Raw genomic sequence first — 72,089 nt, forward strand, 5'->3', positions numbered from 1 at the left:
TTATAACAAACCAAAGTGTGTAAAACAACTGATAATCAAACAAGCAAACAAACCAAAATATGTAAAACAAACCAAAATGTTTAAAACTAACTCAAATGTGTAAAACAAAACAATATGTGTAAAACAACAGATAATCAAACAATAATACGACTACGAATATCAATATGCTGTATCTCTGGAAGAACACATATTACAGAGAATCATATAAGGATATAAAATTATAAGTAGTATTCAGTTATAACATGATGAAGTCAGCACAAAAGTACAAGGTGCTGAGATGAAGCACATCAACCGAATAAGCAATCGAAAACACTTCCTTAGTTTAGTGTTGTTACTTATGAGATAGATCACAGTTCACTATCTTCACCTTTCATCCCAGTGTTGTACACAATCAAATATGTTCCATTGTTAAATTCTTCGTTTATCCAAATCAATATTACTTCAAACGTCGACATACGAATTTGTTTTTCTATTTTTTTTTTTATAAATCTATTTTGCATTAGTTATCTTAGGAAAACATACATTCACATAATCAAAATTCAAATTCATTTATAGATGATATATACGATTTTAATGATTGATTGAATATTGTTTAACGTTCTTCTCGAGAATATTTCACTCATATGGAAATGTCACCACTGCCGGAGAAGGGCTGCGATATTTACGCCTATGTTTGGTACTCGTGGCCATGTGCAGGCAGGGATCGTTATCGTGCCACACCTACTGTGACACGGGACCTCGGTTTTTGCAGTCTCATCCTAAGGACCGCCCCATTTACTTGCCTCTTACGGTAAGCAAGGGAACACTCAGGACCTATTCTAACCCGGATCCCCACGGGATTGATTATAATGACATGAAATTTTTAACAGCAAAACGCTATATGAAGTAAATCTGGGACAATTATCAAAACAAACCTTTGAAAGTAAGTATTTTGAATAAATCATTGAAAAACAGGATTAAAATGAAGCGTTATTAGGAAATCGGCAATAAATCATCTTTGATCTTTGAATGAAATGTTAATGATTTTATCAGTAACACTTAATCTAGATATTACTCACTGATGATCAAAGTTCTAAACACACATACCTTCACCCCCCCCCCCCCCCCCTGCCTCCCCAAATATAGTCAAAAGTTCTAAGTAAGAAATAATCACCTGGGTTTGGCCTTCAATACGACATTTAGATCTGTCGACAACGTTTCATTTAATAGCAATGCTAATTTACATTCATATATTGATTCCATATAATCCAGTAAATTCACAATAAAACACACCATATCTACATGTACAACTTATACGGTACCAATTTTGATGCACCAGATGCGCATTTCGACAAATAATGTCTCTTCAGTGATGCTCAACCGAAATATTTGAAATCCGAGATAACAATGAAGTTTTAGAGCTATTATAGGGGAAAACAGTGTGCCAAAAAAGTGGAGTCAAATTCGTCTAAGGATAAGAGCTATGCATGAGGGAGATAATCCTTAATTTTAAAATGAATTTCTAAATTTTATAATTTAATGTAATACGTACCGTATATCAGGGTTTTTTCCACGTCATGTTTTTTTTTTCCGCGAATCAGAACCTAAAATAGTGTATTAAATTTACGCGAATCAAATTTTCACTATTTCAAAGTCATCGTGAAAATATAATTCACGATTATTTAAACTTATAAAAGAAGCCAGCTGGTGCAAGCATTACTCTTAATTTTTAATGCAAAACATTCAGAAACGATTTACACGATTTCTGAGTTACTGATCACACAACGATTTTGCACTTTTCTTTACATAAAAGTAAAAAAGTGACTCACTGCTGTATGTGAACGTAATAATCCACCCCAAGGCGTTACCCTATCTATTGTATTAAACGACCACCTGTCTAACGCGACCAACGACCATTATTTTTACAACATTTCCGTGTGTTTTCACGATATTTTACCTTTATTTAACGACTGCACATTTTTCGATTATACGCGATTCCTACTTTCGATTTCAGTCGAGCATGACTAATCTGGAAATTATCGTCCCTAATACTTTCCGTTTTAAAACGCACGGGTAATAGTTCGGCTGTGATCATTTTTATTCGCCACCATGACTCAATTATTATAACCAAGCTACCAACTGATTAACGTATAATTTACACAGGATCGGATGAGATTAGTTAATAAAACCCGAGTTGTTGTTTATTTAATAAAATCAAGAATCGGGGAATCAAGGCCGTTGTTTTCATAGTTTTGAATTTCGACAGACTTTGAGATGTGCAGGGTAGATCGGCCTTATAACTTTATCATAAAAGCTAACTTTGTTTCAAATTTACGCGGATTTATTTTCCGCGATTAGGAAATCGTAACGAACAAAGCGGAAATTTGATACACGCGGAAAAAACCTGATATACGGTATTTGAATTTTTGTTGAAAATTCATATCAATGGCAAACTATCAAGACAACGTTTTGACAAACGAGGTGGCTTCAGTTTATTCCTCTTCAAATTACGATATATGTGTAGCAATATTTCAATACCATCTGCATATTGTGTTTGTGGCTTTCAAATGATTCGATACGCGAGAGTATGCCCCGTATGTTTTGTGTATAAACAATTTTCACATTAAAGCAAACTGCTGGCAAATATGTCACTTGTGGCTTAACAGTCTTGTTTAAAGTCAGCATCTCGCACATCCTATGGTCGTTAAATGATTTCATTTGCAAATACAAGTTATCTCTAGGTCAAATGCTGTCTGACGTGATTTATACCAGCGGGTACACTGCTAATTACATAATAATTTTGACTACGGATAACTCCGTTTACCTGATCAAGACATAGGCCTCATAGTCAAGAAGAGATGCATAATTACATCTGGTATGTCAGGGGGTCCATGTTCTCCTTTGTTGATTTTTTCATTCCTTGTAGAATTTTGAGAGTGATTAATATTGGTTATCTTCATTGATTTCAGTGCAGCATTGTTTTTTATTCCCATGGAAGGTCATATAAATTGTATACAGCAAACTTGACGCAATCCAAATACCCGGGCATTTCACGCATCGTGGTTCTTTGGCTGGGAACCAAAGCGTCCGGCTAAATAATGCTCAATTGTATTGATCATTGAGAGTAATTACCACAAAGGTGTTTCAAGCAGTACTAGCAAACCGTGCCTTGTTTACGTGTTTAAACAATTCCATATCTTATGCTTTGCATAATTTTCAAAGTTCTGTTAGAAAACATTTTGGAATATCTTTATTATTATGCATAGGTTGAAAAACATAAACAAACAAAAAATGGATGCTCTCTTGCAAGCTTAGTTGTTTCCTCCACAGAATCAGTCAGGTGGAAACTTTGTATATTTCAGCATTCATCATTTATATCACACGTGTTGACGAGACTGTATGGTCTTTCCTCTTCGTTGATTGTTGTTCCAGGGCATCCTGTCGTCATTGAATATTCTTCATTTGCAGCACCCTTGTTCAACTCTACAAGTCCATCTTCAGAAGTACAGTCAATGAGACTGCCAGTGGATTTCTTGTTTTGTCTGCGCCAGGTAAAGTCGGCTCCAGATATTCTGTTCAAGATTTTTAATCTTCCCTTTCTTTTTTTCGCTGCGTCACCAATAATACCAGATGATTTCAATGATGCGTACTCTTCCTGTGAACTGCATGCTCCTTCACCTCTCAGCCATCCATTCATGTTTGAATCGGCACTCTGTCTTTTCTTTAACTGAAGGGTGCTGTACTGACCATCACCCTCATCCTCATATTTACTGTAAATCTTTTGTGACATTTGAATTTCTCTGTCGCAGATGTTGCTTCTGTTTCCACAACACGGAGAAGGACGTGAGCCTATCCATGAGTTCCTGCAGTTATATTGGAATGAGTTGCGGATTTCGTCGTAAACGTCAGCACCATCATTGGAACCACACATCTCGCCTATGGGCTGTCCGTCAGGTTCCACTTCAATGTTATTTCCAGCGATAGCAGTTTCACCTCCTAGACACGATATCAATGACTTTTAAATACTTCCGAAGGTTATTCTAATATAAAATGTCTCAATTAATGTTTCAATTAAAGTGCATTTATATTAGATTCCATGGAATAATATCTCTCATACTGACATACATATCTGTCTATACTGATACATTTATATTACAGGAGGATGACACAATCATTGTTGTAATTAACAATAAGAGTATTTTGCAAAATATTCTAATGTATTACCTAAGTAAGGATATTGTGAAGTAGATTTGCACCTGGAATGTAAAACATAGGTGTTTTATCAACCGGATTTGAAAAACAAAATCAACAAAACAAGATACACAGTATTTTATGGTATATCTACCCCTCTGGTGTGTCCAGGGGTCCGTGTTTGTCCAACTCTCTATTTTGTATTGATTTTAGGAGTTATCAGATTGATCACTATTCGTTGTCTTCACCTTGTCTTTACCACCCCCAAACTATTAGAAAATTAAAATTAAAAAACGGAAATAAAAAAGTGATATTTGCAATTATTTCTTTCGAAATATTAATTCAAAGAAGAAAAACAACGTCAAAATCTGCACTATCGATGTCAAAATCTGTTCCACTACCTCTCAGGGTCGATTAGTGATTTTCTTCTCAAATAGAAAGCAATGAATTGACATGCATCGTATTTGTAGCAATTAACTACATCATATGCATTAGTAATGCATATACAAAGCAAATCTATCTTTATTTCTGACGTTGTCTTACCCAACACAATATTTTAAACGAAAAGGTGAAGATAACGAATAGGGATTAACCTCATAACTCTAATAAGGAATTCAAAATAGAGAGTTGGGCAAACACGGACCCCTGGATATACCAGAGGTGGGATCAGGTACCAAAGAGGAGTCAATCGGCACATATAAACATAATTCATAGTAACTTGTCAAGATTGAAAATAAAAAGTTCCAAATATTATATCGTACAACACAAATCATTTCATAACTTCGACCTATGATCAGGCGAGACTACGCCCTGAACTTAAGCATATCACTAAGAGCAGGAAAAGAAACTAAATAGGATTCCCCAAGTAACGGTGAGTATGAAAATCCACTGACAAAACATTATTTTAATGAGTTGTGTTAGCCTGTATGAAAATACGATATCACATTATGATTATTGCGAGAGGAGGAAAGCTGAAAATTTGAAATTAATTTTGGGTGGGTTTATTTCTCAACTTAAAACACATTAATGTTCAGATTTTCTTTCTTGCTGCATAATTTGGCAACATAACATTTGCATTAAAATTCTACTTTACAAGCATATGAATATGAAACCATGCTAGGAAATAAGTTCCTCATCAAGGGGGTTTCCTTGTTCTACAACTACAACATACCAGCCCAGTTTCCTCGTGTAGATGAGAAGACCAGCGATTAGAGTTGTCCCTAAGAATCCAACGAGAGCAAGGCCGACCAACATCCAAATCTGATTTTCATGATGCTCCCTGAAAACGGGATTTCCCATTTCCTGCGTTAATATTAATCTCGTGGATTCTGAAAATATTTCAATATTTTTGCATATCTTAGGAAAGTATTTTTTTTTTCAGTTAAGACATAGTGGAACATATTGAAATAAATAACATGACAATGAATTAAAGTGGCAGGTTTCATGTTTTAGTTCGAACAATAAGCTTTCATTACTTGAATAATCTTGGCATCCCGTAACTGGATGGCATGCGGATACTTCACAACTGCAGCTGGTCCGGCAAAGATAGCCATGATAACCTCTAATACATTCTTGTTTACAATTCACTCCATATCTGCCCAATGGACACTCTAAATCGGGATATATATATTTTACATATATATATAATTACTTTTCGGAATTATCCGCAAAAATATAGGTAACAATATAAAAAAGATGTACGATCTAGTTTTCCAATAAAACTTATCATTGGGAGTCAAATTCTGTCTGACGTGTTTTAAATACTGATTTTTAGACTGTTCTTGGTATACTGATTTTGACTAAGGATAACTCCATTTACATGATCAAGATATATGGCTCACAGCAGGTATGACCGGTCGACAGGGGGTGCTTACTCCTCCTAGGCACATGATCCCACTTCTAGAGTGTCCAGGTGTCCATGTTTGCCCATCTATTTTGTATTGCTTATAGGAGTTATGAGATTGATCGCTGTTCGTTATTTTCACTTTTCATTGATCACTGTTCGTTATCTTAGCATTTCATACACGAAGACGTTTAGTAAATCTTTAGCGCTTTCATTTCCATGTTTAGTAACATAACGACATTACGTCACAAACAGCGGAGCGTTAAATTTAAATAAATCCAGACATCTTTAGATATTGACTCAAAGTTCCCGACATGGCCTCATATGCTGTACGTATAAACCTGCAGTCATCTATCTTCAAAAAACAATTAAGTACGAAGCATATATGGGTGACTCTGTGGCATATTTGATTTCGAGTTCACCGAGATACATCGCATCGACATATGAATAAATACTATCATTGCTAATAGGTAAAACTTCGCCGATTTATCTAGATATCAAATTGAAGACCACAGCAAGAGATTGTTTCTTCTCATGTAGAAGGTTTTGAATAAATTTTGTTGTATGTTTTAAAATTGACTACTCTAACAGACTGTTTACTAAATCTTTTATTCCCAAAATTGTTCAATACGAATAGGAGAATTACAGAACTTTTATTCGTGTACGTGTAATAGGGAGAAAAAACAAAGAACTTACCTACACAGCGGTGGACACTTTCGTTGAAATAGGTATTGTAACCATACGTCTTAAGCGATTCGCTGAAAATTGTATATTTTTATATAAGTACAATGCGTTAAAATTATGCATATGTAACACGGCATTTGATAAGTATATGTAAACTGTTCCTGGAATTCCAAACTACAAGAAGATAGATGTAGAATTTACAAGAAATTACGGATTAACTTCCAAAAGCGAATATGTAGATCAAGAAATCCACAAAAAAAACTTCCTTCTGAAATCATCAATTCTAAAAGCTTGGAAACGTCTCGATAGCTCGAAGAATTCAGAGGATATCTAGATATACATATATACTTACCTATTATTATAACCAATATCCGAGGACACTCCATTAACCCCTGACAAAGCTGCGGTAAACATCAGCTGAATTACAAGACGTCCATCCATTCTGACAGTTCGTTTATGAAATAAAACAAGTAAACTTCTACATTTGACACTTGATATTATAGGGAAATAATTGGAACATGCTCCGGAATTGGGAATTTGGAATATTTTGGGGGGCATTGTTTCGTGATTGATTACAACAGAGTGAATCCCCACGTGTACATGTATGCATGCTTTGAAATATGGATGGTATAGGGATTTCAACAGTCTCGATTGAAGTCAGCATTTCGCAAATTCTATGGTCGTTATAACGATCTAGTTCGTCAATACAACCTCGCATTGGGTCAAATGCTGTCTGACGTGTTTCATACCGATTGTTAAGCCGTTCTTGGCACACTGGTTTGACTGCGGATAACTCCGTTTACCTGATCAGGATATGGGGCTCACGGTGGTTGTGACCGGTCAACAGGGGATGCTTACTCCTCCTAGGCACATTATCCCACCTCTGGTGTGTCCAGGGGTCCGTGCTTGCCCAACTATCTATTTTGTACTGCTTGTAGGAGTTATGAGATTGATCACTGTTCGTTATCTTCACCTTGCATGTACTACAGGAGAATGGTGGGATGCTTATCGTACTCCTCCTAGGCACCTGATCCCATCTCTGGTGTGTCCAAGGGTCTGTGTTTTTCTGATCCCATCGCTGGTTTGTCCAAGGGTCCGTGTTTGTCTGATCCCATATCTGGTGTGCCCTAGGGTCCGTGTTTGCCAAACTTCCTATTTTGTATTACTTATAGGAGTTATGAGATTGATCATTGTTCGTTTTATTCACCTTTCTTAACCGTTTATTCTTTAGGGGATTTGTTCAATTTATCACTGCTAGTTAACTTCACCTTTCACACCGCACAGAGTACATGCAAGTGTTAAAATTGTTGCATATCATCGATTACCGCAGCCTGTAACAGAAAAGGCTTTGATTAATACATTGAACGTTCGATATCATAAATGTTGAACAATTAATGTGGAATTCTAGTCAAAAGCAAAGCATTAGTGCGAAGCTGCCCTCGCAGATTTTAAAACTTCGTGTCCATTTGGATTGTGAATTAGCCTATTTTGAAAAACTCAAATGGTGGTTCCAATAAAACTATACAGTACCGTAAAATTTCTAGTAAACTATCCACCTTTAATATTTTTAAACTGAATCAAATAATTCACTACAATCATTTAACCATGTTTATTCGATATCATAATATTTTTACGTAATATACAATAAGCCTTCAAATGAAATCGGCAACAATACAAGAGAGATAACTCTTACACCCGATGTCTTTGCCCAACTTGCTTATAGGAGTTATAAGATGGATCATTGGTCCTTATCTTCGTCTGTTCATAGATGATGTGAAATGTATGTCTTTCAAAGTCTGAACTCACAATTGTATGTTCTCGAGATTTAATTGAATGACACATACATAAAACAAACTCCACAATCTTCCATATCTTCTTGATTTTGGATATTTCATTGATCATGTTAAAGGTATGTATCTTCCATATTTGTTTCAATACATAACTCTATATAAATCATGTCAAGTGCCAAACAAAGTATATCTCTACTCTGTACATTTATACAGCACATTCAGGAAATTGTCAGAGTATCTGTAAATCTAAACACTTCAATTTCAATGAGATGAAAGTGATTCTATTAATACTATCAACAGTTGTTGTTCTAATGACGTACGTCACTTATGGCCACTTCATACGTTATGAAAAGGGTTATTCTCCTCCTCATACCAAAAATGTAAAACAGTTCTTTTGTTAAGGTATTCTGTGTATATCGAATGGATATCAGACAACCTTGAAGATAAATGTTAGTTAAATAATAATGAAGGTAAAACAGACCAAACATACCAATTATGAAGTCTACCGAACGAGTATTGATTGCATAAAAAAAAGGGGGGGGGGCTTTTTCAGAGTACTACTATTTTCCTCACTTGCACAAAAGCCATGTCAATTTTGACGTCATTTAAAAAATCTAGTGGATCAACTAGATCACAAAGACCTTGATTTTATAGTTTTTCAAAAAATCCCATTTTTTTCCTTTCTTACAACTGGCGTCACTTGACCTTGAACTTAGTTTGTATGTCCCATACCTCTTTCAATCCCGGTTCTAAAGTTATTTAAGTTTTTATAATCAAGGTCAAATGTCAAGGTGACTAGAGATACCAGTTTTAGATCACAACACCCTTTTATCATTTCTGAAAATTTCATGTCTTTGTCAGTCCCGCTTCTGAAGTTATATCGGATTCATGTTCAACGTCAAGATTACAGGAGTCACTTGACCTTGATACCAATTTGTAGATCCCATCATCCTTTTATCATTTCAGAAGATCACATCTCTCTATCAGAACTTGTTCTTAAGTAATACCAAATAGCCTACGGTCAAAGGCCAAGGTCACTGGGGTTACTTGACCTTGATACTAGTTTGTAGGTCCTGTCATTATCTTACCATTTCTGAAAATCCAATGTCCTATTTGTTCCGCTCCTAAAGTTATACTAGTTTTTATGTTCATTGTCAGAGGTTAAGGTCACTGAAGTCACTTGCCATGAAAGTAAAATGTAGAACCTGTCATTTTCTTTTAACAGATGCGCTAACTGCATCAGCAATTTTATGCAAATCATTCGCCTGATGTTTTCAAGGTGCTGAGAATTGACTATATATGGTGTTGAGTAACCAAACTGTGGGGGTGGGTGTTACATCATTGGCGAGGTTTTGGAATCAGAGGTAGACTTATAAACTGGAGCTCCGTGTTTTTAGGACATACCTTCCATACCAGAATTGTTCAGAGATCCCTCAAGGTATGCAATCGAAAGGTCACTTAAATTACGTTTGTTCTTATGGGATAATGTTTAGCATCGATGATGATTAGTGTTCAAATAAATCTCACATATCTCTGAATTCGATAGCAAAGTCTAACATAGAATAAGCTATATTTAAAAAAAAAAAGATTTATCTGAATCGCACATTGGCTTATCTGAACTTCCAAATACTATAAAGACACGTATAAAGGGGGTGGTTAATCAGGGATTGTCTTTATTTTAATGTTTATTTGTGCAATTTTAGGCACATGGAATTCGTTCGTTTTATTGTTGTTATTTTGTTTTTGTTTTTGTTTTTAATCTTTTAAGGGTCGTCCGCCCCCTTATAAATGATGAAGGGCGAAGAGAACAAACAGGTATAAATCTCACAACTCCTATAGGGAATACAAAATTAAGAGTTGAGCAAACGCGGACCCCTGGACATACCAGGGGTAGGATCAGGTACCTAGGAGGAGTGAGCATTCCCTGTTAACCGGTCACACCCACCATAACCCTAACCCTAACCCATGAGCACTGTATATTGATCCTAATTCACAATCGATGTAAAACACGTCAAACAGCATTTGACCCAATGATAGGTTATTTGGGAAAACTAGATCATTATAACGACCATAGAATTTGCGAAATGCTGACTTTAAGCGAGCCTGTTGAAACCTCTGTAACATCATCTTGTTTGTTAGTAGATTGCCTCGATTTAAAAACTGATCATATGCAGAACAAGCTCTTGCGTATCGAATAAGTTAAGAAACATAAACAATACATATTATTACTTCAATTTAAAAAAAAAAAAGTTCTCATAGCTCTGAAAAGCAAGGTAGCCCTTTTCATGACATGAATAAATTGCACAAATCTACCATTGTCGCTAATGAATAGTTTTAATTTAGATTTAGTATTGTCACCAATGTATCGCATATTAAATTCATTCTCTATTGTTACCAATAAATCGAAGATCTAAATTCTAATTTACCATTGTCACTAAGAAATTGAATATTTAAATTCTATTATCTACTATTGCCACCAATAAATCGAATATTTAAATTCTAATTTACTATTGTCACCAATTAACTGAATGTTAAATTCTAATGTACTATTGCACCAATACATCGAATTATTAAATTCTAATCTACTTTTGTCACCAATAAATTTAATATTTAAATTTGAATTCACTATTGTCACCAATAAACTGAATATTAAATTATAATCTACTATTGTCACTAATAAACTGAATACTAAATTATAATCTACTATTGCACCAATACATCGAATTATTAAATTCTAATCTATTGGTGTCACTAATAAATCGAATATTTAGATTCTAATTTTCTATTGTCAATAAGAAATCGAATAGCATGGATGTGGGGTTATCCTTCCCGGTATTTTTGACCTGATGGATTGCATCTAAACAGGTGCAAATTAATGAATGAAACACATGACGATGTACCGCTTGTAGGCCTCTTGTATTCAATATTCAAGAACAAATCTCAGAAACTAGCACCTGGACTCTTCAATGTGTATACGCTCAAGTGAACACCTGCCGGCAATTCGTCAAAAGTGTTTATCGTAATTTCACCTTTGAAACAAGTGGATTGTAAAATAACATATCATATTAAAGAGGATTTACACTTGTACATTAAATAAGGCATAGGTCAAAATTTTCCTTGTTTCCCCTTTTTATCAATTTTTATCTATTTATTTATTTTATTGTTTGTATTTCTCGTTAACACGAAATGTAGTTTAATTACAATCTATGGAAAACTTCATTTTCTGCTGATTAAAAGAAAATATTAAAATGTATAAGATGAAGTTGTCTTACTTTTTGCATACAACAACAATATGACAATCGATGTTATATATTCATAAATATATGCATGTACACTGTGTTTAAATATTAAGTGTAACCCAATGTAATTAAAATCAGATCTTATCTAACCGTTACACTGGGGGCGGTTTGGGAAGATTTGATTTTAATTAGATTAAGTATCACTCTACATGCAAAATTTAAATATAAAAAAAGCTTAGAACTGTATCTTGCTTAAACTTTATATCCCAAATTAGAGGGGGGGGGGGGGGGGGGGGGGGGGGGGGGGGTCAATTCACCAAAATATTCAAGCTTACATTCTTACTTTTGATTACTACCACCTAAAGAGTGGAATGGGGGCCAGTCTGCCGATATATCTTATTTTGCATGTAGAAATAACTATGCATTGGGGAAAAAATCCATGTTGTCAGAAAGGTGGAATGGCGGAGAGCAGTCGGTTGGTTTTACATGCCTGGAATGTTTTTATATTTAGTGCACATTAGAAAACATTTATTTAGAAAATCTTTTTACAGAGTACTTCGTCTTGTTTTCCTCCAGCTACCGAACTCTTTCTAAGCTGTCTCCAGAAAATCTTAAAAGAATCTTAAAAGATATACCAGATCGGTACGAATCTAGCAGGATTTGATTGAGTTTTTACAGAAAATATAAAATCAGAATGTGCAACCGATCACTCGCCCCATACCCCGGGGCACATTCTAATTACGGCCCGATCACTCGCCCCATACCCCGGGGACACATTCTAGTTACGGCCCGATCACTCGTCCCATACCCCGGGGGTATAGTTTAGTAACGGCCCGATCACTCGCCTCATACCCCAGGGCATATTCGAGTTATGGACCGATCACTCGTCCCATACCCCGGGGGCACATTCTAGTTACGGCCCGATCACTCGCCCCATACCCCTGGGCTTATTCTAGTTACAGCCCGATCACTCACCCCATACCCCGGGGGCACGTTCTAGTTACGGCCCGATCACTCGCCTCATACCCCAGGGCATATTCTAGTTACGGCCCGATCACTCGCCCCATACCCCAGGGCATATTCTAGTTACGGCCCGATCACTCGCCCCATACCCCGGGGGCACATTCTAGTTACGTCCTGATGAATAATACAATAATAACCTATCACTCGCCCCATACCCGGGGGCATATTATAGCCTGATGACATTATACACAATACTTTAATATTACATTGATAAAGCACATTTGATCAAATGACGACCATGACGTATATAGTTTATGGCCATGATATACATTGTATTTCCATTGTTTTTAAGAATTTCATTTCATTCACTAACGGCGGAATCTTGTTTTCTCTGTGGGACAAAAAATCTGAAGGCGAAAAGTCTTGAGGGGCGAAACGTCCAGGACCCTTAAAAAGCAAGTGAAAATGAAAGTAGGATGACATCCGACATGGAGAGTTCGTCAGACTCACCGAGTACCTCACACAGTTTAGACGAATGTAGAGATGTCATGCTTCCCAGGAGAAATTCATCGTCTCGTAAACGGAAACGAAAAAAGGATGATTGCTGTGGAACATGTCACAAAATATCGAAGTCTGTAAAATCAACCGAAGAACATGAAAGAGTGTCTGATTGGAAAATCTATAAATTAGATAAAATAGGCCTTTCTTACAAAAGTCAGTCTTCAACCGTCGACGATTTCTTCAGAACTGTAGAGAAATTTGGTTTTGGACCACTTTCTGATGAAAAGAGAGAAGTTTCCCTGTCGTTAACTCGGTTAACAAAAGAAATAATGACGGACACGTCATTCAACATGACACGAAAAGAGAACGCGGCATACTGTATTGGAGAACTCGAGAAGTGTGTGGAGGTGACGCGGGAAATCAAACCAGTATGGGGGAAACTTGTTACAGAAGGACAGTTATCTTGGTGGGTGTGTTTAAGATACAGAAACTTGTTACAGAGGGACATTTCTCCTGGTGGGTATGTTTAAAATATAAAAGCTTTATCTAGTGTCGGACATACATCGTAAGGTCGGGGGAGCTTGTATTTCAACAAAACGTAAATAAAGCAAGAAATATATTTTTGAAAAAATAAATAGAATAGAAAAACGAAACAAAATCAAATACAGATGTCACAGGAATGCAAACAGAAGACTGTACAAACCAAAGCAGTCAGATGGGTTTGATCGACAGTGGCCAGATAGCTCAGTTGATAGAGCACCTGACGAGAGATTCAGGGGGCTTGGGTTTGAATCCTGATCTGGTCTGTTGCATTTTCTTCCTTCTAAATACAAAACATATTAAATCATGCACTGTATACACACATACATAACTTAGAAGAGACAGGGAGTGATAGTCAACACAAAAATAAGCCTGACTGTAAAGCAGTAAGAAAAATGAAACACTTAGCGACAGTGAATGAAATATCAATACAGTGACCAGGATATTACTTTTCCATCAGATACGCTTTTGTCTTAATTTGGGATGATATGACATCATAATGAAAATGGAGTGAATATTTTAAGGCCTAAAATAAAATTTCATGAATTCCTAACGCAAACATAAAATGTGTCATTCTCTACCTAGAGTTCCATGCTCTCGTGAAGCTTGCGTAACGCGCCCTCTAGTGATCGAGAGAATGAAAATGTGTTTGTGAGACTGCAGCATGGCGTTCCCGACGACAGAACTTCCTTCTACTAAACGTCCATATGTCAAAAACGTAACTCTTTGTGGTAACGTTATAACAGACGGGAAGCACATAGTTAAAAACACCATTTATCAGTATTCCGAGGAGGACACATGGCAGGATGTTTTGGACGATTTAACGGGTGACGATGGAGTAGATTTCACTCTTGGAAAAGCTGACACTATTACCGTCTGTTTGACTCATAAATTAGCCTCGCCCGAAATTTTCCACCCTGACTAGCAGAACCTATAAGCGTGGCTCTCAATTCTGACCCAAATCTCAAGTATGTTACATTCAATGTGAAAAAATATCTGTCAAATTCATAGTTATTAAATAAACATTTTTATATTTGAAAAGGATATGCACAGACACACACTTACTGGGCAAAGAATCTGACAGTTTAAAACAAAGGTGCTGGATATCAAATTTAATTCCTAAAAGTTCTCAGACAATTTCCCTCTTTCCATTAGAATTTTCAAAAAGTACATGCATATTTCATGACTAGTAGGTCCTCATCTGACATTTTTAAAAGTTTCATTGTCAGAAAGGAAAAAAAAAATATTTTCCCTACCTACCGACCCATGTGGTTTACTCATGAGTCGGAAACAGCAAACAAACAATATTTTAATTGTGGCCTAAGAATTTTATATTGCTGATTGTTTATGGTTTTACGCCTTTTTGGATTTATTTCAGCCGATCTTGTGTACTTATTTTAGGTATCACGCACAGAGCCTTGTGTATCTGCTGAACTTTTACGAACAGTTGACGCTATTCCTTCGTGCCAGATCCATGGTAACCGCTCATCCCCCAGTGAAAGCCAACTACACAGCATTGCTATCATCATTTGTCCACATTTTTCTACTGAAAGCAAAGTGAGTACTGATAAATACATACGTACCAAACTCAAAGCTAATTCGCATGTACACAGTAATCACACATACCAAACTCGAAGCTAACTCACATGTACACTAGGGGTGAATCAATATATCGATATATCGAAATGTACCGGTATACGCCTGTCCAGCGATATACGATACAGTGTTTCGACGATACGATACGATATAATGTCGGGTTTAAAAATAGCAATTTTAATAGTCGGGATCGAAGTTCATAATTTAAAAATGGCTTCTAACAGGAACACGATTCCTCAGACTTTAATACCCTCTTTTACATTGTCAGTGATTTTTTTTGGGCTAAAATGCCACCGATATTCGGCTGTTTCCCCTCACTAAAATTAGCTATTTTTTCCCCAATTATATATATATGTTTTTCCCAATTTCAAATGTAGGGAAATTAGGCCATTTAAAAAAAAAGGTTACCGTATACTTCTGACAAAGTAAATACGTTTTTTTTTCTTCAGTTTTATTCTCCAAACCACTGCACATACAAAAGGTTTTGTAAAGAATATGTAAAACAATAGAGGCATCCATATAAGTAGATATGCAGCGAAGTATATAGCTTCCAGATGCACATTAAGCCATATTGTTTAAAATTTAGTTTGACCGCCATTTTTTGTAGGGTCAGGCTAATAACAGGAAGTGGCCAACAGTATCGGGTTTTACTAAAATTCGAAAAATACAAAACAGGAGAGACATTCTGGAAACTTGATTATTAATATAATACTTACAAGATTATGGGTACAAATGCTGGTGAATTAATAATTTATTATTTTCTTTATGAAATTAGACAATAAGTATTTCTTAGAAAAAGTAAATAATATATATACAAGGTGTGACTTCCAATATATATTTAATGTTAAATAATGATTTATTTTATGATTTTAAATCAGATCCGAAATAAACCTCAAACAAAAAAATTGTTATTTGATTATTTTATGCATTTTTACCATTTTAATTTACTATGAATGATTTTTCCCAATTTGAGGAAAATGTCGCTAATTTTTCCCAATTCAAAAGGAGGGGTGGTAATTTGAAAAAAAAAAACACAAAAAATCACTGATTGTGATCCTCAGACTTTAAATGTCATTGTTTGTTTTGTTATGAAATAAAAGATATCATGCCACTTCATTTTTTCATTTTGATATTTTACTTCAGAAAATGCTTAACTACATTGTAAATCCAATATATCGGATATCGTATCGGAAAATCTTGAGCAATACACACCCCTAATGTACACAGTAATCACACGTACCAAACTCAAAGCTAACTCGCATCTACACAGAAATCACACATACCAAACTCGAAGCTAACTCACATGTACACAGTAATCACACGTACCAAACTCGAAGCTAACTCGCATGTACACAGTGGTCACAGGAACCAAACTCAAAGCTAACTCGCATGTACACAGTAATCACACATACCAAACTCAAAGCTAACTCGCATGTACACAGTAATCACACGTACCAAACTCGAAGGTAACTCGCATGCACACAGTGGTCACAGGAACCAAACTCGAAAGCTAACTCACATGTACACAGTGGTCATACCGATTTTGAACATGATCTTGGCGCTTGCGAGTAAATGTACTGCATGTACATGGTTTTTCTACAATCTGGTCACTTACATTTTTGAGTCATCACCTCAGGTATCAAAACATTTCCACAGCAGGATTTTAAACGCTTTTATGTAGTAATTTACCTGTATAGGAATTTACCTGTACTGTATAGAAATTTACCTGTATAGAAATTTACCTGTTCTGTATAGGAATTTACCTGTTCTATATAGGAATTTACTTGAAGTGTATAGGAATTTACCTGTACTGTATAGGAATTTACCTGTACTGTAATTTACCTGTTCTGTATAGGAATTTACCTGTACTGTATAGAAATTTACCTGTTCTGTATAGGAATTTACCTGTACTGTATAGGAATTTACCTGTACTGTATAGGAATTTACCTGTACTGTATAGAAATTTACCTGTAGAGGAATTTACCTGTACTGTATAGGAGTTTTGACTTACCTTATCTGAAGGCTCAGTAGAGCTTCGATCCTATTCTCCTCAGTTATTTACACTTTGTTTATTGAAAGTCACATGAAAATGATCTTCAATAAAACAGGACTCAGAGTCTCTGTAAGCAAAGTATGAATAAGTCAGAGTGTACAGGCGAGGGACTACTAAGCGCCCTTTAAAGGGGAGATAATTAAGCACACAGAAGAGTCAATCATTTAGTATTGTTGAATTTTGAATATATATATATATAGTCCTTGTCTCCTATTTCAGACAAGGAGCTGAACTGAGGTGTGTCACAAGTATAGAGGGTGAACCTACATCAGCTGTTCCTGATTTACGTCTCGTCAATATCGGCAGCATGCAGGACATAGAAAGGAACTTCACTGTGTGTGTCATCAATGTGGTTGAGGTACTTGATTTGTAAAGCATGTGAATATCATCAGACTCTCGGGTACGAGATTATTTATCTCAGATCTGTAAAGCATGTGAATATCAACAGACTCTCGGGTACGAGATTATTTATCTCAGATCTGTAAAGCATGTGAATATTGTCAGACTCTTGGGTACGAGATTATTTATCTCAGATCTGTAAAGAGTGTGAATATTGTCAGACTCTCGGGTACGAGATTATTTATCTCACTTTGTCCTGACCATGTAGCACATGCAGAAGAAACTTAATTTGACAACAGTTTGTGTAGCTTCATCATGACCAGTTTGAATAAAACTTGTATGTCTGAGAAATCCTGACTACACTTATCTGTAATGAAAACTGAACATGTGAATAGTGGAATGAATTGACAAGGATTATCGCAAATCACCTTTGAATTAGAACGCTTTACCCGATATAGCATTGCGTTGTGTGACGACACAATTGAATGAGACGATTGAACAATTTGAATGACATGTTTGATGTAATACAACAAGAGTTTTCATTGGCCGATTACAGCCCGCCCACTTTCTCGAGCGGATTCAGTGTAGCTGGAGAACTGTACATAGCTCTCTGAAAAGATCCACCTCTTATAAAAACCTTCGATTTACGGGTCACAAAAAGCTGCGGACGGTTGAGGCCTGAAATCGGTGTATTCTTGTGTTGCTGTCTCATAAACTCAGTATAAAAAAATCTTAACACATTTTCCTACTATATACTTGCGTCCAAACATACCTTCAATTATTCATTAAAGCCACACACCACCCGAAAACTCGCAGCTTCAAATGATTTCGTTTGTTGACGTAGCCATGTTAGGTAGCCGGTCAATTCGAACTCTTGCTATTGGTATCTATTCATAAAATCGGTTGTAAGTTATGTATTCGCTTTTCATTTATTATCAACACGAATAATTAATAGAAATTAAAACATTTTTGTACCAGTTTTCGTAAAGGTAAAATAAGCTCTAGATGAACGAAAATGCTACATAAGGACATTAGATGGAGACCGGCCGGCGCGGCCGCTCATGACTAATGAAAGCCGCACTGCCGTGAGTTTAGCTATTTGAATAATTATCATTTAATAGGACTGGGGTGGTATATTATTTAAACAATTTAGCTAAAATATTTGTGGGGTATTAGTACACATCTAGACGCTATTGTGCCAATATGGAAATGAACCGGGATTCGAATTGACTGGCTACCTAACATGGCTACGTCTACGAACGAAATCATCAAAAGCTGTGATCCGAGTTTTTGGGTCGTATGGGGCTTTAATGAATATTTGAAGGTATGTTTGGACACAAGTGTAGTAGGAAAATATGTTATGAATTTTTTTTTCATTAAATTTATGAGACAACAACACAAGAATACAACTTTTTCTCTTTCTTCCTTTGAATTTTTTTTTCCATCTAGCATCTGGCCGTCATGTTTTCAAATGCTGACTACTCCCGAATAAGGGAATTTGGGCCGACTTATACATATGGACCAATAAGAGTGTCTGTTGCATTTCGCAATTGTATTACAAACAGATTCAGTTGTGTCGTCACACAACGCAATACTATATCGATCAAAGCAGGGTTTGACATTTACTTTTTTGAGCGCTAGACCAGTCGGGCTACTTCAAATGATTTTTACTAGACCTGACCTTACATCAACTAGCCCTGACCAACTTACCAGAGAAAAAAACCCTGGTGGTTTCTCCATATTTAAGTACATAATTCAAATGACAAACGTTAAGTTTAAACTAAAACGTACTTAATTGTCTCAAAAACATCTTTTAGTCTCGTCATTCAATTTAATGCTTTTATTTTCAAACGCATTTTCTGTTTCTTTAAATTCTACTCGGCACAGAAATTCTTTAGTCCTTTTGTTAGAATAAAATGGCCTCAAAATTTCTATTTCACAAGCCCTGTTTTGTTTCTTCCCAACCTATTCCTTTTTCTCTCTCGGAACATCCTTCCTTGAGGACGAGAAGTCGAGACATTCCCACACATGTGTCAACACCGAAAAATGGCTGTTTACGATGTAATTTATTAATTTGATATTCAATTAAAATAATCTGTTTTGGCTTTTTTAAACGAAAATAAATTCAGTTTATATCTATTTATCCGAAACATAACTTTACACACATTAACAAAGAGTAAATGTCGTAAAACATCACTTCCGACAGCGACTTATATATTAGAACTAAAAATAGAGATTTTGTCATCACACGGTTCAAAATTGCTCGCAAACTCTTTACAGTTATTTTTGTTAGTTAAAAATAAGATATCTTATGGTTTAAACTAAAGTTTCTTGCTTATTTTTTCAACACGACCAGTCGGACTAGTAAATCGATATTTTACCCGACCTGACCTATCATTTAGTAGACTCGGTCGGTCGGACGTGCCTTAGTGTCAAACCCTGCAAAGCGTTCTAATTCAAAGGTGAATTGCGATAAAGCCAAGAAAACTGCCACATGTGGTCCTCTACATCATACAAATTCAGTAAACTGATGATCTTCATTTTGTCCAAAGACAATTTCATTACTGTACAGTTTAGTGTTTAATTTCAACATGTTTTATTGAGAAACTTAATAGGACTGGGCAACAGGCATAACCTACATTGTATGCAGGGTTGGACGGTTAAAACCGCCCCCAGTTTTAACCAGCGGTTTTAACCGTCCCGGTCAACAGTGATTCATTTTGGCGTGCGTCCTGCGTAAATTACGCATTGAATTTGCTCAGGACGCATGGTTTCAATAACTGTGCATCCCGGTGGACGCATGAACATTCGAAATTATATGAAAATGTTTTCAACCCCCCCCTCCGGTAATTAGTATGAAATCTAAGCTCCAGAACGTACTACACGCCCGAGATATTCCGAATTAAGAATATTGATATTTCATTGGTCAACTCGCATTGCATTAACCAATGAAACCAAATGATATATAAGGCATTACGGCGGGTAAACAAAACTGGGAACTAGAATAATCCGATTCCACCGATTTTTTTTTGTTTTAAAACTTCCTAATCAGGGAAAGTTAACAAAATTTAAGTGATGTGAATGATAATATTGCCAGTAACTATATACGGGTAAAAAACAAACGCGGAGTCCCCGAAATCAAACGTCATTCCTGAAAACGAAGTAGAGGTTGAGAAAATTCGAAAGGTGAAAAAGATGTCATCAGAAATGACTTGCACTGTATTCTTGGCTAAGATTTGAGAAAAATGAAGAAAACGGAGAAAAAATTATTTATTGCAGCATTTGCACAGAACAAAAAAACTAAATGGCATGAACAAAGTAGCTAGGAATAAAAACTTCCATCATTCAACTTTAAGCACCTGAAAATCATTTTGCAATATGAACTAGCTACGAACAAGAATTTTCTGCAAATGATGGCTTGTAATAAAAAGCGAAATATTCATTCTCTAGAAGGGGGTGACAACACTAAGCTTCTTCCTTGACTTGGTTTGTTTATACCTGTGATTGTCAGGCTGTTTGTTTGAAATAATGAAATTTGGACTCATTCATTTTAGCATGGGACTCATTATTGTGATCAAGGGGAGTCCGCTGGACTCATATACCATTTTCAAAATGAATCACTGGGTCAATACTCCCTAAGTGGTCAATACTGGTCAATACTGGTCAATTGAGATTTAAACTGTCCATTTTCCTATTTTTGTATATTTTTTGCGAAGGTAAATTAAGCGTTTTCATTATGATATATGGATCAATTGGTTATCAATAATTTTCATTATATAATTAGATGTAATTTCATAAGTTTAATATATTTAGTTTGCTGAAACTGTGATCATAATATCTTCAGAACTATAAAAGAGGGTCACATATAGCATAACTGGACAATAGGATCTGCTTATACATGTATCTGGACAGATTAAGAATAACAGGTAGCTGCATGGACATTAAATAAACACAGTGATTTAATATGAATTGGGTGACAGATGCTGTAGATAAATAATGTGTTGCAATGTACAGAGCAGGAGATGTACCTGAGCACAGGAAACAGAGTTGACAGGTGTTAATTAGCATACTCTGGGACCAGAGAGGACCAGTGTACATGTAATTGTTATAAAAACATCACCAACACACCCCCTAAAATGTTTATTTAACAGTTAAATGAAGATTTGAAACAATAGTTAGTTCTTGATAAACTAAAGAATTTGAACAGAAATAGAAAACACTTCCCCCATCATACTATCTATGGCTTCAACAAAACATTTTGTAATTTCTATGATATTGTTGAGAACAACAACAAGACCACAGCAAGATGTAAAGACTGCAATGCTGTTGTCAGTACCAAAGTAATACGGCTACGAAACAGTTTTTAATTTTTACAATAAACTTTTATATCTTCCCCAATTTAATTGAGTCATTTACATTATTTATTTAATATTATGACTTGCAAGTATATTATAAACTGATAGTGTTATGAATTACAGTATTTACCATAATGGCCACTGAAACATTTAAAATAACCAACAACACAGACTATAATGACCAAACAATTTTCAATCAACCAGTATTGACCACTATTGACCAGTATTGACCGGTTTTAACCAGTATTGACCACCGGACCAGTCAATACTCATATTGACCACTTTTTTGCCAACCCTGATTGTATGTAGGCCCTCTCCCAAACACAGTTTTGTGCTGAAATCTGAATCAATTTTTGCTGAGGAATCCTTCCGAGCAGCACTTGATAAGAACACTGTCGGCTTGTTGTATGTACGTAAGATTATTCACACTGTCGGCTTGTTGTATGGATGTAAGATTATTCACACTGTCGGCTTGTTGTATGTATGTAAGATTATTCACACTGTCGGCTTGTTGTATGGATGTAAGATTATCCACACTGTCGGCTTGTTGTATGTATGTAAGATTATCCACACTGTCGGCTTGTTGTATGTACGTAAGATTATTCACACTGTCGGCTTGTTGTATGTATGTAAGATTATCCAACAAGCCTTATATCATTACAGGTATTTTATTTTTAATCTGTATTTACAAACAGCCGTACTTGATCTTGTCCCAGGCATGTATCAATTAAAAGTAGATCCTTTGACCCACTCACCTCTGATCGTTTGTCCCAGGCATGTATCAGTCTAATTAGAATTAGATTCTTTGATCCACTCACCTATGATCGCTACAGGTGAAGTGAAAGATCTATTTTTATTGAATTGTCTCATGTATGGATTGGTAAGTACAGGCTTTATACGCCCTATACATGTATCATGACAGCTGTTTGAAACAAAGGAATTTGATTTAAAATCTGTCAACTGTACTTGCTTCTTCACCCTCTGTGATGCATATTCATGTCACAGCCAATTATAATTTTTTTTTTTTTTAATAGATTCGAACCCAAGCGATATAAATTGCCTGTGATTCAAGTGACAGTCATGTGACCATTTCAGACGTTAACAAACACAAATAATGAATTAAAAATACTGACGTGCTTGAGGCAACAGAAACTTGTGTCAAATAGTTTATTTGGTGCTTAATCCATCAAGAAAATCAGATGACCACATTATCTATTTCTTAACTCCATCCTAATTTACTATTGGCATCAAATTGGTGTGCTTATGTCCCAAGGGTGTCCAGGTAGCACTCTCGCTTCTCACCGCTGCGACCCAAGTTCGATCCCCATGATTGGCAGTGGTTGTATGTTAGAGGGTATGGCGGTCACCCGCTCGGACACGTGGGTTTCCTCTCACATAAATGACCCCTTAGCGCAAACATCCATGCATCAAAATGGACCCCATTGGAAATAAGCATTTGAGCTTCCAGGGGTTATCCTTGGTATTTATGTATGTATGTTTGTATGTATGTATATACCGAATAAAGATTTATTTATCTATTTAACTCAGCTAAATTAGGCTCAAGTGATCTACATTAAAATTAATTAATCAACACATTCAGGTGTAATGCAAAATGAAAAAAAAGTATTGAAGGCAGAATATTTGGAAAGTATGACACTAAACATTTACATAGCTGTAGTGTACGATGTGAGTGTCATACACACGTTTTAACTTTTACAGTTCTTCAAGTAACGATATACTCGAATGATTTATTCTTGTTTATTTAAAGGTGAAGAAGACTAGAAGAAGAGGGGATTCTTTAGAGGGATGTGATATCTGTTCAGCTGTGTGGGATGATTTGCTAGCTCGGCATGCCGGCTGTCTGCTGCTGGAGTATCCGAATACACAATACGCCAGTAAAGACTGCGACACCAAAGTTATACAGGGGATCATCTGTATGGAAACACAGGTACTCATCCATGATGATGGGACGTTAGTGGGTGTCCCGTGTCGAGGATTACAGCCCCCTTGGCACGCAAAATATCGTTTCCCTGATGTTTTATAAAGAGGGGGCTCACTAGGGGCTATCAGGGAAACTCAAACACTCACAACCAAACATTTCAATTAGTTAATCGCTGTAACATGGCTGAAATATTGTCAAAGTGGCGTAAAACATCAATCCATCATGTGAAATTCGATGTTTATGAAAATAGTCTTTGCCCAAGTCAACCATTACTCCCCACTGTTAATTACAGCTCTGTCTTTTATAGAGATGTATAGGTGATATAAGGTTCAGCTTGTAGACTGCCATTTAAAGGGGCATTTGGCAATCTAATTAAAATCAAATCCTAAATTATGCTCACAATCGCTACAATAGGATCTGATCTAACCCCATAGGGGTCATGTCCACATGACCTTTCGCTTGGAATATTCATGAGCACTATCAGCAAGTCAGATTGCGCCATACAGACAATGATGGCTATTTAGGCGGTTCCTGGCAATTCGTAAACAAATTGCTGTAAACTCTCTCCCACAAAGTTTATTCAACACTGCAATATTGTATATCCACGCATAACGAATTTTAAACTTTCGCAATAATGCCTAATCTAATCCGTTCATACAAACAACAAAACGTACGATATAAACACCCAAATGAAATTAATTGTGAATTCCAATTTATATATGAATAGGGATGGGTACGATTTGAATAGTTTTCAAGATGGTTTACTTAAATAACGCGAGGAATATAATGCCAGTCGACAGAAACGGTGCATTATGACGTCGCATCTAGCTGCGGTATGTTTTCTTTCACACCAAACAATCGCAGCCATTTTCCTTGAATTGTGAACACTGACGATTTCAAAGCTGACCCACTGATTGACTGACATAAAGTTCATCTGAACATGACCCCTAGTCGGGTTATGTCAGATCTACTTACGCAGAGTATACGGTGCGGATCTAAGAAGTCTGATTTGAATTAGATTGGGGCATTTGGCTGCCACAATTATAGCAGAAAAAATTGACATGCCCGGGTTATGATTTTTTCTGCAATGCTTGCTACCTTCATCACCCAATGAAACAACAAAGGAAGCATTTTATTGTTTGATTTAATATCTCCTGAACTACTGTAGAGTCATTTAAATTCGTGGGGGCCAATTTTCGTGGATTGCTGAATTTTTATGGGTTCGTGGGGACGTAATATGTGTAACAAAGATAACTCTGGAATGTCTTTATCCGTTGCAGATGTAAATTCGTGGTTGAGGGGTACCCAGGAATTCCACAAAAATTGAGCCACCACGAATTCTAATGATTCCACAGTACTTGTATTTAATTAAAGGGGAGCTTTCATATATATTGTATATAGATTTCTTATGAAAATATCTTTCATTTCATGATCTTTGACCTTGACCTTCTTCAGAAAAGCAAGGTCATGATAGTCATCTTAGTATTAAAGCATTCCGGTCATGGTACCCCTGTGGTGGAGCGTTCACTTCATAAGCAGGAGGTCGTGAGTTCGAGCCGCATCAAGTGACGAGTCTAAGACATAAAATTAGGTAGTGAGAATCATGCTTTGGGTCTTTCACAAATGACCTTGAAACTGAGGTGTTGTGTCATGGCAGATGTTGGCACATTAATGAACCCTCACTGCTATGACATTGAACACTAAGCATAGGTCTAAATTTGTGTTACTTCACCTACAGATGGTGACGTCTTAATTGGAGAGAAAATTTTTCGATGGGATGCAAAACAAATAACCAAACATAATGTGTGATTTAAAGTTTGATTATGTTGTGACTCTTTGGGACTAGGCTTGGGCCACAATATGGGGTCAAAATTTGTCATTGGAATAGAGATTGATAAAATTCATAATAGCTTAACGACAGCAAGGCCAAGGTGACTCATTTGAGCTATATGTCCCATGAGACTCTTGTTGATATGTATATGTAAATCTGTGTAAATGAGGCCCAGATTCATGAGCAATTTCGCTTACAAAAATATAAAACCTCTCTATATCCTAAATTAGCATGTGTATTTTTAACATCATCTGTCATTGGAGTGAACAAAACATTAGTAGGACCTTTGGTGTTTGGAGGAAATTACATGTAACTGGAAGCAGAATTCTTTAGTGATTAAGTATTAAAGTTACCAGCCAACTTGGCTTATAGCGGTACTCTACCTCCAGCTATCAAAGATCAACCCAGGTAAGGGGATTTCTGAACTATGATCAACGCTAAATGAAAACACTGTTTAAAGTTTTATAAGTTTAATAAAGTGAGAATTAACCTTTGTAAATGTTAACAAATAATAAGTAATGATCAAAATATAACAAGTAGTAAAGTCTATGGAAATTTCACAGAAACAAATAAAGTTATATCAGAAATATGATTTAATTTAGCAAATGAACAACAATAATCTCAATAAATAGATAAGAAGTTCATGAAAAATTAACTAATTAAAAAAAAAATGGCAGGAATGTAGAAGACTAAAAAAAAATGTATGTCCCTACTGGGCCTCCTTACATAGACAAATGCTCAAAAATCCTACTCTATAAATAAACCAGTGAGGTGGAAAATATAAGAGAGATGAGCTACATCACCCAATATGAACTCTACTATTAACACTCTAGAGTTGAACTATCAACAATAAGGTAAAGTCTGGGCTCTAAAAATAACTGACCCAGAAAATAAACAACACCAAAAATATAAAGGGCAAAATAATAATAAATAGTGGTTCTAGAATTTACACCTGTTATCTACATGTCCTTAGACCAGGCTGGACTTGGTAAGGGGAACTTAAACTTTATAAAACCTACATCCTAAGCTTATTCCTAACACAATCAAAATACTAGAACTTATGAAAAACGTGCAACTAAAGCTAAGACCTAGAGTGCTGTTAAATCATAAGATTTTCCTAGCACAAAGGTACTAATGAAATAGTGCTGATAAACCATGAGGTTTTCCTGCACAGTAAAGAGGAACTAACCATGAGGTCGTGTTCCCCAACCCAAATGAAGAAAACTACACGAACACGGCTTTAAATACCCTAGCTAGGCCCAAAAATAGAAACCAATAAATATCAAAGATCCTGAGACTAACTTAGCCAATCAGAACACAGCTATCAAAAGTACTATGGAAAGACTGCCAACATGGATGACACTTCCTGTTTTAAAAGTAAAACATGTGGAATGTCAACACATGACCTAACTTAAAAACAACCAACAATAAAGGGGTTTTATGTAAGTAACAACTGAAAATTCAAAGTAAATAGAATTATCATACTGAAATACCAGCAAAACTAGCTAAATAGAGATTACGAAACCAAGGCTGTAAAATAAAAATAAAAACCACTACATACATAACATTTCTCAATGATAGTTTTTCCTGACATTTTGGGTAGAATTCACTTGTATCATATATTTTTCTACAAAAAAAAAAAAAAAATGGGGACTGTTTTTAGAAGTTTACAAATTTTGATCATTGCTGGTCGTTGCAAGTTAAAATGTAAAGTGAACTCTTATGACATTGTACAGAAAAAAGATGTATTACAAAAAGTTGTACAGTACTAAGTTAAAATAAAACTTGTGCAGAGTGTGTACACCTGGTATTGTAGAGGCACTGTAGATTTTCAGTACTTAATCAACATCTTATTGAATTTCAGCTGATTTTCACATGGCTGGAGGTGAGTGATGTTCATTACGCAGACATAAAGGAAGGAAATGTTTCAGAGAAAATGAGAGACACTCCGAGAGGAAGAAGTGCAGACATAAAGGAAGGAAATGTTTCAGAGAAAATGAGAGACACTCCGAGAGGAAGAAGTGCAGACATAAAGGAAGGAAATGTTTCAGAGAAAATGAGAGACACTCCGAGAGGAAGAAGTGCAGACATAAAGGAAGGAAATGTTTCAGAGAAAATGAGAGACACTCCGAGAGGAAGAAGTGCAGGCATAAAGGAAGGAAATGTGTCAGAGAAAATGAAAGACACTCTGAGAGGAAGAAGTGCAGACATAAAGGAAGGAAATGTGTCAGAGAAAATGAGAGACACTCCGAGAGGAAGACGTGGCATGATCTCCTACACCAGACCTTATGACTATCTGCTGAAGGATGATAGAGAACAGATACTGGAGTTTTTGTATAGATTAGGTTTACAGTCGGAAGGGAAATCTACTGCAGATATTAAGAATTAGAGAAATCTTTATTTAGATGTTTTGTATAGATTAGGTTTACTATCGGAAGGGAAATCTACTGCAGATATTAAGAATTAGAGAAATTTTTATTTAGATGTTTTGTATAGATTAGGTTTACAATCGGAAGGGAAATCTACTGCAGATATTAAGAATTAGAGAAATCTTTATTTAGATGTTTTGTATAGATTAGGTTTACAATCGGAAGGGAAATCTACTGCAGATATTAAGAAAATTAGAGAAATCTTTATTAAGATGTTTTGTAAAGATTAGGTTTACAATCGGAAGGGAAATCTACTGCAGATATTAAGGTAGGTAAATACTATTAGAAATTTCTGTCTATCAATTTTTTTTTCCATTTAAATAACTTTAACAACTCATAAACTAACTAAAACACCCATATTAGACATACCTTTGCGGGTTTATTTTTATACTATGTGCTACAGAGCACATATACCCCCAAATGCAAAAGCCAAATTTTAACACAACAATGCATGATCTCATGTTTTATTAAAAATATGCACCAAAGCACATCATATTAAGCTATAATATGTAAAAACCAATAGCTATTCATTTACTGAGAGAATTTTTAAAGATATCCAATTGAAAACATACACAATTGCTGTTTAATCTGCTCACATCTTTCAGAAAAAAATCACAGAATATCGCAATTTTGAAAAATTCTCAAAATCTAAATTGTTTACATGCCAGTTTTTCTTTAAAAATATGTAGCATTATATCTAAGGTTAACAAAAAAAACATATTTTACCATAGTTGACCAGAGATATTTCGCAAAATTGTCTCTTAAGTACGTAAACCCCCATTTTTAAATTTAAGTTTTACAATTATTCTTTGCACACTTTGAAAATAGTAAATTGTAACAGCAAATACAGTCTTAAAATCAAGATTAACAGAATATGACAATATATATATATGTAAAACATACTGAAAATTGTGTCCTACCAGACAATTAGAACACAAGAAGGGGGGGGGGGGGGGGGGCTCCCCACCCCTTCCTTTTTCTCACAATTTTTTTTGTGTGTGTGTTATTCTTTTTTTGTTTGGCTATCAATCATATACATAAAAATACCTACATGTTATCTCATACTTATAGAAAAAATAAATATAGTGTAACATATGTGTAGATTCTAGTAACTACAGCTCATGTTCAAATAATTTTGTTTCTTGAAAGTACTTGTGAAGAAGAGTTCAAATATTCAACAGCTTTGCTGATGATTTTCTGAGGATTTATAATTCTGGGTTTCTTTGAACCAAACACAAACTCACTAAAAACAGTTTGAATTCCACTGTGAGGGTCACGCCTATGTATGATTTTTAACTTGTTCAGGCTTAGATTGCAAGCTATGAGCCTTTTAGAGATCAATGTAGATATTACATTGCTCTGTACCATTGGAACTAGTGCGGACTTGATACTATAATAATTCATGGTAAATATATCTAAGATTCACATTTGAATGCTAAATTTGACTCGTACAGTTTTCGTAAACTACAAACATCGGACAAAGAATTTATAACTGGAACTTTGTAGTCGGTGTTTAAAATTTAAAACCGGATACGTAAAAGCACGGACTTTCCTTAAGAAAATTAGAGAAATCTTTATTTAGATGTTTTGTAAAGATTAGGTTTACAATCGGAAGAGAAATCTACTGCAGATATTAAGAATTAGAGAAATCTTTATTTAGATGTTTTGTATAGATTAGGTTTACAATCGGAAGGGAAATCTACTGCAGATATTAAGAATTAGAAAAATCTTTATTTAGATGTTTTGCATAAATTAGGTTTACAATCGGAAGGGAAATCTACTGCAGATATTAAGAATTAGAGAATTTTTTATTTAGATGTTTTGTATAGATTAGCTTTACAATTGGAAGGGAAATCTACTGCAGATATTAAGAATTAGAGAAATCTTTATTTAGATGTTTTGTATAGATTAGGTTTACAATTGGAAGGGAAATCTACTGCAGATATTAAGAATTAGAGAAATCTTTATTTAGATGTTTTGTATAGATTAGCTTTACAATTGGAAGGGAAATCTACTGCAGATATTAAGAATTAGAGAAATCTTTATTTAGATGTTTTGTATAGATTAGGTTTACAATTGGAAGGGAAATCTACTGCAGATATTAAGAATTAGAGAAATCTTTATTTAGATGTTTTGTATAGATTAGCTTTACAATTGGAAGGGAAATCTACTGCAGATATTAAGAATTAGAGAAATCTTTATTTAGATGTTTTGTATAGATTAGCTTTACAATTGGAAGGGAAATCTACTGCAGATATTAAGAATTAGAGAAATCTTTATTTAGATGTTTTGTATAGATTAGGTTTACAATTGGAAGGGAAATCTACTGCAGATATTAAGAATTAGAGAAATCTTTATTTAAATGTTTTGTATAGATTAGCTTTACAATTGGAAGGGAAATCTACTGCAGATATTAAGAATTAGAGAAATCTTTATTTAGATGTTTTGTATAGATTAGCTTTACAATTGGAAGGGAAATCTACTGCAGATATTAAGAATTAGAGAAATCTTTATTTAGATGTTTTGTATAGATTAGGTTTACAGTTGGAAGGGAAATCTACTGCAGATATTAAGAATTAGAGAAATCTTTATTTAGATGTTTTGTATAGATTAGCTTTACAATTGGAAGGGAAATCTACTGCAGATATTAAGAATTAGAGAAATCTTTATTTAGATGTTTTGTATAGATTAGGTTTACAATTGGAAGGGAAATCTACTGCAGATATTAAGAATTAGAGAAATCTTTATTTAGATGTTTTGTATAGATTAGGTTTACAATTGGAAGGGAAATCTACTGCAGATATTAAGAATTAGAGAAATCTTTATTTAGATGTTTTGTATAGATTAGGTTTACAATCGGAAGGGAAATCTACTGCAGATATTAAGAATTAGAGAAATCTTTATTTAGATGTTTTGTATAGATTAGGTTTACAATCGGAAGGGAAATCTACTGCAGATATTAAGAATTAGAGAAATCTTTATTTAGATGTTTTGTACATAGACATTTGTGTTGGTTTTTTTTTTTATGTCAGTGAATTGAAGTGTTTTCTTCTTTTCTCAAGAGGCACTGAAGCATTAGATCTGCGACTGAACTGGCCCCCGTAGTACCCTGGATATACACATGTATAGGAAGGGGTCTTTATAAAGTCTTCTCAACTTGGATGAAAGCCTTCTCATATAATGACGATTTTTTTAACCCCCTAACCCCCTCCCCAGCCCAAATGAAGTTTGGGAGGGGGGTATACTGGAATCACCTTGTCCATCCGTCTGTCCATTTCTCCATAAATATAATTTTTCCAGAGGATATCTTTAATGCCAGGGAACAGATTTCATTAAAACTTAATGTTTATCTCTTAAATGAATAATGTATGAAGTTCTGCACTGCTAGTTTGATTGAGTAATTTAAAAGGGACTGATCCATGCTTTTCCCCAAAATTTTGTTTTTCACTTCTAATGATCAAACTATACAGTCAAATATGTTTAAAAGATTTCACCAAAAAATTAAGATTATACATTATCACAGAAGCTCATTTTAAAGAGTATCTTATTATGCCCCCCTTCAAAGAAACGGGGCATATTGGTTTGCACCTGGGTCGGTTGGTCAGTAGACCACATTTTGTCCACTCAATATCTTGAGAACCATTCACTTCATGATAATGATATTTCATATGTGGGTTGGTTATGAGGAAAAGAGAACCCGTATTGTTTTTCAGGTCTAAAGGTCAAGGGTCAATCTACTCTTGACATAGGAATATAATGTCCGCTCAATATCTTAAGAACCCTTTGCTTGAAAGACATCAAACTTGGCACACTGGTACATCCTAAGGAGTAGATGACCCCTATTGATTTTGAGGTCATATGGTCACGGGTCAAACTGGGCATAGGAATATACTGACTATTCAATGTCTAGAGAACCCTTTGATTGACAAACATCAAACTTGGTACACTGGTACGTCTTCAGGAGAAGATAACCCCTATTGATTTTGAGGTCATGGTCAAAGGTCAAGGGTCAAAATGGTCATAGTAATATACTGTCCGTTCAATATCTTGAGAACCCTTTGCTTGACAGACATCAAACGTAGTACACTGGTATATCTTCAGGAGAAGATGACCCCTATTGATTTTGAGGTCACATGGTCAAAGGTCAAGGGTCGCACTGGACATAGGAATATACTGTCCATTCAATATCTTGAGAACCCTTTGCTTGACATACTTCAAACTTGGTACACTGGTACATCTTCAGGAGAAAATGACCTCTTATGATTTTGAGGTCACATGTTTAAAGGTCAAGGGTCAAACTGGACATTTGAATATACTGTCGCTCAGTATCTTGAAAACCTTTTGCTTGACAGACATCAAACTTGGTACACTGGTACTTCTTCAGGAGAAGATGACCCCTATTGATTTTGATGTCACATGATCAAAGATCAAGGGTCAAACTAGACATAGGAATATACTGTCTGTTCAATATCTTGAGAACCCTTTGCTTGACAGACATGAAACTTGGTACACTGGTACATCCTCAGGAGAAGATGAACCCTATTGATTTTGAGGTCACATACTGGACATTGGAATATACTGTCCACTCAATATCTTGAGAACCCTTTGCTTGACAGACATCAAACTTAGTACACTGGTGTATATTCAGGAGAAGATGACTCCTATTGATTTTGAGGTCACATGGTCAAAGGTCAAGGGTCAAACTGGACATATAATACACTATCCACTCAATATCTTGATAACCCTTTTGCTTGACAGACATCAAACTTAGTACGCTGGTACATCTTCAGGAGAAGATAACTCATATTGATTTTGAGGTCAAAAGTCAATAGTTGAACTGGACATAGTAATATATTGTATCCTATATTTTAAGAATTATTTGCTTGATTGAGACCAATCTTGGTACACTGGTACAGTCTAAGGAGTAGATGACCCCTAATGATTTTTAGGTCACATGGTCAATTCACTCTTGACATAGGACGATATTGTCTGCTCAATATTTTGAATTGATGATACTGCATCTCTTGTTTTTTGTTTGTTTTTTTCTTCTTTTTTTGTAAACAAAGATTGCAGCATGTTATTGTTTATGAAATTTCAAAAGAAATGGATAAGTTTAGTATATCTATCACATCTCAAGCATTCTTTGGGTAAAATGTGTCATCTAAAAGTTAAAATCTGGGACTATGCAAAATTAAGATGCTTTAAATTACAAAATTAACATTTCACTGGTTTGTTTGTATACATAAAAAAAATACAGGACTAGTTTCTATCCTTTCAGTCATTCGTGTAGGTTAGATTCTGTGAAAAACTGTGAAAACTAAAGACTGTGTATCTTAGCTTGAACCAGTCCTTTTAATTCATATTCAAGGAAGTTATAGATATTTTTCTACCATTTTGAGTGGGTATTGTTAGTTTCCTGAGTATAGATGTATTTTAAAAATCAATGTACAGATTTGATTCAATTTTTAGCTCACCTGAACCGAAGGTTCAAGTGAGCTATTCTGATTACATTTTGTCCGGCGTCCGTCTGTCTGTCCGTCTGTCCATCTGTCTGTAAACTTTTCACATTTTCGACTTCTTCTCCAGAACCACTGGGCCAATTTCAACCTAACTTGGCCAAAAGCATCCTTGGGTGAAGGGCTTTCAAGTTTGTTCAAATGAAGGGCCATGTCCCTTTCAAAGGGGAGATAATCACAAAAATGCAAAAATAGGGTGGGGTCATTTAAAAATTTTCTTCTCAAGAACCACTGGGCCAGAAGAGCTGAAATTTACCTGAAATCTTCCTGACATATTGCAGATTCAAGTTTGTTCAAATCATGGCCCCCGGTGGTAGGATGGGGCCACAAGGGGGGATCAAAGTTTTACATACAAATATATAGGGAAAAACTTTAAAAATTTTCTTCTCAAGAACCACTAAGCCAGAAAAGCTGAGATTTACATGGAAGCTTCCTGACATAATGCAGATTCAAGTTTGTTCAAATCATGGGCCCCTGGGGTTGGATGGGGCCACAATAGGGGATCAAAGTTTTACATACAAATATATAGGAAAAATCTTTAAAAATCTTCTTCTCAAGAACCACTAAGCCAGAAAAGCTGATTTTTACATGAAAACTTTCTGACATAGTGCAGATTCAAGTTTGTTCAAATCATGGCCCCCGGGGATAAGATGGGGCCCCAAGGGGGGGATCAAAGTTTTACACACAAATATATAGGGAAAAACTTTAAAAATTTTCTTCTCAAGAACCACTAAGCCAGAAAAGCTGAGATTTACATGGAAGCTTCCTGACATAATGCAGATTCAAGTTTGTTCAAATCATGGGCCCCTGGGGTTGGATGGGGCCACAATAGGGGATCAAAGTTTTACATACAAATATATAGGAAAAATCTTTAAAAATCTTCTTCTCAAGAACCACTGAGTCAGAAAAGCTGATTTTTACATGAAAACTTCCTGACATAGTGCAGATTCAAGTTTGTTCAAATCATGGCCCCCGGGGATAGGATGGGGCCCCAAGGGGGGGGATCAAAGTTTTACACACAAATATATAGGAAAAAAGTTTAAAAATCTTCTTCTCAAGAACCACTAAGCCAGAAAAGCTTAGATTTACATGAAAACTTTCTGACATAGTGCAGATTCAAATTTGTTCAAATCATGGCCCCCGGGGATAAGATGGGGCCACAAGGGGGGGATCAAAGTTTTACATACAAATATATAGGGAAAATCTTTAAAAATCTTCTCAAGAACCACTAAGCCAGAAAAGCTGAGATTTACATGAAAGCTTCCTGACATAATGCAGATTCAAGTTTGTTCAAATCATGGCCCCCGGGGATAAGATGGGGCCCCAAGGGGGGATCAAAGTTTTACACACAAATATATAGGGAAAAACTTTAAAAATCTTCTTCTCAAGAACCACTAAGCCAGAAAAGCTGAGATTTACATGAAAGCTTCCTGACATAATGCAGATTCAAGTTTGTTCAAATCATGGGCCCCGGGGGTTGGATGGGGCCATAATAAGGGATCAAAGTTTTACATACAAATATATAGGAAAAATCTTTAAAAATCTTCTTCTCAAGAACCACTGAGTCAGAAAAGCTGATTTTTACATGAAAACTTCCTGACATAGTGCAGATTCAAGTTTGTTCAAATCATGGCCCCCGGGGATAGGATGGGGCCCCAAGGGGGGGATCAAAGTTTTACACACAAATATATAGGAAAAAAGTTTAAAAATCTTCTTCTCAAGAACCACTAAGCCAGAAAAGCTTAGATTTACATGAAAACTTTCTGACATAGTGCAGATTCAAATTTGTTCAAATCATGGCCCCCGGGGATAAGATGGGGCCACAAGGGGGGGATCAAAGTTTTACATACAAATATATAGGGAAAATCTTTAAAAATCTTCTCAAGAACCACTAAGCCAGAAAAGCTGAGATTTACATGAAAGCTTCCTGACATAATGCAGATTCAAGTTTGTTCAAATCATGGGCCCCTGGGGTTGGATGGGGCCACAATAGGGGATCAAAGTTTTACATACAAATATATAGGAAAAATCTTTAAAAATCTTCTTCTCAAGAACCACTAAGCCAAAAAAGCTGAGATTTACATGAAAGCTTCCTGACATAATGCAGATTCAAGTTTGTTCAAATCATGGGCCCCTGGGGTTGGATGGGGCCACAATAGGGGATCAAAGTTTTACATACAAATATATAGGAAAAATCTTCTCAAGAACCACTAAGCCAGAAAAGCTGATTTTTACATGAAAACTTTCTGACATAGTGCAGATTCAAGTTTCTTCAAATCATGGGCTCCGGGGGTAGGATGGGGCCACAAGGGGGATCAAAGTTTTACATACAAATATATAGTTAAAATCTTTTTCTCAATAACCACTGAGTCAGAAAAGCTGATATTTACAAGAAAACTTTCTGACATAGTGCAGATTCAAGTTTGTTCAAATCATGGTCCCCGGGGAGGTAGGATGGGGCCACAAGTGGGGGGGGGGGGGGGGGGGGGGTTCAAAGTTTTACATACAAATATAGAAAAAAGCTTTAAAAGAACCATTGGGCCAAAGAAGTTGACATTTACATGAAAACTTTCTGACATAAAGCAATTTAACTGTGTATCGTGTATCGGAGACCCGCATATTTTGTGTCTTACGAACTATGACAGTACAATGACTCAGACTTATTGTGACATCACCTTGACATTAAATTTTTGGAAAATACACGAGGCTGCTCATGTTTGTTGACGTCTGTGTTATTCGGAGCATTCGGGTTTGTTCATGTAACTGAAACGAAAGTGAAACAAGATATTAGAAGGGGTGGAATATGTTTCGTTGCAGGGCAAACACGACGGTCACGTGACCTCGGCCAATCAGATTCTGTTTTACTAGTGATTCTTTATATGAGGCATAATAATATGCTCTATAGAACACCGTGCTTTGTGCAGCACTTTGTATTCTGTGTTACACTTTGGGCTATGGAACATTATTGTGCTCTGTGGAACACTGCTGTGGAACTCCTTGTATTCTGTGTTACATTTTGTGCTCTGTGAAACATCTTGTTGTCAATAGAACACTTGGAACACTTTGTTGTCTGTGGAACACTTTATGCTGTGGAACATTTTGTGCTCTGTGGAACACTTTATGCTGTGGAACATTTTGTGCTCTGTGGAACAGTTTGTGTTATTATACCTCAGAATATTTTTGCTATGTAAATGTTAGGTGAATAAATTTGTTATGTCTTCTGGAAAACACTAGCCATGAAGTAGTTTCTGAATTATCTGCCCTATGGAAATAGTCTCGAAACTATTTACCAGATGCATTATTTTCCCACGTTTTCTTTTCTGTGACGTCAAAGTCTGATAACTCTAAATTAGTTTACCATTCGGATCACCTCGGTCGATTCCATCTAATGCCGAATGTTAGTTTACTTCACTTTAGCATGTCTGACACAAGTAAAGTCTACTTTGGTATAATAAAACACCTATTTACTGACTATTCGGACAATAGCAAGTTTATTGTCCCCCTCGACAGCAACTACATGTACAGCTGCACCTCGGGAAATAGTTGCTGTTTTGGGGGACAATAAACTTGCTATTGTCCTCATAGCCAATAAATAAGTGTGTACCGTGGAACACGTCTGTATAACATTTTGTGCTCTGTGGAACACGTTGTCGGTGGAACACGTTGTGCTCTGGAACACTGTGCTATGTGGAAAACGGAGTATGTTTACACGTGGATGTGTGCCATGGAACATGATGTAGTTCTAAATCTGATGTTCTCCACTTCCATTCATCTGTTATCAATCTATGCTTCGTTTCTTCTTACAAATAGCCATGAAAATGCAGTTATCATCGGATGGGAAGGTGCAATACAGACTTTGGAAATAATATTTGCTAACATTAGACAGAAAAGAGTAAAGGTCACAGAGGGGCGGTGTTATGCTGTGGCATATTGCCTCTGTTAATGTGTGGCACCTACGGTGTAGTAGATGGGCGGTGTTATGCTGTGACGTATTGCCTCTGTTGATGTGTGGCACTACGGTGTAGTAGAGGGGCGGTGTTATGCTGTGACGTATTGCCTCTGTTAATGTGTGGCACTACGGTGTAGTAGATGGGCGGTGTTAAGCTGTGACATATTGCCTCTGTTGATGTGTGGCACTACAGTGTAGTAGATGGGCGGTGTTATACTGTGACGTATTGCCTCTGTTGATGTGTGGCACTACGGTGTAGTAGATGGGCGGTGTTATACTGTGACGTATTGCTTTTGTTAATGTGTGGCACTACGGTGTAGTAGGCCAAAACAATAGTAAGATTAGGATTGTCAAACTTGGTATATTAGAGAGGGAAGCTATGTGGCGGGTTAGGTAGATTAGAGAGGGAAGCTATGTGGCGGGTTAACGTATCATACCAAACACGCCTCACCGAAAATGTTAATAACTTAAAAGTAGCAATACAAACACAACATTTTGTGGAAAAATTCAAACAAGAGGTACTGTGATCACTGCTCACTAAGAATACCCCCCCCCCCCTTACCCCAATCTCCCAAAGGGTGTTGTTAATTGGTATAAATTATCTCTTTCCTCAGTGTAAAAATATGGTATGCCTTTGTAGAAGAAAATGGAAGATATAGTCTGAACACAAATCCATGGCATAAACCTATGATTTTGACCTTGAGATCTAAGGTCATAAAGAGGTCATGAATGTACATGACACATAGTGTCATGGTGATACACCCATGTCTTATGGTATGACTGTGAAAACCCTGTAATCAATTTTGACTTTGAGGTAAAAGTTCAAGGTCATATAGAGGTCATGAAGATACCCGACACATCGTCTCATGGTGATACACGTATATGTCAAATATGGTATGCCTATGTCAAAAAACAAAGAAGTTATGGCCCGGACACGAATGCATTGTAAAAAAAAAAAAAAAAAAAACCTTTAATTTTGACCTTGATGTCAAGGTCATATAGAGGTCATGAAGGTACTCGACACATCTCATGGCGATCCACCTGTGTGTCAAATATGGTATGCCTAAGTCAAAGAACAAAGAAGTTATGGCCCGGACACGAATCTGCACGGACAGACGGACGGACAGAATTATTCCTATATACCCCCCCCCCCTCCCTGAACTTCGTTCGGGGGAGGGGGGGGGGGGGGTATAATTATGATGTAAATAATATACGTCATTAAACTTTTAACGTGACCCTATCTATACGCTGTCGACGCTGGCTCAAAATACAAAAAAAATGGGGATGAAATGAGCGAAATAGTCCACGACAGGTATTTGGATATTTGAGAGAATTCTGAATTAGATCTATTTAATCAAATTTTGAATCAGTATTTCGATAAGTTATTGTGGTATGAAAATAACTGTACATAATACAATATCAATGATTTGTTCCCTCTTCAGAAGAAATTTCCAAATTCAGTCATTTGTCCTAAGTGACATTAAAAAATCCGTTAAATCTTAAAATGTAGAGATGCGACAAAGCGCGGACACCGATGGATTTCCTTACAGCTTCCATTTCTGGAAATTCCGTAAAGGAGTCATAATCGATATCATTTTTTGCTGAAGAGTCCGGGGAATATCAAAAGGACAAGCTTTTGCAAATTTCAATTTTTTTAACTCGGATTCCGTACAAAGAGAAAAGCAAGATCCGACGCTCTCTGGTGAAAATAGGAAACGTGTGTGACTTTAAGTGTGCACCTGAAAATTCTCATCCCACCGAAAATAAAGATGATGTAAAGTGCGTTAGAATCAGCCCAAAACAGTATTCTTCATCTGTAGTTCAGGTTTTAGAGAAGAAGAAAAAAAAACTCAATTGAAACTAGAATATCCTCAGATCAAAGTAGATCAGAGGCTGTTTGAGGCAGTAAGCCATCAATCGGAACTCCTCGAATGTCTCGCACACTCGACATAGATCTCGGATGTAATACGATGGCATCCATGAGCGAATTTGATGCATTGTCAATTGTGACGTCATAGTAATGCATCAAATTCGTATCCATCGTATTACATCCGAGATCTATGTCGAGTGCGCGAGACATTCGAGGAGTTCCGATTGGTAAGCCATACTGTGTCCGCTCCGCCGAAGCAGAAGGCAGAGTAACTTCCTGTTATTAATTGGAGATGAAATACCTTTTCAAAGCCTGTGTGACTTGCAGGAAAAGAAATGCTTCCAATCCTAAACGTTAAGAAAATATGTATGAAATGGTATCCGGAACACTTTGCCTCACAAATGATGACCACCACAAAAAATAAAAGTTTGCCTGGATCACGCTTGTCAACATTGCTGTGTCCTCACGTTATACTTGTACTCCGAGGAACAGGAGTCGGAAGATCTCTCTCCAGATGTGACATGGGATTGTTTTGAGTATATCACTGTAAATTCTAAAAGAAGGGGGATGAAAGAAAAACTAATGATGGTAAAAGGTTACTAAACCAGCTGAGCTTTTTGGTTACCTAAAAGGATTTCTTTACAAGTTCCCCTCCCACAATGTGCGCGCCAAATGACAAATGCAGTAACTTAAGTCCATACTGCGATGGCTGTGCAGCACAATACAAGAGTAAACATTGGTTGGATTTGATTGATTGATTGATTGATTTTGCTGTTTTCCGCCGCACTCAATTATTTTTCAGTTATACAGTGGCGCCCAGATTTTATTGATGGAATAGAGAACCCAGATACAATGTGACTGGGAAGAGACCACCAACCTTCCGAAAGTAAACTGGGAAACTTTCTCACTTACCGACGCGAGCGGAATTCGAACCCGCGTCAACCATAGGTGAGAGGCCATGTTATTTTGAGCTCGATGCTCTAACCACTCGGCCACGGAGGCCTAGCATTGTTTTAAGACATATCTGAATCTGTTGACAGTGTTGTTGAATTTGGTTACTGAATTACAATTTTCAACCAACAATATCACCGTGTACAACCCCACATTTGGGGGTGTGGAATAGTGACCTTTTGGGGGTACGGAATTCGAAGCGTGTTTTACTAGACAAGTTGACATATTTAGCTTGGTTACAACTATAGAGATAAAACTAGTCTTATATTAACATACGACGGAACACAGTGATGTCCCCGCTTACTCTTACTCGTTTCCCACCTCGCAGTTCGTGTTAGAAATAGGTGCAAATCAAATGTGAAAAAAAAATACTTAGAACTTACGCCTACCCATAAGCAGGCGTAGATTTTAGCTACTTTTAAAATGTATAGTCTAGATTAATCCTCAGCCTTTCAGTGTAACGCAACTTAAATCCGATTTTCAACCCTATATCTACATTAGGGCACGGGTTCCTCTAAATACCCTATATCTACATTAGGGCACGGGTTCCTCTAAATACCCTATATCTACATTAGGGCACGGGTTCCCCTAATTACCCTATATCTACATTAGGGCACGGGTTCCTCTAAATACCCTATATCTACATTAGGGCACGGGTTCCCCTAAATACCCTATATCTACATTAGGACAGGGGTTTCTCTAAATACCCTATATCAACATTAGGGCACGGGTTCCTCTAAATACCCTATATCTACATTAGGACACGGGTTCCTCTAAATACCCTATATCAACATTAGGGCACGGGTTCCTCTAAATACTCTATATCAACATTAGGGCACGGGTTCCCCTAAATACCCTATATCTACATTAGGGCACGGGTTCCCCTAAATACCCTATATCTACATTAGGGCACGGGTTCCCCTAAATGCTCGATATGAAAGGTGAAATATAGTGATCGATCTCATAACTCTATAAGCAATACAAATTAGAGAGTCGGGCAAACACGGACCCCTGGACATACCGGAGGTGGGATCGGGTGCCTAGGAGGAGTAAGCATCCCCTGTCGACCGGTCACACCCGCCGTGAGCCCTATATCTTGAGCAGGTAAACGGAATCAGTGTGCCACGAAAGGTCTAACTAAATGTGACAAGGAATTAAGGATGTTATGCAGCAAAATAAAATTTGCAATTGGGAATGAAAATTGAAATGTAATAAGGTAACAATGGGATTTAAAATGTAATATAATAAGCTCAATAAGTTAGAATTAAGAATAGAAGAGGGGTGTATAAAATTATGGCGGTAATTCCTTGCCATAGTTACCAGTCAGTTGTAAGCCTTTTCCACGCACCGGATTGTTATCGTCAACACCTGTTCAAGTCTTTATTTCGATTTTTGTTTTACACTTTTTAAGAACTAGAACTGTTACAGTGTCACTGAAAGTAGTCAGAAAGCATTTCTTATAACAACTTATAAACATACATATTTCTTTTAAAATAACACATCATTGATAGATCTATACAGACTTTAACAGGTAATAGTTATCGTTCTGCTTTTCAGTGTCAAACCTATTTTCTACATTGATGCTATTTTCATAGACTTTGACGTCAGTATCAAAGACGTCGTTGTCATCTGAAAATTCTTGACAAAAATCAAACTCTTCGGACATTACGAATGTCTTGGCTAAACTGTAACGACACCTAGGCCTGGGATTCTCTGTGTGGGAAACTGACCCTCCCTGACCGGATGCCGACTCGAGTGCTACATCATGATCATTGTTTTGTAAGTACGCGCTTGTCTTTGAGTCAGGTTCTTCTGAACGTTTAACATTTTTGTTCGTTCTCACGCTGACATGTTTGGACGCGTTTGACCTCTCACCGTCTGTACTGTTTTCATATGAACCGTGATGAATGGATGTGCCTTGTCTGGCAGAACCCGAAACTGCGCCCCTACTTGTTGTTTCTGAAAGTGTACAAAAAGGATGTCCTGTTTATAGAACGAGAAACGCAAATCGAGTAGAACTGTACACTAACATTCACGATAGTCGTAAATTCATCCATTAAATTTTTCTGATTGATTCGTTAAATGTACAGTAAAACTGCCTAATCCGGCACCTATGCGATCCATTTCACTAGACATTCCGCCCTTTCGTTTATTCACAATTTCATATTTTTATTGTTTTTGCTCTTGTTATTCTGACCCACTCTGTATTCCGACAAAAAGAAATGTCTCCCAGTGCTTGTCGGATTAGACAGGTTTCACTGTATAAGGATAATACATTACCTCCTTTTGGTTGTACAGGTTCACTTTTCCTGCTACAACAAAGCAAAAAAATAATAAGTATTCTTTATTAAAGTAAAAATTGAAACACATTAACCGAGACTAAACACCGCATTCAACTCACCACACAGAGCGAAAAAACATAATCCCAGCGCAACCCAATAAAAGGAAACCGATCACCGACGAAACACTGGCGATAAACAGGGCATTCTCCTGCAGGAAGTGTTTCAGCTTGTTTGCTGCATAATATAAATGTAAATTATCACTGGCAAATTCTAATCAAAGTAGTAAGCGAGAAAGTTAGAGACGTGTGATGTTATGTTCATGTAACCGAAAATACATCTAAATCCCACATTTATGTATGCACTGTTGGCAAAGTGACATAGAATATTATTCAAAATTACTTTATAAATATGAGGTATGTGTAACATTTATCGTTGCAGTTGGGTATATTTGTTGCACTGCAAGCCCCTTAGATGCATGCAGGTCTTTTCAACTCGTTGAATAAAACAGTTCATTATATAAAATCACACTAGAGTTAATAAAAGGTGAAGATAACGAGCAGTAATTAATCTCATAACTCCTAAGCAATACAAAATAAAGAGTTGGGCAAACACCGACCCCTGGACACACCAGAGATGGGATAATGTCGCAGAATGCTAATATATACGAATGAGAATTGTCTGGTTTTTATTATGAATAGATTAAAATATATTCTTTTAATAAGCATTTGCGTCTCCATGTGAGTGAAAAATTCGAGAGTGAGATGTTAAACAAGATACAATTAGTTAATCATGGACACTGGAGGACAAAAAGAACTGTACTGAAAAGTAAAAATGAAAAGAATTGTGTTGTTAGAGTAAAAATAAAAAGAATTGTACTGTTAAAGTAAAAATAAAAAGTACTGTACCGATAAAGTAAAAATAAAAAGAATTGTAGTGTTAAAGTAAAAATAAAAATAATTGTAGTGTTAAAATAAAAATATAAAGAATTGTAGTTTTAAAGTAAAAATAAAAAGAATCGTTTGAATTTAGGGTTTGCTGATACAAATTTCATGCTACAAATCAGCAGATTTTTAAAAATTAATTTTGATAAGGCTAGCATGAGTTTTCGTCTGTGATTTCCCTGGAAATAATTTCATTAAACCATCGTAAAACTTACGTAATTTCCAATTGGTTTTATCATATATTTGAATAACTTAATTTCATCGATCTTTCATGAAACACCTTTAGGGAAATTAACATGAGACGTGCAACATCTTCTATCTACCTCCTGACATGCAAATTACAAAACTAGCAGGACAAAGTCACTTTATTTTTCAAACGTAAACACACCGCCATGAGGTTATACTTATTGTATGCGTCTGTAACTGTGCGTAACTTTGTCGGTGATGTAAATTTAGGTCAGTGCGTAATTTAGCAAAGATGGCGGCGTTCTTGGAAGTTGCAGATGGCGGCGTAAAAAGAAATTTGAGAAGACAATGAGTTGTTATGAGATAGACAGACTGCTTATGACGTCATTACCGTCTGGACAGAAGATTCATATAAATGGATTTAATTGATGGATGGAAGAAAGCTAAATCTGCTAATATCTATTATTGCCTAGTACCCATACAAAATGGCCGACGATTTATCAATAGTCTATGATTTTTTTCTTATCTCAATTATTAAAAATTGCCTCAATTAATGCTTGTAAATTAACCTTGATCCAACCTCACACATCGCTTGATACACAGATGGTCTACAGTCACTGGTTGTATATCGGTGAGAGGTTTTAATCACGGAAATATGACCACTATTCCATCTTTGTCCAAAGGTTTGTTCCCGAAGAAAATTTTCCTTAAATGTGTTATTTATTTCATACATAACCATATTTAATGAATATCCTCAGCATATTTTTAGTTCAATTTTGAAAATATAATTAAAAACAAGGTGAACTCAGAAATATTAAGAGTGCCATTTAATAATTTCAATTTTCTAATCATCTATTATAGAGATATATCAATTTTAACACGGACTTGAATTGAACTTTACAGAAGGAATTAAAAAATTAAGATTATGAATAAATGTTATCCGACTGCAATGGTTTCATCTTAAGAAATATTTTGAAAAATATCATTTTCTTATATATTTCTAAACTCAATGGACTAATTAAAAATTTCGCACATTTTTCTGCAATAATGGGTACTGATGCATGAAAAGATCCAGGGGTCTTCCCGCATCTCCTTATATCAATATTATCATACGTACATTTTCCGTTACTTTAATGTGCGAAGTCAGGCATTTTACATACAGAGTAAGATAAATAGGCTGATAGTTCCCCTATATTTTCTATAGCAGTAGTGATTAATGTAAAACTGTAATGCTTGACCTGATAAATTAAACTCACCTGAGCGAAAATTATCAGTACCATCCCCAATCCCCACCCACCACCCCCGATTTAGAAGGTTGTTGCAGTATGGGCAAACAGTTTCTCTTTGCAAATTTCAGCGAACTGTGAAGTCCTTTTCTCCCTTACTACCCCCCTCCCCTTGAAAAACAATGCTACGTGCCTGCATGTTGTAATTATATTTCATCATGTTAGCTTTATTGCACATTGTATAATTATATAGATATACGATAGCCTGAACATATTGCTTTTTTAACCTCACTTCAACGTTCAAAAGTTTTTCAATGCGTTTAATTTTCGCTGAATTATTCATCGAAAATGCATGCTTTCAAAATGTTGCTAACATATATATATATTGGTGTTGTATGTGTTAATATGGTAAATACAAATTTCCCGCACCGGGTCAATCTCATTGTATCAGCAGTAACATCTTATTGAAATTATTAAATCCAAAATTAAAGACATTACACGATATTTACATCCATTCCGTTTCTAACATTCAAGGTTTATATTTTGAACTTATGATTTTTTTCTTGGTTCAAATTGATATCTTTGTGTGTGTGTGTGTGTGGAAGGGGGGGGGGGCAATGATTATTATTTTGGGTTTTTTCTACACCCACCAGCACCTTCGGATCCAGCCCCTTTGCAAAATAGTTCTTTTGTCTTCTTTATATTAATGTATTTCATATTTCTACTTGTTTACATAACATACACGTAACTTCCGCTAAAGTTACGTTGAACGTAAATAGTCGATGTTTACGTCAGTTCTACGCACTTTTCGTGAAACGATGGTAATATTCGAGTATTCAAAGTTCCACGTCGTTACTCGCTAGGTCAGTTGTAATTTGTGGTGATTTTGTGAAACGGTGTCCTAGATTCACTACATTTGATATGGTACATGATGAAGAACATATTCTAAGATGTTTGAAATCTTGTCCCCTGGCACCATCGATCGTTTTAACTTTTCCTTCCGCTTTTCTACAAATAATTAAGCCTCAAATCCTCAACATTTCATCAGGTATCTATTTATTTCCTGTTGACACACCTTCTAGAATTATTTATCAAGTCTGAGTTGTAAAAATACAGACAAGAACAACATTCCGTTCGGCTTTTTTTTTTTTTCAAGGACGGCATACTTACAAGAGGGAATAAAGTTAAGGAGGATATGTTCATACCCAATTATTGTTACATAAAATACGATGTGCGTCATAGTGAATAATAAACCAGTCTCCGAATGTAGTATGATATTGACTGGGGTTGATGTGGTATGATATTGACTAGGTTAATGTAGTATGATATTGACTGGGGTTAATGTAGTATGATCTTGACTGGGTTAATGTAGTATGATATTGCTGGATTTAATGTAGTACATTTTTAAAACCTTTGCTGGACTTGAACCCACGATTTACAGATCAACAGTTGACACGATGACTGACCCAGCTAGGCAATCAAATTTAACAACAAAAAATACGAATATTGCTGATATTCATATTTTCATTCTGGTTTCAAAAGGAAGTCAGCCATTATTGACAATATATCTCTTTAATAGCCCAAGACTTTACTCACATAATGAAGATTCTTCGCTACACACCCCTGTGCTTTTATTACAGGGAAGTTCACAAGATGGGGCACATTTCGATTGACACCGTCTTCCAAAATAACCATCTAGGCAAACTTCACTGCAATTTAGACCATGTGTTCCATTTTGGCATACTTTAAGAAACAAAAATAATTATTTCTCTTTAACCTCATTAGGATTTATCCTTCCCAAATTCCATTGTAGATACACGTCAGAAACTACATTATGTTTGCTTATGATTAATGCTTTCAATTATTTCAAAAGCATTTATGTAATTACCTGTGCAAATATTGCCTCTCATAAAGTAACCAGCACAACAAGCATCCTCTCTGAAAGAGAAAAAGGTTAGATGAAATAGTAAAGGGTTTGTTTCCCCTTACACGTTTGTTTTTTTTTTTATGTTGATTAACGAGACATTCAAGACATTTTCACTCAAATAGAGACATCACCAGGTGTAGTTGAACTGCTACAATTTTCCATCTTTGCCAGTCTGATTAAAATCAAACCTTCAATAGCTCTATTTTGTTTTTTATTGTCGCGTGAAGGAATGAAGAAACTCCGTATGAGCTCACCTGTGGATAACCATGTGTTTACAAATTCATGAACCAATTAGGTTTGAGCTTTTAGGATTCTGAAAACATAGCGTTCTCTATCGGTAGAATTGATGATTGCAGTAATTCAGTTTTCAGCCCCGTGATAGGGGATTGTCGAGTTCTATGTCCGTGTTTATTCTGCCTTTTGTCACTATTACGTCATATCTTTGTAGGCATAATCATTTCCGGTTTTATCATGATTAATGGCCTATCAGAATTGATGTTGATGCTATGCAAGTATCGAAGTAAAGAAATTATTGTTATAGATTAGTGTTTCTTGTTCCCATTTCCGCAAAAGTAACCTACAAAGGCTACATGTATGAAAGCTTGCGATTGGTAAAACTTTTGAAATCCTTTCTAAACAAGCTGGTGTAGATATGAATAAGATTCTTTATCTCAAGCTCTATTTGAAAGTCAATCGCCGATAGGTAAAGAAAAATCATTGGAAATCATCAATGAAAATGTAGTAAAAAATCAAGACATACCATCTATTGAAAGTTTTTACGTCATGATTTATCTTTACAAACTTTACAACTATTGCAAGTTTTTACGTCATGATTTATCTTTACAAACTTTACAACTATTGCAAGTTTTTACGTCATGATTTATCTTTACAAACTTTACAACTATTGCAAGTTTTTACGTCATGATTTATCTTTACAAACTTTACAACTATTGAAAGTTTTTACGTCATGATTTATCTTTACAAACTTTACAACTATTGAAAGTTTTTACGTCATGATTTATCTTTACAAACTTTACAACTATTGCAAGTTTTTACGTCATGATTTATCTTTACAAACTTTACAACTATTGCAAGTTTTTACGTCATGATTTATCTTTACAAACTTTACAACTATTGCAAGTTTTTACGTCATGATTTATCTTTACAAACTTTACAACTATTGAAAGTTTTTACGTCATGATTTATCTTTACAAACTTTACAACTATTGAAAGTTTTTACGTCATGATTTATCTTTACAAACTTTACAACTATTGAAAGTTTTTACGTCATGATTTATCTTTACAAACTTTACAACTATTGGGCAACATTGGAATGAACAGCGACTTAGGCATTACAAATCCAAAAATGGATATATCGGTACTTCCGGTAGAATCAGGGAGGGGGAGGGAATGGTCCCCCTTTTAACAACCATCGTTTTATATCAACTATATATACAAATAAAGATATATTTCGTACCACAACAACCCGCTTGACTTTTTATGGAGGCAGAAGTGAATGGTTCAAATGCATTTATAATGAAGAATCCCAGCATAATTTTTATTTCAACTTCAGAGTACTTGTTCCTTGGAAATATAGTTGTACAAATGAGCCTTACAAACAAAAACAATGAATCAGCTGGAACTAAAACATTCCCCATGTGTTATTTTTGGGCGAGACTGTCAATTGTATGGACATGTGTTATTTTTGGGCGAGACTGTCAATTGTATGGGCATGTGTTATTTTTGGGCGAGACTGTCAATTGTATGGACATGTGTTATTTTTGGGCGAGACTGTCAATTGTATGGACGTGTCTTATTTTTGGGCGAGACTGTCAATTGTATGGACGTGTGTTATTTTTGGGCGAGACTGTCAATTGTATGGACATGTGTTATTTTTGGGCGAGACTGTCAATTGTATGGACATGTGTTATTTTTGGGCGAGACTGTCAATTCATTGTATGGACACGATTGACGCTTAAAACACCGAACACATATCTGAATTATGCAGTCAAAACGAGAAGAAATATATATTTGCTTGCGACCAGAAAGATCCGAATTCACAAATGTATCTAAACTGTTTTCTGAATGCATCACTTTCTTCAGATGTTGCCTCACCGCCCCTGAAATATTTTAGGACAATATTATACATCTTGATGTAATAAATTATATGAAAAGGGTATGTTTAAGGCTACTGATTACATATAAATGAAATTCAAACTTTTTCTGTTTGAAATGAAAAGGCAAACTTCTACTTTTAAGAGAAAAAAAAATTAACTATGATTTCAATACTCACTATTCTTAAACAGTATGAAATTCATCAACTATCACTACTCTAATGTTGAATTTCTACAATCGCAGGCAAAAGTGCTAATATCCAACTATAATGTTTATGGTGATGCAAACAAAATATCAAAATCGTCATCCAGAATGCTTTCATTCTACTTCTTCCTGTAAACAATAATAATTATTGCGCTAATTTAATGTATATAATCTTTATCTGTGGTCATATGAATTTCCCTTATGAATTTAAAGAAAGTACGACCATGGCTAGAACTATTGCACTACAGTTTTGAAGATTCCTAATGTTGTTCTAAATTCGTAATGTGCGATATGCTCTGTTTGCTACGTTCTCAGACAAGTCATTGCTGTATTTTGTAAGTATAACCATCTTGCTTTGAAAAAGATTGGAAAGTTAAAACATTCTCTACAGAAAAACAGGCAAATATCAAAGTATTTTTGAAGTAAGAAAGACAAATTTATATAATGTAGGCATGTAGCATTTAAGAATGAAAATTAAAAGCAATAAAAAGAAAACTGTAAATTTTAACCTAATCTATATGAAGGCGTCTTGATAGACCCGACGGTAGAACTGCAATGCAATCCCTCTTCTCAAGCATTGTTTTGTTTCTTCTGTTCCTCTTTAAATTGGATGGAAAGAGTCCATAAATTTCGCTGAGTGCCTCATCGAGCTTGCAGAATGCCACTTTGTTTACTGGTCATTTTCCACTAAGCGTTAAAGTACGCACAACGTGATTTTTTAAAAAAAGGTCACGACCTGCATTTCGCATATGCTAATTAATAGGTCATCCACATGTGATCTTATAGTTTCTTCAGACCTTCACAACACAACCAAAATAAAAGAGAGCCAGTGAAGGTTTGATTTTAATCAGATTGCAACAATGAGGGTTCTTGTATCGTACATGTACCAACATCTACCCTGACGTGGACCTCTGTTTTAAGGTTATACCTTAAAGGTCATTACGCTTGGATTTCCATTCGCTTGGTTAGGGAATGTTGATAAGTAACGTATTTGCTAGCGCCCGAGGGCGCTAGCATATACGCTAGTGTTTTTGCAGCTGATGCACATGCCTGGGTGCCATAGCGCGGCATTCTGGGAGTTATATAGAACAGTAGTCTGGAATTTTATCTTGAACATTTTAATCCCTGGTGATTGTAACTTTTTACGCGAGTAATAGATATGTGCTAAAAACCAGAATTTACAGGTAGCTATCTGATTTTCACTTTGCTGGCTAAATAGGACATGTGTTCCAAGTAGTGTATTTTTACAAGCAGCCTAAAGATGCCTTATTTGTTTTACATGAGAACATCATTGATAAAGCTTATTCTTAATTATTTTAGATACAAGATTGCAGCTAGTCTTCAAATTTTAAATTCATTTGCAGAACACTCAGCAGAATACACACAGGTCACGCGACCGATCGATGTATCCTCGACTAAAAATAACTTCTTTTCCATGAAGATGCGCGGGAACAAATTTTGTTCTCATCAGTTTCCGTAAAGGCATGTGTTTGAAATTCTTCTAAGTAATTCAAAGTACTATGATTTATTTTCTTAATTGATTAAACATTTCTTATAACCTTTACTTACATAATAGATATGACGCTAGCACTTTTATCTTTTTTCAAAAGATAAGCTTGTATGTACAATGTTGCAATTTAAAAGTATTATATAGAAATCGAATTTTGTACGGGAAGACAATTATGGAATTTTGCTTCATTCGTAGCCTCTGAATATATTTGGTAGCACAAATATCAATAAAAAAGTTTAAATACATTATAATATTAATTATTTTTTTCCTAACATTAAAATTGTAACTTTTACAATACAAATTTTCGAAATCAAAATAAAAGCAAAAATTGCTTTAACTTAACGGGTCATTAGCTGTCATTTTCATTCAATGAAAATTATTCTATATATTATATATTCAGTAATAACACTAGTATTTAATTATTTCAAACAATTTTAAACCTCAAAACATGCACATGAATATGTAATAGTGGTGATTTAATAATTATCGTCTTGCGAAACAATCATTCTTACTAACATAATAAATGTTTTTATTAGTCATTAATATATATTCCTATGCCATTGATAGATTTTGTGAAAAATTGGTTGTCATCACCCTCAAGCTAATACTCCTTTAACTCTTACGTTTTCAAGATGATATTTTTAAAAACGGATCAGCGTAATACTTCCCAACCTCCTCCCTACCCGTGATGATCCGGGTTAGAATAGGTCCTCAGTACCCCTACCTACCCGTGATGATCCGGTTTAGAATAGGTCCTCAGTACCCCTCCCTACCCGTGATGATCCGATTTAGAATAGGTCCGCAGTACCCCTTCCTACCCGTGATGATCCGGTTTAGAATAGGTCCTCAGTACCCTCCCTACCCGTGATGATCTGGGTTAGAATAGGTCTTCAATACCCCTCCCTACCCGTGATAATCCGGGTTAGAATAGGTCCTCAGTACCCCTCCCTACCCGTGATGATCCGATTTAGAATAGGTCCGCAGTACCCCTTCCTACCCGTGATGATCCGGTTTAGAATAGGTCCTCAGTACCCTCCCTACCCGTGATGATCTGGGTTAGAATAGGTCTTCAATACCCCTCCCTACCCGTGATGATCCGGGTTAGAATAGGTACCCCTCCCTACCCGTGATGATCCGATTTAGAATAGATCCGCAGTACCCCTTCCTACCCGTGATGATCCGGTTTAGAATAGGTCCTCAGTACCCTCCCTACCCGTGATGATCTGGGTTAGAATAGGTCTTCAATACCCCTCCCTACCCGTGATGATCCGGGTTAGAATAGGTCCTCAATACCCCTCCCATCCCGCGGGGATCCGGGTTACAATAGGTCCTTAGTACCCCCTCTCATCCCACAGGGATCCGGGTTAGAATAGGTCTTCAGTAGCCCTCCCATTCCGTGGGGATCCGAGTTAGAATAGGTCCAAACTATTCCTCCCATCACGTGGGGTTCCGAGTTAGAATAGGTCCAAAGTACCCCTTGATTGTCTTAAGAAGTGATTGAATGGGGCAGTCCTTCGGATGAAACCCCAAAAGCTGAGGTCCTGTGTCACAGCGGCGTGATAAAGATCACTCTCTGCTTAAAGGTTGTAAGCGCCGAGTATAGCCCTAAATTACGCAGTCCTTCACTAGGAATGGTGACGTACGTCTCCAAATAAGTGAAAAATTTTCGTGAGGGACGTTAAGCAATATACATGTACAACCAACCATCCAACCAATCCCCTCTTCTTCCCCAAACTCGCCATGCTCGTAATTAGAGGTGTTCGAAATGTCACGGTTGCATTCTTCAACATTATGATTATAATTGTTGAGATTGTCATTTGGACGTCGACATTATTGTTTTGATGATGTCGCTGCTCTGCGAAGCAAAATTTCGTGGGATTTATACAATCCAGTAAGCTAATAAATAATCCACTGCCAGGAAATGTGTTATTCAGATGAATAAATTCCAAACATTAAGATAGAGGTGATTGCTACTTACTTACATTTGTGAGGATCAATAAGTTTCGTCTGACTGAACACTACTGTAAAGATATGTAAATAAATAGAAAATATTAAACATGTGTTCCCCATCATATGCTGTATCCTATCATCTGCACAGTCCCAGTATATCAAAGGTTGATGAAGGGAGATATTTTAGAATGGAAACTATTCTGACTAAACTTCCTTTTTTATTAAGAGTAGCATGGGGTTATTTGGGTCATATAAAGACGGATTGCTTCCGCCTCGATCTTCCCTTCTTGTTATTTCCTCTATCACCATTCTATGAGTTTTCTTATCACTGAATATCTGTAACACTGTAATTACTCTCCATCAAAAATAACAAACCAAGATGTCAAGTTTCAAGTTTCTTTTATTCACTCAAACCAACAATAAGTGGTACATGAGGTCAAGTGCATGCAAAACTTATACGGTACCAATTTTGATGCATCATGCAATACAAAATAGATTATAGATATATGAGTTATGGAGGACAAACAAAATCGTATATTTTTGCTATAAACAAACATTTATTTCTCAATTTTTTAACACTTTTAGTTGACATTATTTCAAGAATTTTAACCACATTTGGAATTGTACAATACCTTGAATGTAAAAAATATTTTTTTATGGCACACATTGATTTGCATTCTAAAATAAAATGAAATTCGTCTGCAATTTGACCAGAATTACAAAGTGTACAAAATCTTTGTTTCAAAGGAATATTTGCCCACATGCCTGCATCTACTGGGAGCCGATGAATCGAGGTTCTGAATTTGATAAATATTATCCCTTACCAAAATATAAGCCCTCTGGCACACAGTTGCTGCAAATTTGCAGCGCATTTGCGGCAAGTTTGCCGCAACTAGTTGCGGCACATTTGCCGCAAGTATACTTTTCGTATGCAAATTTTTCCTCTGGCACACAGTTTGTGGCACAGTTGAGGCACACACTTGCTGCACACTTCTGGCACAGTGTGCGGCATATTTGCCGCAAGTATACTTTTCGTATGCAAATTTTCCTCTGGCACACAGTTTGCAGCAAACTTGCGGCACACACTTGCTGCACACTTCTGGCACACAGTGTGCGGCATATTTGCCGCAAGTATACTTTTCGTATGCAAATTTTCCTCTGGCACACAGTTTGCAGCAAACTTGCGGCACACACTTGCTGCACACTTCTGGCACACAGTGTGCGGCATATTTGCCGCAAGTATACTTTTCGTATGCAAATTTTTCCTCTGGCACACAGTTTGCGGCAAACTTGCAGCACACTCTTGCTGCAGACTTCTGGCACACAGTTTGCGGCAAACTTGCGGCACACTTCTGGCACTGTCTGCTCGAAATTAAGGGATGCTATATAAACTGTCATTACAAAACAAAAACAGAATAACAATTCAATTAATATAATTTCAAGAACAATGACATATCAATTAACATATTCAAAAATACTAATTAAAAAAAAATTATTCAAAAACAGAAATGACCGGGTTCTTGTAAAATATGTTCTCTATCATAGGAACAACAGTAGAAACATATACTGGGAAAATGACAAATTAAAGGTAGAATTTTTCAACAACAAAAAAGAGAGGAAAAAAAAAGAGAAGCATTTTTAAAATGTTACATGAATATCTTCAATGTTTTTAAAACATCTATAATGTACAGGGTCTGGAAAATGTTAAGTAAAAGCTGAGTTGGTTACATAAAGTACCATGCTTAAAAAATGACTAAGTTCAACTTCACCATGCACTTGTAAATTTTTCAAAGAATGCCTGATCACTTCCGAAAAGACACATGAACATTTACAATGCTTCCATAGCAGCTGTTCAAGGTCTGAAGAATGTCAAATAAATGCTGTAAGAGGAGTTGATTACAAAAAATAAGTACCATCTATTCAGGAAATGCTTAAAAAAATGACAAAGTTCAACTAAATGTAATTTTTTTGAAAAAAGTCTGATCACTTTCAAAAAGACACATGCACATCTTCAATGTGTCCATAACTACTGTACAAAGTTTGAGGAATATCAATTTAAATGTGCACGAGTTGATCACACAAAATAGGTACCATCTATTCAAGAAATGCATAAAAATGACCAAGTTCAACTACACATAATTTTTTTTTTAAAAAGTCTAATCATTTTCAAAAAGATGCATGCACATCTTCAATGTGTTCATAACAACTGTACAAAGTTTAAGGAATGTCAAGTTAGAGGTGCATGAAGATTTGATTACACAAAATAGTTACCATCTATTCAAGAAATGCTTAAAAATGACTAAGTTCAACTACATATACATTTTTTTTTAAATGTCTGATCACTTTCAAAAACACATATGCACATTTTCAATGTGTTCAAAACAAATGTACACAGTTTGAGGAATGTCAAGTTAGAGGTATACGAGGAGTTGATTACACAAAATAGGTACTGTCGATTAAAGAAATGCTTAAAAATGACGAAGTTCAACTACATGTAAATTTTTCAAAAAATGTCTGATCACTTTCAAAAAGGCACATGCACATCTTCAATGTATCCCTAACAACTGTACAAAGTTTAAGGAACATCAAGTGAGAGGTGTGAAAGGAGTTGATTACACAAAGTAGGTACTATTACAGGGACGCTACTGTCGCTTGCCCACCACCGAGTCATTCACCATTTTATAAACTGTTTGCACATTGTGCAACCCAACCAAAAATATAAAATATAATTATAACAAGATGTGAGAGAAAACTTAAAGAAACTGCAACAACTTCTAATCTACAAATATTGCATTGTACAATGTTAAAAAGTTCTCGGTGAAGTCCCACCCTGGCCATGAGAGTACATTTTATTTGGAAACTGCTGCATAAAGAATTTCTTTCAAGATCCAAGAGAAAAATATCAATCCACAGTGGCACTTTTCTGACATAAGGTCAGGTTGTGATTTAAATAGATTTGTGAATTTTGGCCGTTTTAGATCAATCATGTCAAATGAAAGCTTTTAGAAAATAAAATCCTTCTTAAACTAGCAAGTGCTATATAAATGATGCTATAAATGCTAGAATTGTGTATACAATTAAGACAAAGGAGTTGACATGATCTTCTGTACATGTAATTAAGGTCTATCATTTGTATAACATGACTGTGCATCAATAACAACAGGTTTCGGCAACATTTGCAGACAAGAATGAAATATATTCAAAATTCACACATGTAAACTATGCACTTTTCCTCAGAAAAATCTGGAGACAATCTACATTAATTTTAAAATCAGTACTGTGAAGGACTTTATATTCTGATAAATTAATACAGACTTGTGGGCATTATAGGATTAAACGTTCTTTTTGAAGAATTTATCGATGTGTAAACTCCGGACATTTTGCTCACAAACTGAATAAAAGTGCGAAGAATAAAAGTGCGAAGCACTTTTATGTTAAGTTTGTGAGTAAAATGTCCGGAGTTTACACATCGATAAATTCTTCAAAAAGAACGTTTGATTCTTATAATTCCAATTCATTCACTTTACTAACAATTCCAAAAATTTGAATAGTTTCCCCGCACTATGTTATTTGTTTTCAGGTGTGTATGAATACATCGCGTTTTCGGATTTATTGATGTGTAAACTTTTGTTCAGCTTTATTTTCCTCCAATCAAAACAATTGTAATAAATAACATTGGAATTATTTAATTATTAGGGAGAATACTAAACATTTACACAAGTTTCTCCATCATAGATGAACGGGAGAATAATAGGACTATCTCCATGCTGTGTGCACCTTAGAATCAAAAACATGATTGAATTCTGGACCTTCTTCTAATCTTCCACTTGTTCAGTACTTGGTCATCACAATCACATATTGTCCGCAACAGCTCTACTGTCCCATCCATTTGTTGTGATAAACTGTAAATAGTTTTTCGGTTAAGACAGAGTGCCTTTACTCACAAATACATGTAGCAGTCTCATCAGATTCACTTGGCAAGTGTGTATAAATTGAAATGTCATTCTTTTTTTCATTAGTGATTTATACACATTAATCCAGGCCTGCATGTTGGAACTCTAAGATATGGCAAGTTGAAGACAGCCTATCAACACACCATCACAACTTCTGAATCTGCATGACTATCATGAAATATATTCTGAAAAAGATATAAAATTTTAAATAATTACGAGATACCATTAGCCCTCCTATATATAAGTTTGCAAGGCATCTAACATAGGAGGAATCATTCTGGGGTGTGTACATGTAATTACCGTCACCCGACACCTGGGGCCACCGATTTTCAAAGCCGAGCAATAATCAATGTTGCGTTACAGCCCATTGGGCTAATAAATGCAATATCTGATGTACAACTGTTAATATCATGCTGACCCAACTTTACGTACAAATTAACTTTATTGCCAAGACAAGACCTTCAATCCATTTTAATAACGTATTAAATGCATTGATGTAGAGACAAAATTGAGATTCCGGAGGTCACATCCCTGATCATAATGCAGTTTAATTTTTCTAACTGGACATCTGGGTTCAAATCATAAGCACTTGAATAAAAAAAAATAATAATCAACCATTCATTAAAAAACACCATTTACTTAATAAACTAATTAAGTTTTGCAAATATCACCCGAGTAGAAAGTAAACAAAAAATAGCATAAGTATTACGGAAATAGGCCTAATTATTTGTTTGTTTTCCGGCCTTCCCCCTCTCTCTCCGTTTTTTTTAAAGTGCCTATATGGTCCTGTCCAAATGTATAAGAAAAAAATCCGCGAGGGCTACGATAATGCAACTAGAAGGAGTCTAATCTCATACAAAGGAAATTAAAAAAAAAAAATTCCACATAATTTCAAAGAATTGAATGAAGCATGTAAATTTATGAACGTAAACACCGACTTGCAAGATTTGACGCAACAACATACAATATGAGCGATGGTCAGTTTCGTTTTGAACAATATATTAGAGAGTTTATAACTATAAGATACACAGTAATTCACTTACTCAATGACTGGAAGATTCTCCTCAGAATATCTGCATCAACTGATTCAACTCCTGTTCTCGATTCATGTTCAAAATGTTGTTTACCGGTATAACATTATGGCGCCTGTCAATATCAACTTTCGCGCTCAGCATATATTGTGTGAAACCCACACCCGACGCATTGAACCCGATCTCTATTTACGATGCATAGAGCCGTAAAGCCCCATGAAGACCTACTTTGGTATACAGCTGACATTATTCTAACTTAGTATAAATTAGCATTCCACAAACCAGAATAACGTACCTGGATAAAATCCTGATATGTAAATTATACATATAAAGGTGGATTTTTACCACTCTCATTTGATTAATTTCAACTCACAAACCCAGTATCTGAACTGTAATCAACAGATATACATGTAAATAAAGAAAAGAAATCTCTCTCTCTCTCTCTCTCTCTCTCTCTCTCTCTCTCTCTCTCTCTCTCTCTCTCTCCATTTATTTAGATGTAAAAACAAAATTTCTTCACATTTTTTTTCTAATTAACTATTACCCTTTGAACATCTACAATTCACACGATGCTATATCAAAGGAAAACCATTGTAAAGTACTATGCAACCCTGTCAATGTAGTTCATGCTAGAAGGTTTTTTGAATTTTTACATGAATGTTTTGAATTCCGCACCAAAAGTAGAGTGCTATAACTACATTTAATTTTTACATGAATGTTTTGAATTGCGCACCAAAAGTAGAGTGCTATAACTACATTTAATTTATGTAATATGCAATACTAAATTGTATACATAGTCTAATATCACAGGTACATATCAAATATATACTTGTATTTACATATATGTAAATGAACTGTTAGTAATTAGTTTATTGTCATTATATATCTCATATTGTGTAACATGATTGTATGCCAACATGCTTGGTGAATCAATAAATAATTGAAATAATTAGATTAAAATTCAGATACCTGTGCACTTACATCTTACTTTAAAGGGGCATTAGCTGTGAAAGTGATGGCAACTATTTTTTTCTCAAAATCTCTCGATGATATTGAAATACATATTGATGACTAATAAGAACATTTATTTTTTATTATGTACAAAAACAAGAAAATTAATCCTAATAAAACTATGTTAGATAACCGCTTTTAATTTAAAGAAATATATATACGGAAGAAGTATTCACTGCACCCCAATTAAATCATTTCTCAAATATAAACAAAAACAACAAATACATTTTGCTGACAGCATGCAAAGGTAACTAGAGAATAATTATACTGTCTCGCAAGACAATAATATTCAATCACCAAAATCACATATTCTTTTTCAAGATGTTAAAAGGTGTTTGAAATAATTAAATACAAGTGTAATTATTACTTTAATATATAATATCTATTATAGGGCAACTTTCATTGAATTCAATATTTGGTGACAAAATGACCCCTAATTCCCATTAAGACAAGAAGATCGATTGAAGGGGGTGCGAGAAATGTTGCATATGTTCTATTATAGAAAATGTTGTGATGGATATATTGATATGGCTCTTTTATTCTAAATACTGTATTCAAGAAAAAGTCGTGAACTTTGGTACCCTTACTGTTTCAGTTCTAAAATTTTAAGAAAAAAGTTGTGAACTTCTGGCACACGATTCTGAAAACCAAAGAAAAAGTTGTGGTGCACTTCTGGCACACAGTTTTGATTCTGAATACCAAAGAAAAAGTTGTGGTGCACTTCTGGCACACTGTTTCATTTAGGAAAAGTTGTGGTGCACTTCTGGCACACTGTGCCACTAGTGGCACACTGTGTACTGCTAATGGCACACTGTATGCCGCTAGCGGCATTAGCTGCACACTTCTGGCAAACAGCTCTGGCACACTGATTTGTTTGCCGCAAACTTGCAGCAAACTTGCGGCAAATTTGCAGCAAACTTTACATTTTGGTAAGGGATATCAATAAATATGTCAAGAATCAAAGCATCTAAAATCGCTTCATGATTATCGCTCTTGATATCCCAAATCAGCCCATTTTTAAGCTGAAAATCAAGCCAAAGTGATGATTATTTCAAAACAGATTAATTCAATTTTTGTGAATACCCGAGGATATGAACGGCGAGGCTACCCGCTGATATACTTCATTAAGCGCATCACTAATTAACACTTCTTGCTGGTATACTTCATTAAGCGCATCACTAATTAACACTTCTTGCTGGTATACTTCATTAAGCGCATCACTAATTAACGCTTCGTGAAAAATATGTCGTCATGTAGCTCTGCAGTTCCTTCTCTCACGAATTTTCAAACATGAAGTTTTTTTCTTATATTTCTACTTTCTTTTCTGTCGGAATTCCCATCCGTTAAAATACCATTCTTATCACAATTCATGTAGTTTACACCTACAACACACTCAGGAGATAAAGGTCACCATTACAAGTTCTAAAGATGTCAAAGACAGCAGAAATGCAAGGTGAAGATAACGAACAGTGATCAATCTCATAGGCAACGCAAAATAGATAGTTGGGCAAACACAGACCCCAGGACACACCAGAGGTGTGATCATGTGCGTAGGAGGAGTAAGAATCCCCTGTTGACCGGTCACACCCGCCGTGAGCCCCATATCCTGATCAGGTAAACGGAGTTATCCGCAGTAAAAATCAGTGTGCCAAGAACGGCTTAACAATCGGTATGAAACAAGTCAGACAGGATTTGAACCAATGCGGGGTTGTATTGACGAACTAAATCGTTATAACGACCATAGATTTTGCGAAATGCTGACTTCAATCGAGACTGTTGAAACCCCTATACCATCAACTTATTTGTCAGTAGCTTATCTCGATTTAAAAACTGACTATACGCAGAACAACCTCTTGCTATCGAATCAGTTGAGATATAAAACACCGTATGCAGGTGATAGTGGAATATTGCTACATAAATATGGGAAGTTAACGATGGAAAAGCTGAAATCATCCCGTTTGTCATACAGTTGAGTTGTCAGTTTGCCGTTAATGTCTACTTTCAATAAAATATCTAAGTATGAAGCAGAAGTGGACGACTCTGTGGTGTCCTTTATTTCGAGCTCACATGGATATATCAAATCGACATATAAATGAAAGCTATTATTGTTAATAAACAAAACGTCATCGATATATCTAAATGTCGAATCAAAGGTCACAACGAGAGATTTTTTCTTCTCGCGTAGACGTTTTTGAATAATGCTAGATTCACTCCCATACCTGATTTCTAGACTTATACATCAAGTGTGTGAGCGAATATTTTTCAAAACAATATCTATCCAATGAATTTATGGGATTGAGCAGCTGGCTTATCCTATATATAAATATATATAAAGCCTCTCCTTAATGATCAAACAGGATATGTACACTACAAAATTGTATAACATTTGTAATTCCATTGGGGTTTCTATATATATATCGTTGGCACTCATCATCAACAAGTTCCATTTTTAGTTGTTTTTTTTACAAGTAACCAATAGTTAGACATTACGCCAATTTCATTTACTATTATCTGCAATTTAGATCTTCAATAGTTTGATCTAGGGGAGAATACCACGATGTACGTATTAACTGTTTCACCTTTTGATCGACCAAGTTAGTTCTTCCATTAATTAATTTCACACTTTACCGACTGATACCACGGTGACCAGACACCCTGATTGTTATTCTTTTTTGAGTTAATAACAAAGCCTGCAACATGTAATCCGCTGGAAAAGTGTTTAGCTAGTTTTGTAGTGTAGCTTTAGTGCTTATTGTTAATTATATTTGTGTTTTCTCCATAATGTAATCCTTTCACGTCCTGATGAAGGGACAGGTTGTCCCGAAAATTTGACAATTCCAATTGTTCATGTCGTTGGTCATTCTAGTGCTTTATATAATTATTTTCCCTGACCATTGTATCTATTTAATATAGATCCGACAGTTTTGGATACTGAATGTTGTTGGTTCTTCAGTGCTTTATATATATATATATATATATATATATATATATATGCAAGGTGAAGATAACGAACAGTGATCAATCTCATAACTCCTACAAGCAATATATATATATATATATATATATATATATATATATATATATATATATATACAACTTTATAACATTTACAAGTAGTACAAATCAGTGTACTATACACGTAGACATATGGTATTGGTACGGGTTACACTCGTATACAGCCTTGATATAATATAAACTTAATATATGATAATAACTTATATGAAATGTGAAGATGATAAAAACAGTAATCAATCTCTGTATATATCAACATATATTTATAGATTGCTTAAATATTTTGGTCAGCACAATAAATTTATGCACAAGAAACTCAATGTATGCATATTGGATCGGCACAGAAATTATCAACGTATCGAAAATTAAATTTAGTGATAAATAACCATGTCATAGAATGTGTTTGGGTGTCAAACTCAATTTTAGGAATTCTAAATAACAAAAGATTTGTGGATATGCGTGACATCATGCCTTGATTTTATATTATGAAAAAGTTCAAATTTGTAATTACATGTATTATAAGCAGGGCAATTAAACAATCTGTGGTTTGCATCATCACAAGGTGCATCCCAACTATAAGATGCTATTCTTTTCTTCCGTTTTTTCCTTGTTTTTTTTTTTTTGTTCCCTGCTTCTTAGCTTCATCTTTCTATTTGTTCAATACAGCTTTCCTCTCTTCAAAACTTGATTAATGGGAGAAAGGAGGAGGGGACAGATAGCTTCAAATCACATCCAACAGCTTTGATTTTTTACCTAATTTTGGATTCTTCCACGTAAACACGTCTTACAAAAATAGTAATTCATCTACTTTCCCCCAACTATTTTCCAAGATCAAGTTCAAATCCTCAAAACGCATCTGACAAATGAATACTATGGCACTTACAACGTAAAGTCAGCACTCGATGAGATTTCAGGACAGGGCCGACAGCCCCTCTTCCAGTACAAAGAAAAAGCCTCAAAATGACAGAGTTCCACTAGTCTGTACTTACAATCAGCCCTCAAAAGTATTCTGAGAAAATATCTACCCTCTCTGCATGCCAATAAATGAATGACTGATGTTTTCAAGGAACTATAATGACATCCTTTAGATGCGCCAGAAACCTGAAGACATGTCAGTAAAGTCTAGACAGGATAACTTTTTACCCAATGGAGGGTTCAAAATATGCAAACCAAAATGATTTACCTGTGGGTGCATTTTACATTGACAGTAATCACCGATTTGGAAAAAATATAATAGTGGTTATTCATTATGACCTAATTTGGTCAGACACCTAGAGCTATTTGGAAAGATTCCGAATACATAGATATTTGTACCCAGATACCCACTGACTTCACCAGTAGGGGTATGGGTTAAACGTTTACCAGATTATGTCCTCCATCCACTAGTTTGATCAAATCCAAAACACTATAGCTTTATCTTATTCTTAACTTAAAACCTGTATATAAGTAAAACAAAAACAAAATATACGCTAATTTACTAGATTACTTTTTAATCTACAGGACTACGTGTCAATCTTATTTTCCAACGCCTTGAAGGTTGTGGACTAATCCATCAGTCCACGGCGGGTGTGACTGGTCGACAGAGAATGCTTACTCCTCTTAGTTATCTGATCCCACCTCTGGTATATCCAGAGGTCCGTGTTTGCCCAACTCTGTATTTTGTATTGCTTATGTGAGTTATGAGATTGATCACTGTTCGGTATTTTCATATTTATAGGAATTATGCGATTGATCACTGTTCGGTATCTTCACATTTATAGGAATTATGCGATTGATCACTGTTCGGTATTTTCACCTTTATAGGAGTTATGAAACTGATCACTGTTCGTTATCTTCATCTTTATAGGCGTTATGAAATTGATCACTGTTCGTTATCTTCACCTTTATAGGAGTTATGAGATTGATCACTGTTCATTATCTTCACCTTAATAGGAGTTATGAGATTGATCACTGTTTGTTATCTTCACTTTTATAGAAGTTATGAGATTGATCACTGTTCGTTATCTTCACCTTTATAGGAGTTATGAGATTGATCACTGTTCGGTATCTTCACCTTTACATGAGTTATGAAACTGATCACTGTTCGTTATCTTCATCTTTATAGGCGTTATGAAATTGATCACTGTTCGTTATCTTCACCTTTATAGGAGTTATGAGATTGATCACTGTTCATTATCTTCACCTTTATAGAAGTTATGAGATTGATCACTGTTTGTTATCTTCACCTTTATAGAAGTTATGAGATTGATCACTGTTCGTTATCTTCACCTTTATAGGAGTTATGAGATTGATCACTGTTCGTTATCTTCATCTTTACAGGAGTTATGAAATTGATCACTGTTCGGTATCTTCATCTTTCACTTAGACACAATCAAGCAATATCCTGAAATATGTAGTCAGTTTTTTTGTGATTCTATGTCCTCCTCCCCAATACATGATCAGTGCCGGTGTGCCTAATGATTTCTTAACATTTCAGGTTGCTAATTCTTGGCTTCATGCGTAGGTTCACTTTTTGTTTTTGACTTGTTTTGTCGTTCATTGAATGCAAGGTGAAGATAACGAACAGTGATCAATCTCATAACTCCTACAAGCAATACAAAATAGATAGTTGGGCAAACACGGACCCCAGGACACACCAGAGGTGGGATCACGTGCGTAGGAGGAGTAAGCATCCCCTGTTGACCGGTCACACCCGCCGTGAGCCCCATCTCCTGATCAGGTAAACGGAGCCATCCGCAGTCAAAATCAGTGTGCCAAGAACGGCTTAACAATCGGTATGAAACACGTCAGACAGCATTTGACCCAATGCGAGGTTGTATTGACGAACTAGATCGTTATAACGACCATAGAATTTGCGAAATGCTGACTTCAATCGAGACTGTTGAAATCCCTGTACCATCAACTGTGGACTATATTTGAAAGAAGAAGAAGAACAGGTAAGTAAATTAAGTATAAGATTGTCTAAATCTAAGCCCTGTAGAGTTAGTTTATAATTGAACAGCTTGGATGCAATAGTAGAAATATATTTGTAGGAAATACAGGGTGTAAACTAAAACTCGAAATAAATTGGAATAGACGACTGAACTCTTTTATGACTAAGAATGTTGCTTATGGTGACGGCATTTTTTCATTTGCTTGTAAATTTGAGCTTAAGTAACCGGCGGCATGATTCGAAATGACTATTATCCATGACCCTTGGCGCTTTAAAAAGGCTATGATTGGCAACATCCATAATCATAGAGTTCATTCTCTATTCAGGTGTTGAAAAATCCAAGTACAGGCTAACTGTGGCTTCTTCAAATAACGTATGTACTACTCTCAATGGAACAGGGTAAAGTTTTGTGTGAATAAGATGTGGACCTAATTGTCTGTTGACGTAAGATATCAGTGACATCATTTATTCTTGGTCTTTTATGTCAGCGATGTCCATGACTTCGATTCCGTCTTTAAGTAGTTGGAAAGAGTCCAATCGCATTCACGTTATTTCCTTGTGGACTAGTAAAATTTCTCACATCATATACATTATCATTGTATCTATATGGAAATACAGTACCAGGGTCTTGATCCATTGATCTCGTTGTCTACGAAAATGGATACTTAATGTTCGATTGTTTCTGTGATGATAATGTTTTCCCCAAAATCCTGACCTTCGTGGACAAGATTTGTGAGAAATATTGCTGTTATTTATTGATCACTGTTCGTTATCTTCACCTTGCATACTTTCATCCATGTTTTAAAAGGAAGTCAGCTTTTATAACAATGAAGAGTACCCCTTCAAAGTCAGCATTTCGCAAATTGTATGGTAATTATAACGATTTAATTTACCAATACAACCTGTCATTGGTCAAATGCTGGTTGACGTGTTTCTTGCCAATTGTTAGGCAATTTTTACACACTGATTTTACTATGGATTGCTTCGTATACCTGATGAAGGTATAGGGTCGACGTCGGATGTGACTGGTCGACAGGGGATGCTAACTCCTCGTGGGCACCTGATCTGGTGTGTCCATGCCTCCGTGTTTGCTCTACTCTGAATTTTGTATGCTTTTTAGGAGTTGTGAGATTTATCAACTATCTATTTTGTATTGCTTGTAGGAGTTATGAGATTGATCACTGTTCGTTATCTTCACCTTACCTTTTATTATTGTTTTATATGCTATTAATTATGAATTTAAATGGAAATTAATTTTCTTTTCAGATGTTCAAAACGTTTTTGCAACGTAACTGTTATGCTATGGTGGTAGTAAAGAACAAAGGATCTATGATAGGTCTCAGATGAAATATTGAGAGAAAACGTTTTAGTATTTAACTCGAATTTGTTTGAAAATATATTTGTAAACAACCATGATATTTTGCTTTATTCAAAAATTTCATAATTGGCATTTTGTATTTGGATATATAAGGAGTATTGCATATGAAGATCACGACATGCATTCTTTTATCCATAATGGATTTGACATTTAGATTGAATGAGAGTTTTTACAGTTTCAGAAATCAATCAAAAACCATTATTTGAAGCGTCTTTATATTATGTATAGAATTCTTCAAAGAACTTGACCCACAATATGCCATTTTTGGCCTACCAATTTTGGAAAAAATAAAGAACACTTTAGAATAAATCTAAGAGAGTATTTTTTATCCATAAGACGAGCCAAGTTGTTTTGCACAATCGTTTCCTCACACCGGATGATCACATTTCATCTCAAAACGTATTTAAGATTCACTCTCCATTACTTCATAACAAAATACAACACCAAAAAAAAGCGCATCAATGAGCTTTATTTGATTATATCACAAAATATCTACCTATTTATATCGAAGGCGCGTATGTTGAACTATCTGTTATACTGAATCAAATATAGATTCCCAGTACAATGAATTCTATTCATATAGTTCCACAACGGTTATGTTGAAGTTTGGATACGAATAACGATTCAGGTCTGTCCCCTGAATTTCAATATATCCGGAGTAGGCTGTATATCTTCAATTAACTAAACTGAACAAATGAAAGAATGAATTAAAACATGCATTCTAATGAATATCAGCTATAATGTCGATGTCGCATGACGTAATTCCAGAATCCATATTTATAGGGGATTGTGGATGCGTTAACCTCGGTTTTATGTGGTATCACGTGATTTCATTATTCGTATTCATTCGATAGCTGAAAAAGCCCCAGTCATCATCTGACTCTAACATCCTTTGTAAAGGTTTCAGTATCATAGGAATATGATATTTGATATTAAATTACTCATTTGACTTGTTTATACATTTGTAAAACCTTCAAACATGGATGTCATGTAATATTTTGTATATGCCACAATGTCAATATTACATGTATATACGTGTCATGTAATTTTATTTATATGATATTTGATGGATGTCATGTGATATTTTGTACAGGCCACGATGTCAATATTATACACGTGGCATGTCATGTGATTCCTAATAAAGTGTTGATACAGATTGTATTTGACACCACGCTTCCTTACACGAGATTTATAAACAAAACTTCATTCGCGATATTTGGCATCACATGACTCCAACATCCTTGTTAAAGCAATATTTATAAAGCAATCGATGTTTAGAATTATGTCATCACTTTACGTCAACGTCTTTGTTTATATCGTACTGGAGGCGTCAATGTCGAGGCTGTTTGGCATCACATAGTCAGACTGTCTTCCACTTCTTGGCAGACGTTCCCTGTTGGACAATGACATGTACCCACGCTCCAGCGTCCCACGCAGCTGTCGACAATACATCTGGCCTGTGTTGAACTGCTTCAGCTCTATGTAGATAAATTTCTATATTATATTTATATTCTATTTACCAGATTTATTTTTACAAAGCCACACAATACATAGCAAGAACTTATTCGACTTATCATCAGTTTTTAAATTTGAGGCAAGCTACTGACAAGTTGATCGTGCAGGGGGTTCAACAGTTTCGTTTAAAATCAGCATTTAACAAATTCTATGGTCGTTATAACGATCTAGTTTGCATGGGTTAAATGATTTCTAACGTGTTTCATGACGATTGTTCGGTCGTTCTTGGCACACTGATTTTGACTACGGATAACTCCTTTTACCTTATTAAGATACATGTCTTGTGACAGGTGGGTCCAGTAGACAGGGATGCTTTCTCTCCCTGATCCTAACTCTTGTGTATCTCTTTATTCTGTATTGCTTATAGGAGCTACGAGATTGATTACTGTTCGTTATCTTCACCTTTCGTGTGATGTGTGTTTAATTATTTGCTAAGAGAACGTGCAAATTTGCCAAATTTTTGTAGAATATAACAGTCTGTAACATGAAATTAAGTAGATTGAACAAGTAAAGATTGCAAACAGGGATCAATTTCATAGATCCCTCCAAAACTACGAAATTAAGAATAGGGCAAACATGGATCGATGTACACCAGAAATGGGATCAGTTGCATAGATGGAGCAATCATTCACATGTTAACCGGTGAAATCCGCCGTGACCCCTCTATCTTGATCGAGTAAACGGAGTCAAAATCAACTAACTATGGCCACACATCAAAGTAAGGCAATTTTCAGTTGTTAAGTTTAAATAACTTACAAGTTATCATGCGTACATTTTACGTACTTTAAAGTATTAATTTTGAACTGAAAATAAAACCATGATAGATAAAGTGTCTTTTTTGCTTTGTTTAGTTTGATAAATTGAATTGATATGAAGATAACAAACGTTACAGATAATAAGTGTTAACGCGAGTTTTACGTTTTTGTGTGCAAAGTTTGATAATCTAAGTGACAATGTTTAAAGTTTAACGTCAGAAAAAAAACCAAGAGTTTCTAACGATACTTTATTCCCTTACTATAACTTGATCTACACATTAGTAAATCTAGATCACTTGAGAGTTTATTATAACATAATGGTGTCTGCACATAACGTAATGATGCTACCACATAAGGTAGAACTGAATCGACATAACATAATGATATAAGCACATAACGTAAAGATGTATCAACATAATTTAATTATGTTACCATTTCCCATATAAAAGGCATCGTTATAACGTAATGATGTTACCAGATAATGTAATGAAATATCGGCTGATTTACATTATAAGGCAGTAACGGCGTTCCATAGTCGAATAAACACCGTCATGGTACACTGTTAGACTGTGGCCATCAATATAGTAAAATATTAAAACCTGTTCAGCGAATGTATTCAAACAAGGTATCGGAGTCTACTTCTCAGCGAGTTTAATCATATCTGTAAGACCTGTTACTTTCCCTCTTAATGACGGGTGTCTGACGAAGTAATGAGCAGCCCATGATTGAGAATCGAACCCGTGCCTCCTGGACACCACGAGAACGCTTTATTTACTAAACTACAACGTCCAATTTTAAAACTAAAAGATAGCTGTGACACATTTGCAGAGTTTGAATATATAGACAACAAAAAGATTTACCTGTGGGGTCTTCAATTGTTCTAGAACGTTTCCAAGTGTGGTACCTGGAATATTAATGCAATGAATTAACCTGGGTCTCAATCACCATGGTTACATAGCTGCAATTTAAAGTAAGCATTTCGTAAATTATATGGTCATTGTAATGATCTAGTTTGACAATACAACCTATCGTTGGGTTAAATGCTGTCTGTCGTGTTTCATACCGATTGTTATTCCGTTCTTGGCACACTGATTTTGACTACGGATTACGCTGTTTACCTGATCAGGATATGGGGAATTGTGATCATGGTATTCAAGCTAATTGTTTGTGCATTTTTTTTAAATATAGAGTATTGATAGACAGGGTAGAATTATACTTCTTTCAATAATTTTGAAGTTTTCAGAATTAGTTTATTTTAATCATAGCGCACAATTGAATTAGTTTAAAAAAAAACTATTGATATGCAATGATATGTGATTCCTTGACATTAGATAAGGCTGCAGTTTAAACATCATGCAAAGTGCACGATTTCAGTGTTGAACTCCACGTAATGACGTTAAGCATGCCACAGGAGTCTGTTCTATTGATTATATTGAAATACGAATCTGGACAAGAATTCAGACATCCGGTTTACTGGCATGGCGTCCCGGATGAGCTCTCCAAATGGGTAAAAACTGGAAACCGGTCCGTAATGATCACGAAGGTTAACTATTTGTAGTAAAATAAACAGCTGAAGCACCCCCAGTTGATGAAATAGTCGCCAAATCGCCCAACTGAACCAGGGACTAAATATTTCAGAGGAATCCCCCTATTCCTTTGCCATCCTGGTGTTTTATAGAAGACGGTGCATAATATTTTCCCGAATTGTTATTTTAATTTAATCGATAGAACTTCACACTCCTGTTAGAAAATCGTGTTTATGGGAGCACTTCTTCCTCAGGGTGCATTACCTTTGTTTATAAACCGCTTAGCATCTTATGAAGTGTAAACTATCTATACGATCTAATAACAAGCAACATGATTGTCCTATCATATGTATTCCTTACGTAAATAAATCACTTACAACAGTAGTAGAATAAGAGTGACGACACTGCCTACAACCAGAAACAAGGATATGCTGATTAACTCCATGTATTCTGAAATATGCTGCAAAATGTCTCTGCTGTCGCTCTGTCTAATGACATCTGAAACCGAAGATGAAATTTCACAATTATCAATACCATGTGTTTTGTATACATGATATAAATTATTCTGGCTCACATTAGGTACACAAACTGCATTATCAGTTTCATTATTGTGATTGATTGTGATTGATACACCTCACTGATATATACAGCTGTTATGCACTGTTACTCACTACTCACTCTTAATTTGATTCAAACAATATCTTATTCAAAATGACTTGATCGGACCGCAGTCACAACCTATTTTTACCACCTCCCCGCTTACTGTTGCGTACTTACACGTGCTTGTTGGTTTTGCTGTTGAACGCTGCTTTCTAGTAATTTTGGTAAATCCAAATGTATCATATTCAGACCTTTGACTATGCCATTGCATGCCTTAAAGAAAAAAATTAGGCTCTCAATCTCTAGAAGAAACTGATATATAACTTTGATGAAACATAACATAATCTACGAGAGAGAGAGAGAGAGAGAGAGAGAGAGAGAGAGAGACCTGTGCTGGTGGTCTTTTGTTCGTTGTTTGTTAACGTCTCTTTGTGAATTGTTGAGTACTTCCGAGAACCTACAAGAACATGTGACATTGTTTTATATCGCATTTTGAATCATTTGGAAACATACATACTGCAATTTTAATACGTTTTGGTTCATGATACCTTGATTCAACTTTTGAGTTCTTGTTCCAGCATATCTATGAATATAAAGAATGGAACACATTGTTTGATATGCATTGAATACCGATGTAGTAAATTCTCCATTCAAAGACGTTTTATTCATCAACTTTTGATACTCTCGTACGAGGACATGACAAATCATTCCAATGTACATGTAGATACCCCGTTGTAAGTTCCTGTTCCGCTGTAAGTTCTCCGTGTATTTTTGTGGACAGGGTTGGGGCCGGATATTTGACAGTGTCAGCAAACCCTTTTGACATTCTCCAGTTGAATTCTACAAATATCGAAGGAATGACTTATTCATAATAAATATGTTGTGTGCATTGAACCAATCTGCTCAATATGAAAACACACTAACGGATACTGGGTGCTGTGTGTTCATTCGTTGTTGTTGGACATCCAACTTCTGGATCGCAGTTATTGGGACTACATAAACAGGGCAAGCGGCACAACACTCCATAATATCCTTTCTTGCACGGTTCTTCACATTTCCAACCAATCAAACCAGGCTCGCATGCTTACGTCATAACAAAAAAGTAGATATCATGATCAATCACTATATGATGCAAGGTGAAGATAACAAAGATAATCAGAGGTCGGGATCTTAATCTTTCAATAGAGATCATGTACACTTACAGTGCATTTGATAAAATTGTTGTTCTTATCCTTCTATATGGATGTGAACGGGGTTTTGGAAACCATGACATTATTGAAAATATACTCTTAAAATTTTGTAAATTATTATTACATGTCAAGTCATTTACTCCAAATTATATGATTTATGGTGAGCTAGGTCGACCACCATTATGTTTACATATCAAATCAGAAATTGCTAGTGTTAACAACGAATGAGAAAATAAAACTTGGTCAATATATTTATATGGATCAATATGAATTTATGAAATAAA

At 35.6% G+C, this 72,089-nt stretch overlaps 3 protein-coding genes and 1 long non-coding RNA gene across 5 annotated transcripts in view; 1 reads left to right on the plus strand and 3 right to left on the minus strand.

Annotated features, from left to right (window-relative positions):
• Positions 1-4,202: 4,202 nt before the first annotated feature.
• LOC125664491 (uncharacterized) lies at positions 4,203-5,779 on the minus strand. Its single transcript, XR_008798963.1, has 3 exons — positions 5,646-5,779; positions 5,342-5,498; positions 4,203-4,235 (listed from the first exon to the last, which is right to left on the minus strand). It is a non-coding gene; the product is annotated as an uncharacterized LOC125664491 (long non-coding RNA).
• Positions 5,780-13,131: 7,352 nt separating this feature from the next.
• Positions 13,132-29,889, plus strand: LOC125664581 (uncharacterized). Of its 2 annotated transcripts, none has more exons than XM_048897402.2 (5): positions 13,132-13,656; positions 15,132-15,287; positions 17,599-17,737; positions 23,842-24,021; positions 27,711-29,889. In XM_048897402.2, the coding sequence occupies exons 1-5, from the start codon at positions 13,166-13,168 to the stop codon at positions 28,233-28,235; spliced, it is 1,491 nt and encodes a 496-aa protein (XP_048753359.2). In that variant the 5' UTR covers positions 13,132-13,165; the 3' UTR covers positions 28,236-29,889. The 2 variants fall into 2 exon arrangements, with proteins under 2 accessions (XP_048753359.2, XP_056006879.1); XM_056150904.1 differs by having other exon boundaries at positions 13,146-13,710.
• Positions 29,890-31,295: 1,406 nt separating this feature from the next.
• Positions 31,296-53,040, minus strand: LOC125664494 (uncharacterized). The gene is made up of 7 exons (XM_056150914.1): positions 52,931-53,040; positions 47,085-47,134; positions 46,793-46,939; positions 42,963-43,077; positions 42,842-42,873; positions 41,454-42,520; positions 31,296-41,195 (listed from the first exon to the last, which is right to left on the minus strand). The coding sequence occupies exons 1-6, from the start codon at positions 53,023-53,025 to the stop codon at positions 42,075-42,077; spliced, it is 885 nt and encodes a 294-aa protein (XP_056006889.1). The 5' UTR covers positions 53,026-53,040; the 3' UTR covers positions 31,296-41,195; positions 41,454-42,074.
• A 13,628-nt stretch (positions 53,041-66,668) lies between these two features.
• LOC125664479 (uncharacterized) overlaps positions 66,669-72,089 on the minus strand; it is a 6,356-nt gene continuing 935 nt past the window's right edge. Inside the window, exons 3-10 of the mRNA XM_048897259.2 lie at positions 71,540-71,698; positions 71,344-71,455; positions 71,164-71,198; positions 71,004-71,072; positions 70,793-70,888; positions 70,393-70,513; positions 69,350-69,393; positions 66,669-67,697 (exon numbers count right to left, since the gene is read on the minus strand). Of these exons, the coding sequence (XP_048753216.1) occupies positions 67,531-67,697; positions 69,350-69,393; positions 70,393-70,513; positions 70,793-70,888; positions 71,004-71,072; positions 71,164-71,198; positions 71,344-71,455; positions 71,540-71,698 (803 nt within the window). The 3' untranslated portion in view covers positions 66,669-67,530. The remainder of the gene's footprint in view (positions 67,698-69,349; positions 69,394-70,392; positions 70,514-70,792; positions 70,889-71,003; positions 71,073-71,163; positions 71,199-71,343; positions 71,456-71,539; positions 71,699-72,089) is intronic.

Source organism: Ostrea edulis, chromosome 1 (assembly GCF_947568905.1).
Source record: "Ostrea edulis chromosome 1, xbOstEdul1.1, whole genome shotgun sequence".
Taxonomy (NCBI): Eukaryota; Metazoa; Mollusca; class Bivalvia; order Ostreida; family Ostreidae; genus Ostrea; species Ostrea edulis.

Excerpts from the sequence above, each read along its gene's own strand:
- LOC125664494 (XM_056150914.1), bottom strand. The coding sequence starts at position 53,025 with ATGATGGGGAACACATGTTTAATATTTTCTATTTATTTACATATCTTT. Across the intron at positions 43,078-46,792 it reads TAGCGAAGAATCTTCATTAT|CAAACAAGCTGAAACACTTC; the intron begins GTGAGTAAAGTC and ends TATATTATGCAG. Across the intron at positions 42,874-42,962 it reads ATGTTTTTTCGCTCTGTGTG|CAGGAAAAGTGAACCTGTAC; the intron begins GTGAGTTGAATG and ends GCTTTGTTGTAG.
- LOC125664581 (XM_056150904.1), top strand. The coding sequence starts at position 13,166 with ATGACATCCGACATGGAGAGTTCGTCAGACTCACCGAGTACCTCACAC. Across the intron at positions 17,738-23,841 it reads GTGTCATCAATGTGGTTGAG|GTGAAGAAGACTAGAAGAAG; the intron begins GTACTTGATTTG and ends GTTTATTTAAAG. Across the intron at positions 24,022-27,710 it reads TCATCTGTATGGAAACACAG|CTGATTTTCACATGGCTGGA; the intron begins GTACTCATCCAT and ends ATTGAATTTCAG.